Below are 72,089 nucleotides of genomic sequence, written 5' to 3'. Positions count from 1 at the left end.
CCCCCTTATCCCAACTCTCTGTCTCCTATTAGTTAGCCAATCCTCTATCTATGCTAATATATTACTCCCAACACCATGTGCTCTTATCTTATTAAGTAGACTTACCTGCGGTATCTTATCAAATGCCTTTTGGAAATCCAAATATATTACATCTACTGGTTTCCCCTTTATCTATCCTGCTAATTACCTCCTCAAAGTATCCTAATAAATTTGTCAAGCATGATTTCCCCTTCATGAAGCCATGCCAACTCTGCTTGATTAGATTATGTAATTCTCAATGGTCTGCTATTACATCCTTTATAATAGACTCTAACATTTTCCCAATGACATATGTTAAGCTAACTAGCCTATAGTTTTCTGTTTTTTTTTGTCTCCGTCTCTTTTTGAATAAGGGTGTTACATTGGCAGTTTTCCAATGCTCTGGGACCTCTCCAGAATCTAAGAAATCTTGGAAGATTACTACCAGTGCATCTACTATCTCTGTAGCTATTTCCTTTACTATCCCCAAATGCAACCCATCAGGTATAGGGGATTTAGATCTCAAAAAATCCATGACAAAAGGCATTGTTTGAGTGAATAGTATTATCATCGTAATACTTTGCGGCTTTGTAATGCAGCAACAGGGTTGCAGAATGCTGCTGAAGATAATGTTATTTGGACATTCTGTGCTGTCAGGTGCTATGAAGTAATAATCACTGGAAATGTAACAATGAAAAGTACTATAGCAGCCTCAGTGAGGTCAACACTTTGTACAGGATGTCAATCCTCAATAACGATCAGCTCCTAAGTAAGATTTTGTGCCCAATTTAAATTTTTCACACTGTCCAATATATTGGTGAAATATGAATAGTATTTCAGTTAGATTTACCGAAAATGAGAACTTTCTTGGAAAGATATAGACAATCCATTTTACTACATTATCATTTTTAACATTTCTAAATCAGAAAAATGGTGAAAACTGCATCATGATGATATATTGACTCTCTGGACAGTAATATTTCCAAATCAGCCCACCAGTGAGAACTGTGATACCAACTGGGGGATAGGGGTGTATATTTACTAATGAAGTACACAATTGTTCCTAATAATGTGGAGCCTATCATAAGGTATACATTGAAGGGCCATATTCACTGTTTAAAAAAAACTATCTTTGCCACATACTGAAAAGGCATTCACTTTATTATACACCACATCAAACCACCTGCAAGATAAAAATGCATTCACTTTGACCTTGATTGCAATGCACAGTGTGATAAGCTCCATTCGTACAGAAAGGGAGTTGACCAATAATAATATGGCAATAAATATATCTGTGAGAGGAGGTCTTGCGGTGTGGTGGGTAGAGTTAGTCATAGAACCATAAAGGTCTACAGCACAGAAAAAGGCCCTTCAGCCCATCGAGTCTGCACTGGTCAAACAAATATCTAACTATTCTAATCCCATTTTCCAGCACTAGGCCCATAGCCTTGTATGCCATGGCATCGCAAGTGCACATCCAAGTGCTTCTTAAATGTTAAGAGGGACAAGTTCCTGTCTCCTAGTCAGAAGCTCTGGGTTTAAGTCCCATCCCGGCACTCATTGGCTAAGGAAGGTATGTTCATAATGCGGCCAAACAGGTTGAGTGTCAACAGAAAATGCTGGAAAAACTCAGCAGGTCTAACAGCATCTGTGTAGAGAGAAACTGAGTTTTTCCAGCATTTTCTGTTTTTATTTCAGATTTCCAGAATCTGCAGTATTTTGCATTTACCTTAGGTTGAGTATCAACTTGTGAATCCTTCTAAAGTATGCAAATGACAGACAGTAAGAGTTGGAGAGATTCTTGTTAGGCATGTGATGGAGGATTAATAAAGGCATTGAGTACAAGAGCAGGGAAGTTATGCTGAAACTTTGTAAAACCCTGCTACAGCCACAGCTGGAGTATTGCATCCAGTTCTGGTCAACACACTTTAGGAAGGATCTCAAGGGTCCTTGAGAGAGTGCAGAGAATATTTAACAGAATGGTTCCAGGAATCGGGGCTTTAGCTGCATGGTTAGGGTGGAGAAGCTGGGGTTTTTCAGCCTGGAGTGAAGGAGATTGAGGGGAGACTTGATAGAGATGTATAAGATATGACAGATTTGGATAAGGTAGACAATGAAACACTGTTCCCATTAGCTAATGGTAGAAGGACTAAGAGACAGAGAGTTAAGATTTGGGGGAAAAAGATGCAAGGGAAGGTGAGGAAGAATCTTTTTATACAAAGAGTGGTAATGAGCTGGAACTCATTGCATATGAAGGTGGGGGCTGAATGATTTCAAAAGGAATATGTACAAGCTTTGCACATGTTTTGAATTACCTATGTGCTTGGGGAGCCTATAGTTCACCGTTACTTTCTCTATAGCAATGCCTCAGCCAATCAGAGCCGACTTGTCAACCAATCAACACCCTTTTCTCTGTTAGTATAAATTGTTGTGATTGCTTGAAATTTGGCATTCTTGAATTTGCCCTGATGAGTGCAAGAAAAGCTTCAGCAATATTCAAGTTCTCTTTTTTCAGCAATATCCAAGTTCTCTCTTTTCAGCAATATTCAAGTTCTGTTCTACCAAGTGACACATTGGAATATTGGAGGAAGTCCTTCTGCTATCTCCACCTGCACTTCCTTTAGCAAACTGCGATGCAAGCCATCTGGACCAGGTGACATCTATTCGAAGCATAGCCAGCCTTTCCAGTACCTTCTGCCTCTCAATTTTCACCCTTTCATTACCTCTAATATCTCTGCTTTGACCAATATTTTGTCGGCTTCTTCTTCCTCAGTAAATATCAATACTGAGTACTCATTAAGTATTCTAGCCTTGCCTTGTGCCCCTAAGTAGCTATCAGCCTGTTTCTCCCTAATAGGACCCCCCGCTTCTCCCCCCCCCCCCCCAGTCTCTTACTATTTCTTTGCTATTTTACATGCTGGTAGAAGATTTTTGGGTTCCCTTTTATGTTGACTGCAATTCCATTCTCATATTCTCTCTTTGCCGTCTTATTTCCCTCTTCACTTCCTTTATCAATCTATTGTCTTTGGTCTGGTTCACACTTGAGGAATTTACCTGTCATGCATTATACACTTTTTTTTTGTTTCATCATATTCTCTGTCTCCCTCGATTTCCAGCTCTGGCTTTGTTTCCCGTGCCTTTTGTCCTTGTTGGAATGTACCCAGCTTGTACCTGAAGCATTCCTCTACCTTAAAGATCACCCTTTGTTTCATTTTGTTTTTCCTGTCAGTTTTTAATTCCATTTTTTACCCTGGTTAGATTGCTTCTTCACATGAGCCGAGTCAAAAATCATAGAATCGTACAGCACAGCAGGATACCATTTGGTCCCCCATTTTCCATTAGTGTTAGAAGCTTATGTGAGAATTATCTGTCCTCAGTCCTGTACTTAACCGATGTCCATAGGCTCTTTCCATCCAGGGTCACTGGATAGTGATCTGGAGGAGGTGCTCCTGAAATTTTAATTATCCCTTCACTAATTAAAGTAGTGCCACTGTTACTGTCTCTATTGAAATCAGCTAATGTCATAAACTGAGCATCCAGGCCTTATGACCTATACTACTGCTGCGATGACATATCAAACTGTTTCCTTAATTTTGAGGGAAAATAAATGCAAGAAATGCCAAATAATAAGTGCCACAATGGCAATACATGAGGGTAATCCAAATGAATACGAAGGCCTTGACATTCCTGTTGAGCCACTCTGCTGGAGGAAGAGCGACAAGACTTGATCCATGAGTTCTCCTCTTCTTGTGAAGGAAGACCCGGACACTGTCACAAATGCTAGAGGAAGAGTCATTGCTACTGATATGGCAGGCTACAGAGGCACATAAGAAGCATCTGTACTGACATTGCCCGAGAAAATCGGAACAATCTTGTACCACTTGGTGGATGAGACAGTGGGCCTGTGTAGTCCTCAAGAACTAACTCTGTTCTTGCTGTCTTTGACTTCCAGTGGAAGATTTGGAACATGGTTTAAACATAATTGTATCCCTCCAGAAATTGATTTAACTTTCCTTGATAAAGGTTAAGGATAAAAGGCTGGATATTCTTACAGTGAGTGGCTCACCTCCTGACTCCATAAATCCTCTCCAGTCTACAGGACAGGATGTTCAAGAGGCCAGAATTAGAGACTAAGCATCTCTGAGGGTTGTAGGACTAGAGAAGATTAGGAGCAAGGCCCTGGAAGGATTTCAAAACAAGGATGAGCATTTTAAAATTAAACTATTGCTTATCTGGGAGCCAGTGTAGGTCAGCCTGCATAAAAATGATGGCTGAATGGGAGACTTGGTGCAAGTTAGGACATAGACAGGAGAGCTTTGGATGGTCTCAAATTTATGGAGGGTAGATCGTGAGACCCCATCCAGCAGTGAGTTAGAATATTCAAGTTTATGGATGAAGGTTTCAACTGGGGATGGGCTGAGGCAGAAAGGAAGTCAGACAATGTTTTAGAGGTGAACATAAGTGTTTTTGGTGATAGGATGGATATGTGTTTGAAACTCATTTCATACCTTGGTGATATAGCACAATAGGAGGCCATTTGGCCCATTGTACTGATTACAGGTTTTTAATAGCGTACAATTAATCCCACACCCCTGTTCTTTACCTATTGTCCTGTAAATTATTTCCTTTCAGATATTTATCCAATTTTCTTTTAAATGTTGCTACTGAATCTTCCACCACTGCCGTTTTAGGCAGCACATTCTGGATAACAACAATTTACTGTTTCTAAAAAATTCCTTATGTCAGCTTGGGTTCTTCTGGCGATCACCTTAATTTCTGTCCTCATTACAGTTCTGAAAATTATTGCCTCATTATTTATTGTATAATTATTGCGTTGATATGAGTTTTTGTTTTTCATTGATACAAGCTGTAAGGTATGACAGCACCCATTTGAAACATAGGCCAATGCGGACAATCACCTTGACGTAGTTTCACACTGCTTCAGCTGTGCATCACTAGCATATTGCAATCAAGCAAAACAACTAAGATCACCATGAAACATTTTAGAGTTCACTTTTCAGTCTGGTTAAAGTGAATGCCTTACCTTATATGGTACAATTTCAATGCTTCATATTCAGAGAGCTGCTGCTTGCTTGGCCAGGGAGAAGCATACAACTGACTGTATATCTTGGATCCCTTCTCCATAGAGGGCTTAATCAGGTACTTGTACCCATAGGGCAGAATTTTCTGGGTGACGTGCGAGTGGTGGGCCACGCACATCAGGACTTAAAGTGGCGCGCGCTGACGTCGATGTCACCATGTGCCATCGCGATATTTAGCTGTGCGGGCGCATGATGAAGGGGGCACGTATGCCCGCCATTATTTAAAGGGCTTGTTAAGCCCCTTAACTCGGCAATCGACGCCGATTTTGAGGCGCTCGTGCGATCTTCGGCTCGGCGCACGGGCGCAACAGGCAAGCAGGTAAGTGACTTTTTGACAAAACTCATCCATGGGTGGGATATGTGGGCTCAGTGGGGTTGTCAATGTTTTATGTGAAGTATTTATTGCAGCAAGTGTTTTAAACTTGCCAGTGTGATCTGAGCAGTTCAGATCGATTTCCAACAGCTTTCTCTGTACTTTGATAGCTTCAGCTCAGCACTCTGCAGTCAGTAATCTTTATCAGGCCTGCAGCTTTCCGGAGGCCTCCATTTAGCCTGGCTATGGGTTCTGATATCTTTGCTGGAGGCAGCTCCTCTGAGGAGGAAAGGTGGGCTAGAATAAGGAGGAGGCCAGGAGTGGACACTCAGCCTACAGTGGAGCTGCCTTTGGGATGCCAAGCGCAGGCACAAGGGGCACAGGGCCAAGAGGTAGTCCAAGGTGGAAAGGGCCATAGGAGATGCCACTACCCTGCTGCCAGGGTATATTGGCAGCGAAGTAGCTACCTCAGTATGTCTGAGGTGCGGTGCCGAAGGAGGCTCCGTCTGTCAAGGGAAACAGTCAACTATATCTGTCAGATGATTGGCCCTGAGATCTCTCCTAACTGTGTGGGCAGGTACCCCATGCCAGCAGCTCTGAAAGTCACAGTGGCCCCCCCCCTTCTATGCATCTGGCTCCTTCCAGGGCTCAGTGGGTGATTTTTGCAGTGTTTCCCAATCAGCTGTCCACATTTGTGTCAAGCAGGTGACAGATGCTCTGTTCAGGCGTGCATTGACCTTCATCCACTTCCACCTAGACCAGGCAAGTCAGGCACAGCAAGCCAGAGGCTTTGCGGCCATTGCTGGCTTCCTCTGTGTCCATGTTTCTATGGACTGCACATATGCGGCCATCAAGATGCCAGTAGGTGAGCCTGGTGCCTTTGTCAACAGGAAGGGCTTCCACTCCATGAACATTCAGATAGTGTGTGATCACAGGATGCTGATTCTGCAGGTTTGTGCAAGGAACCCAGGCAGCTCCCACTATGCCTACACCTTCAGACACTCCCAGGTGACGGGGCTCTTCAGTGCTCCAGCCCGGCTGGATGGTTGGCTGGTGGGTGACAAGGGCTATCCCCTCAGAAGGTGGCTCATGACGCCTCTCTGCTATCCAAGAACAGAAGCTGAGCAATAGGAGCCAGGGCACCACAAGGGCTGTGGTGGAGAGAACCATCGGTCTTCTCAAGATGCGCTTCCGATGCCTGCACCACTCGGGGAGCACTCCAGTACTGGGGGGATTGCGTGTCGCCGATAGTGGTAGCATGCTGCGCTCTGCACAATGTTGCGCTGGAAAGGGAGGATGCAGTGGACAATGAAGATCTTGACGTAGTGGATGAGGCTGCACATGATGAATCCAGCAGTGATTCAGAGGATGAGGAAGCACAGGGCGCTGTTGAGGGGTAGCAAGCCGACCCGCAACTACACCAAGGAGGCAGGGACATCCGGGAGACTTTAATCCAACGAACCTTCAGTTAGCTCCACACAAATGGATCTGCAGGACCAGCATAGCCTGGTGCTTCCATACGCGGCACTTAGGTGCTACATCTTCCACTTCATCAGCTGCAGCTAAGGACTTAATACAGAAACATCAATGTCCACTCAAACACTCATATGAGATGTCTGTGAAACATACAAATGCAGCACAAAGGAGATAACCTCAGCCATGGTAACAAATATAGAATTTATTCCCATCCATCAGATGGTGCCACAAAAAACAAAACAAAACGTTGCTCCAACGTTGACAAACACAAAAGCACCAGTAAAAAACCCGCAGTTTGCCTAAGGTACCTTATGCTTACGTTTGCGGATGTTACGTCTAGGTGCCACCCCATCGCTCTAGTGGCTTGTGAGACAGCCTGCTGATTCTGCTGTCCTGTTGGCCTCGATGACTGTGGCAGTTGTCCTCTGGCCCGTGGAGCCTGTGCTGGTCCTGCCTGGGAGGAGTGGCCAGTTCCAGAACTGGCAACTCCCCAGTTGTCGCAGCCTCAATGGATGCAATGGCACTGGCAGAGGGGCAGAGGAACTGTTGCCCTCATCCGAAGCGCCCTGAGAGGAGCTCGCAGCGACGACAAGCAGCTGCTGCGCCGACGTGAGATCACTTTGGACCTCTCTGCTCACCGCAGATGGATGGGCACCAAGCTGGGACACTTGGTGCCCAGAATATCTCCCACATTGCGAATAACCACCTGTGGCCATTAGGGCTGTGAGGGCTTGCAGGCCCGAGCGTAACCCCATCAGATACTGATCAATATGTTGGAAGCCCCTCTCCACGACAGTCGCCAATCTCTCCATGGAGGAAGCCTGATGCTCTGACATGAGGTTCATGCCATCACTGACACTCTGCCTGGATTCCTCTACCATAGACACCAAGTGAAGCACACTCTCATGCAACACTGCCAAATGCTCCCGCGCACCAGGCCGCTTTTTGTGGAGCTGCTGCATGGCGGACATCTCCAGAGGCACATCACCATGGCCCGACACAGCATGTGCCTGGTCCCCTGCAGTCCTCTGGCTGCTGGCACCATCGGCACTCTCTGTCCATGCCATTTCCTCCAGCGATTGTGAAGTGCCCTCTCCACTGTGCCCCAGGACACTAGCCGACGTTATATTCCCCACCGGTGTGGTAGTCGCTGCGTTGATGCCTGGCTTGCTGAAATGATGTGCTGCTCGTGCCAATTGACACCCCTCAGGTGTGGAAGGGGGACTCAGGACGTCTTCCTGGCGGCCATGCGGTGGTGATGCTGAAATTAACAACAAGGGCAGTGGATCAGTTAGCGTTCAGTCAGTAACACAATTCATTCCTTTCCCCCCCAGGCTCATAATGTGCTCAACCTTCAAGAATCTAAGGAGACGAACATTGGTGGGGTGGTAAATAGTCAAGAGGAGGCCCAAACATTACACGTGCATACAGACAGGCTGGTCAGATGGCCTAAGGAATGCCACATGGAATGTTAAGTGTATAAGTGTGAGGTTATGCATTTGGGCAGGAGAAACAAGGTACAGGAATACAGGAGAAATGGTAGAACCGTGGAAAGTGATGATTACAGAGACCTTGCTGGGCAGACCCGTTAAGGTAGCAGAACAGGAACATAAGGCGTTTAACAAGGTAAAAGCCAGGCTTGCCTTTATTAGATGAGGAGTAGAATGTAGGAAAAGGGAGGTCATGTTGCAAGTGCAGAAAACACTGTCGAGGCCACATCCACACTTCTGCGTTCGGTTGTGACCTGTGCTTCATGGGAGGGATGGCATTGGAGTGGGGAGAGTGCAGACGTTCCTGACCTGGATGCATGCTGGCCTGGAGAGTTGGAGTTATGGGGAAACATTGCAGACACTTACAACATTTGCCGTGGAGCACAGGAGATTGACAGGTCACATTATTGACCTTCATACCGTTATGAGGAGCATAGACCAGTTGGACAGAAGGCAACATTTTTCCTTGGCGGAGGGATGACTAATATGGTAGCATTTATTTAAGCGGAGTGCCATGAGGTTGACAGGTGAGGTGCTGAGGACCTTTCGGATGGAGTAATGTGGGACACACTGGCTGAAAGGGTGGTGGAGGTACAAACCCTCCTAAGATGCAATAAGTATTTGTATGTGCAGCAGCGATGCCATGGCATGTTAGGCCAAGGGGATAGTGGTCAGAAATGGGATAAGGCGACTTTGGAAGGTGCTAGAGAGGCACGTCCTCAAGGGGTTGAGGGACCTTTGTGTATGACCCACATGTCTGAGTGTCTCAGTCTGTGAATAAGCAGTGTTGCTGCATTGATTGCAGCAATCACCAGTGCTTTGGATGGTGGGAAGACAGAGTGGATGGGACTGTGGGCCTCAAATACCTGGCCACTGCACCCCAGCCTCACTGACACTTGCCGACCTGGCCGCTTGGCTCCTTTCCAGCTCCACGGCCTGTTCTTCGAATTGGGTCAGTACGTGGAGCACGGCCTGGCCACCACCAGTGCATAAACGCTCATGGCTGTTGTGCGCAGTTTTCGCCTGTAGAACAGAGAACACCATTTATTGGGGCTGCTCGCTCATGTAGTCTGTATTACGCATGCCGCACCCCAACCACAGTGGCCAGTCTGAGGCCTCCAGCGGCTCCTGTCCACACTACTGGTGATGAGTCACCAAAAGATAGTACGGCTGCTCCCAACCCTCTCCCCCAGTGGCCACCTTGAACACATTCGGCATCCATCACTTTCAATAACACATGGGTCTTAGCACCCATGGCAAGGAGGCGGATCTAAGTGCGGTGCTGAGGCCAGCAGATGGCTCTTGGCCACGACACCTTGAGGCACCCCTTCCGCCATCCCATCACCGTCAATAAGGCATGTGTTGGAGTTCTGAGTATTTGCCTAGCTGCGTCTCCTGCAAGTTGCCCCCAGACTACTCAAATGCCACAAACACCAACAAATGCTGCGGGGAGAACCCTCCTTCTCATCAGCCATGAAGGCTGATGTAAGCATGATCACTATCTGTTTGCCCACCCAGTGTGCGCCAAATGCCCAATGCAGTAACGACACTAAGACGTTGGTGAGGGGCGGGGGGTGGGGGGGGGCCTTAAAGACTGAGGCTACTTGCTGGGTTGAATGGCCAAGGCTGACGTGATACTCACTCTTCCAGAGCGCAACAAATCATTGAAGCGCTTGCAGCACCGACTCCATGATCGACAGACAGCATCCATGGAGCTGACCACCTCCTGCCAGGCCCACTTTGTAACGTGGGGGGGCCCTCCTCCTCCCGTCCTGGGGAAACAGGACCTCTCGCCGTGCTGCCACCTCCTCAACAAGGGCAGCAAGACAGGCATCAGAGAAGAGAGGGGCACATTAGCCCCCCGCTGGCCTGCCCTGCAGCCTGCCTTCCTCCTCTTCCTCCTCTGGCCTGTCCTCCTCTCCCGGCCTTCCCTTCACCGGAGCTTGCTGTGCAGACCCCCTGCACTTGGAGCTGGCCATGGTGATCAGCCTAAAGGAGGCTGCCTGGCCTTTCTTTATACAGACTGCCAGTTCCTCATTGGAACCGGTGGTCTGTACACGCCTGCCGCAATTTTTAAAATCCCGCTCTCCACGGGAGTGTGAAATGCGCTGGACGAGCCTTAATTGGCCCGCCCGCGCAAAATGGAGGTGCGGCCTGGATTGCCGCCAGCGATCGGGTCCACGCCCACCCGTGAGTGGGTCAGCTCTGCCCGCCCGATGAACAGAAAATTCAGCCCATAGTGTAAATGTACTCTTAATATGGGTCCTGACATGATACCAAAAAATGTGATAACAGGATAACCATTTAAATTAATTTACCTCATTTAAGTATTACAAATGCTGCACTGGAACATCATCTAAAAGGTAACAGTATTGACAAACAGAGTATATTTAATATAGATAACCTGTGAAGAATGACCATGTAATTGTTTGTTCATCGATTTTAGCTGGGATTTTTCACAGAGACAGAAGTATCTATTTATGATCAGTGAAACCCAAAATATTACAGCACTAATAAACAACGACGCCCACATCATCACTCTCAAGTTGTCTTTAAGATGAACAAACGTGGAAACTTTCATCTTAAGTAGAAACATATTTGACTAGTAAATTGAGGTAGATCACAAGATTGATTTTAAGGACCTATGGTAACTCTGGAAGTAATTACATGTCACAGGATGAAAGAATGTTTTGAAGGAAATAAAATTTATTTTTTTCCAAAGTGCAATAATGTACTTTGCAAAAGGGCTACCAGGCTCCATTCTGTGTAAAACTCTACATTGTAATTATTACAGTAGACACATCATCATCGTTGGTTATTCACCTCCATATAGTCTTAACAATATGCTGAAACATTTGAAGCTGATTAAGATGCGCAAGTTTTAAAGTTCATGATGGAAATAATCTGTGCAATGGCCTTCTATTTGCTGAACATTTGGTTAATTTTAGCTCTGCTGAGGAAAGATAATGATTCTGTTGTTTTTGTAGTGTTCTGATTTTGGTGGAGACCAGTGACTTTTTAAAGAAACTCAAACTCCCAGTTAATAACTGAAAGAAATGTGCCACCAGATTTCAATTTTCAAACAAAAATCTTAACTTCACAAGAGTTAAACAAAGCAAGTACAACTAACAACATTATATTTTGTACACACACTCTTTAAACTTGAAAACCTCAATAGAACACTTGTTATTCTACTTTTATTTCCACCCACGTTTTCCCCTTTAATTTACAGGACTTTGAGGGTTTCTTCACACCTTCTGGGACCAAATCAAGGTGTGCCACAGATTTCAAAATTCACTTTGAGTCTCTTCAGTTTTCCTACTTTTCACTGAGGTTTGACATTTCCTGGGACCTTCCACCAGCATCCAGCTAGGCAACCCTTCAACTCCCCTGAAGTACCTCATAATTGTGATCTCTGCAATTCGAGCATGGGCATGGCTGCGCTCTTGCTTAGTGAATCCACATCAGAAACCACCCCCCACCCCGCCGTGGTTCCTTATAGCCCTCTGCTACTGGATCCAGCTGCTTCAGATCCACCACTCCTGCCAGTCTTCTATCTTCAAACCCCAGTGGCTTCCAGGCACCAACTAACCCTTCCTGTGATATCACAGAGATAAACCCAAAACAAAAGGGTACCTCCCTACATAACCTATTTCCATAGCAACGTGGCGCACTAAGGATGTTCCAGATAAAGATTGAAACGAATTATTTCCAACTTTAAATTTGTCCTTTGATCTGGAAATTACATCGATAATTAAGACCACTTGTTTATCAGTTGCTTTCAAATGCTTCTTTAACCTGGAGAAATTGCATGCATAATATAAACATTTTATTGAAATATCTGTGGAGTGGGGGAAATGGTGGTTTAGTGGCAACATCACTGAACTATTAAGCCAGAGGCCCAGGCTAATGCTCTGGACGCATAGGTTCAAATCTCACCGTGGCAGCTAGTGGAATTTAAATTCAATTAATGGATTTCAAAAATCTAGAACTAAAAGTGAGTCTTGGTGATGGTGGCCATGAAACTATCATTGATTGTTGGAAAAACCCATCTGGTTCACCTTCCAAAACTACAACTGCTACCATCTGGGAGACAAGGGCAGCAGACACATGGGAACACCACCACCTGGAAGTTTCTCTTCAAGCCACTCACCATCATGACTTGGAACGATATCGCCGTTCCTTCACTGTTGCTGGGTCAAATCCTGGAACTCCTAACAGCACTGTGCATGTACCGACAGCAATGGTTCAAGAAGGCGGCTCACCACCACCTTCTCAAGGGCAATTAGGGATGGACAATGAAATGCTGGCCTAGCCAGTGATGCCCACATCCCGTGAATGAATAAAAAAAATTGTCATTGGTCCCTGCCAAAAACTCCATTCCCATGAGTCCCAGCAGCCCCACAAGAGGAGATGAGTGCAGCTGGGGCAACATGGAGGTGCTCCTGGAGCTGAAAAGATAAGTGATTATTTCAGAGGGGTCAAGCAGGCAGGCTTTTCAGTGGAGGGGAAACCTCTTTGGCAGCAGCATTTGGACCACAACTGTAGCCTTTGATGCCAGCGGCCCCCTCTTCGGGGGATGGAGCCTGTGGCTCCAATGGCCCCCGGCCTACTGCTTCTATTGAGATGGCTGTCTCACCACTCGGCCAGCAAAATACCTTCAAAATCACCCTAATTGGGGCCTTAATTAATTAAATTGGCTGCCTGCCTATGTTCAGCAGCCAGTCAATCTGCATCACAGCCCGCCTCTGGGAAACTTCCCTGGGGTCATGAATGCTTCCCCACCGAGTGGGGGCAGCTCTGTCACTAGCATAATGCTATGCAAATCAACATTCCGATGTGGTTCCCCACTATTTTCCAGAGATCCTGCCTCCAAGCTTGCCACCCTGGGGCTGAGGAAATTCTATCCTACATGTCAATGAAACTCTTAGTAGTTCTAATTTGTACAAAGCAGTTTTATAACACCAAGGCCTGAATATTTAGGATCCCTGCCATCCGAAGAGTCGGCGGAGAACACGTGCCCACTGACTCCGACAATCCTGCTGCCATTTTATGCTCTAACGAGCATTGACTGGCATAAGGTGGGAGGAAGTCCCGTCTTGGAGAGCTGCCGGCCAATCTGATTGGCCGGCAGCTCTCCAGGCCCTCCAGCAACAGCGCTACAGTGGCTGGAAGAGGCACTGCATGGAGCTGCCTGAGACCTAAGTCCCAGGAACCAGAGCAAAAAGCAAATGTCAGGAGTCCCAGGGTGGGGAGGGTAGGAAAGGCCTGGGGTGTTGCCAAGGTAGTGATCGGGGTCTTGGGTGTTAGGTTGGCAGGGTGGGGGGAGAGGGTCCAGAGGTTACTGGGCCTCTGCTGGAGGCACCTGCCCCTGCACACTCCCCTCCCCTCAGCCCAAGATTGAACCTTCTTTATTTCCCGGTGCCCCCCCCCTCCAACCTACCAGCCTAAAAGTTGAGAGCTGGGCAGGAAAGGGTCCTTAAGTGGCCCGTCCAAGGCCCTGCACCCCCCCCCCCCTCCCCAACCCAGCGCGAAATCACTGAGGTCGTGCCCAGCCGGGGACCTGGAGGGAATCCCATCTGTGCAATTCCAAGCTCCCCACCACCACAGGACCTGCCGGGGTGGGGAGGGCATAAAATTCTGGCTCAGCCTTGACTCCTTATTAGAGCTAAAAATGTTAAAGTAAATAGGAATTCTGCATACAGCCTGCTCTGTCCAACTTGGCATTGTTGTCATGTCCTTTACGAGCTTGCTGGGTCTAAAGCAACAAGCATCTTTTTTTATTGCAGCCAATTTTCTTCAGAAGAAATGAAACTTAAGTGTCTGTAGTGGCTCAATGATAGCACTCTTCTGGGTCACAGATCATGGGTTCAAGCTTCACTCCTGAAACCTGGGCCCAAATTCTAAACTGACCCTCCAGTGCAATACTTACGGAGTGCCGGACTGCCAAAGATGATATCATTCAGGTAAGTCATTAAACCGATGCCCTCTCAGGCGGACTTAAAACAAAAAGCCGTCAACACAATTCCAAGAAGAGCAGGGGAGTTTGCCCAGTATCCAGGCCAACATTTATACAACACTTTCAAATAGTTAACCTGCTCATTTATCTCATTGCTTTATGTGAGATCTTGCTTTGCATAAGTTTGCTTTTGCACTTCAGAAGTACTTTATTTGGCTTAAGGAGCTCTGTGACATCTCCTAAGCTCATGAAAGACACTATATAAATATACTTAAATGCAAATTATTTTTTAACTTTTCAGAATACAGTTACATTTTTTCCCAGTTTGTTGTTGTTGTTGACTGACCTAGTCCTGACGTTAGCTTTATAGTTTCACTTGAGTAGGAATCAAATAAGGCAGAAATTTACCTTGTTCTTATAACATTCAATAAACCTGCAAAACAATTGAGCTTGACCCCTTTTAATGCATGAGTTTTTGGTATCATTCTTTTTATAAGTTATCTGAAGGCCCAGAATCATATAAGATAAAGCTACACTGATCACTTCTGAAAGTTCTGTCGAAGAGTCATGAGGACTCGAAACATCAACTCTTTTCTTCTCCGCCGATGCTGCCAGACCTGCTGAGTTTTTCCAGGTAATTCTGTTTTTGTTTTGGATTTCCAGCATCCGCAGTTTTTTTGTTTTTTTTTTACTTCTGAAAATCTGTTGGGAAAACACACTTGCAATGACAAAAATACATTAAAAAGCAGTTTCTTTAAAACAGGATTGTATTGAGTGCCTTAAATTGAAGGTTTTGTGTAGAATTATATTGGAATGTTCAAATTTGAACTGTAGAAATTATATCTTGCAGTATTAAATTGGAAGTAATTTTGTTTCCCAGCTTGCTGCGGGTTTAAAATGTTTTACAGTATGCTAAATGATGCAACAAGTTTCCATTTATGACCAACACTTTAGTGGTTTAAAAATTACCTGGTAGAACGGCAGCATTTTCTTATCAGCCAGTGATTATATGTTTCTAAGGTTGATTAGTTTCCTAATTAAATAGTATGTTGTTGTTTAACATGCAAACCCATATTTCATGTTTCAATTATATATAGTTATGATCATATAGTTTTATCCAGCATTGCAGCAGAGTTGCCACAGTAACAATAACCCATGTGCCAGTAAATATCAGGAGTATCTTAAATGTTACATAAACCGTATTTAAGCATCTTCCATTTCTAGTGTCACATCTTACATCTGATTTACTAATATATCTATGTTGTAACATTCTTTGTATATTTACAGCAGAACTGCAAGAAATAATTCTGTCTTACTGCGATTTGGAATTAGTAATATCATTAATTAGATAACGTTAGGGTCATGTATGTTGGGAGTGTGTTGGCTACAGAACATTGTGTCTTATAGAAATCTCTTTATTGTCTTCAGAAGATTAACTGTAACTCTTTATTAACTACAAGAACTGCTTGCACATGTATAGTAAGGGGTACAGGCTAGGAGCTATTTCCTTGCTTAGGCCTTTACATGTCTCTGCTCAACACCACACAGACCCCTGGATCTGGGTCATGTGCCTTTTGCATTACTGCGTGTGTGATACTATACTCAGTCCCACATTAGCCCTGTATGTTCCAGACCCTTACACTACACTCCCCCCTATGGATATGGAGTTATATTAGTTTATTTCATGTCTTACATTATCAGTCTCATACATTGACATTGTTGTTATTACTACATTAGCACTATTACTACATTTTCACTTCCCCAATTCCCCTTTCAAGTCCTTAAATTCAAAGGTTCAGGTAGCCTGGAGGCCTTATAACCCTTCTATACCTTGTTCACCATTCTGTTGGAAGAGTGGTAGGCTCTGTTGTTATTGGTTCTTCCTGTTGGCTTGGAGGTTGGGCTGGCATCTGGGTATGCTTTCATTCTTCCATTCCTTCGTGTTGAATCGCAGTTGGTCAGTTCTGCTGTTGCATTCATCAGTGTTGCTGCGACTCAACCTCATTTCTTGTGGCGTGGACGCAGATTGTGCTTGTCTTCTTGTTGCTTCTTTCTCTTCTTCCTTCGCTGTGTGGGATGTCTCAATGCCTTCTGTGCTGAGTAAGAATGTTCCTGTGGTGGGAAGAAGGTTTAATGGAACGCTCACCACTGCTTTCTCTTGTTGGCCATGGGTAACTGCAACCGGGTTCCAGCATCTCTTGCAAGTGTGGCATGCTGGCTGGAATTTCCAGGGTGTGCACAGTGGTTGCAGTGTTGACCAGCTGTGCTGTTGTCAAGGCTGGAGGTAGAGGGTTCTTGGACTTCTGATCACTCTCTTGCACCACATTCACTGTCAACGTCATGGTTATCTTGTGGATGGTTGGCTGGCCAGACCATTGATGGTTTTCTGGGATCTGCAATGAGAATGGTCATACCTGTTGCACAAAGAGAGAAGAGAGTTCAGAGCTGAAGCCTCAGTCTGAATACTCTTTAGTGTGTGAATACTTGGCAATGTGCAATTTTGTTTGGTTAACAACAGTGGTTGTCTTGACATCCAAGGCTATGCAGGCATCCCAGCTCAGGAGAGAGAGGGTGGTTACAGATGATGCACGTCAGCTTGAAGATCTGTTTTCCGCCATACGTCAGTAGTTTCATGATCACTGTTGGAATCCCCTTGACCCGTAAAGCAGAGTGTCCGTTGTTTGAAGCCAGAGGTCTTTCAGCCATGGTTCCTTATCCGACAGAACTGTCACACTGGCACCTGAATGTAATTTGCAATTTGTTAAAAGGCCCTTTAAAAAAAAGATGTCTGCATTCCAGAATGAGAAACCACAATCTTTGACCCCACCCTGTGTGTCTTCTAAGTTTGCAGTCTTGCCCTTGTGGGTCATTTTTGAGCCTTCTGTGCATCTCAGGGGTTTTGACTTGCACAGTTTGCCATAGTGTTCAATCTTGTTACAGTGGAAGCATTGGGCTGTACTCGCAGGACACTGTGAGGGCATTTCATACGACAGTGCTGTCAAGGTTGCTCTGCTGGGCAGTTTGGGAATTGCTTTTCCTGACTTAGATTGTCCCTGTCTCTTTATGGCCTGACAAGCTGGGCAGAGAGTTGACTTTTGCTCCATGTTTTATTTTCTCCCCTTAAGATTGTCCAGTGCTGGTCACAGAGTTCTGACATTCTAACTATCTGGCTTCCCTTGTCCAGGTTTAGATCTTCCTTAGCTTGTAGGAGATCAGAGGGTGTATTGTTTCTCACTCTGACTACTATTCTGTCTAATGAGTTCTCAGACTTTAAATCTCCATATTCACAACCTTCTGCCATCCTGTAGAGATCAGTTATGAAGGAATTGATGGGATTCCCTGGCAGTTGTAGTCTCTCATTGAATTTAGCTCTTTCTAGTATTTTATTACATCTTAAGTTAAAATAAATGTCAAAAGATGTTAGCATCTCCTTGAACTTGGTTGATGATTCATTAATTCCCTGTCTTACAATGATATCATCGGCAATTGGGCCTATTGAGTAAAGTAGCATGTTCACCTGCTCTTCTTCTGACTTTTTATTTGAACTTGAAGCAATGCTGTATCTTAAGAAACCTTTCCACCAAAGACCCGAATTTGGTGATTGGTCTGGGTCTTAGATTAGTCCAAATTGAGCTCGGAGTGTGGAATTTTGACCCATGTTAAAATTTTTCAAAGTGTATGTGCAGCTTTAAGACCATATGCACTTTCAAGATGGTATCAGCGTTGACTCCGAGACAAAGGGGTTCCCTGCACATGTCGGTTTTGGCAAGCTCTGAAAAATGGCGACGGCATTTTAACAACGGCTGCTCGGGTTGACTGTCCGCCAACTCCTTTAGTTCAGCGGTTTGTTTTGCCAAGTAATGGGGCGTTGGAATTCAAACTTAAGCTTGCTGTTTCCCCCAGCTGGACAGTCACGATGTTCCCAAGAGATTTAATTTTTTTTTCTTACGAACTCAGAGACCACTGCCAGGATTTTCCGTGCTTGCTGGCATCAGGCGTGTTTAGTGGTATGAGTGGACAATATGGCGAGAAGGCCAAAACTCAATTTCACGATGTCATGAAACCAGTTTGCAATCGTCCACTCTACCCGCCGATGGCAGGCTGCGTTTCCCACCATTGGACATGGGGAACCTCATTGTAGTACATCAGCACGTCATTATAAGGCCAGCGTGCTGGATTGTCCGTGCACCCTAATCATGTCGACGTGTTTTGCAATAGCATATGAAAGGCATGCACTTGGAGGGCTACACTTTGAGGGGAGCTGGGAGGTGCTTACACAGTAACATTGCGGAGTGCTCGCCCAAGTCACCTGTTGGACTTCAACATTGAGGTGCATTTGGGGGTGCAGGGGCTGGTTGGAAACAGCTGCTCTGCGGTTGAGGCAACTTGGGGGGATGGCAAGGGCTGCCCTGCGGTTGAAAGTAGTGCACAAGCACATGCAGGGTTCTGCTGGGTGGGGAGCGGGTTAGTGGTGGTGGGCAAAGGAAGTGACCACGCATTAGGGACACCTTGTATAAAATGGCCATTCCTCTGCAGCTGAGACAGTTCAGGTGCAGCCACATTGATTTAATTGGAGTTGGGCCTCTAGCTTCCCTGCTCACTCAAGCAACACCGAGGCATGAAAATGCCACCAAGTGCTCCAGAGCTTTTCACCTGTTGGGCACAGACTGCACACTAATGAGCATTTTAATGGATTGCAGAACAGTTGGATGACTGGGCACATTGTACATTCTCCTTGCTATAGCTGTCCATGGAGCAGTCACTGGTGGAGGCACTCACAGCCTCTTGCAAAATCATCATCCCAGTTTAGACCAGTCTTCCCTATAGTTCAAGCTAACAGTGCAGCCTTGCAGTGTGGGTTAGGAGAATGCCTGCACCTGAGCTGAGAGCATAGCATGCAGTCCAATGGGCAAAGCTGCCACCAATTAGTTGGGTGGAGTGGGGCAGAGGTGGATGGGGTTTCAGGCAGCCATGCAGCTCACTAAACTCTGGCCATCCATGTGGTAGCCAGCACTCTCCCGGATGCATTAAGGGGCCTTCAGACTTAATCATGCTAATCCACACATCTCACTCTTTCATCCTGCAGGAGGAGTACATCAAGATCATGGGGCCTGGTGAACTAGCTGTATGCCTTGTGGCTTACAGAAGGCGAAAACGATAGACAAGAGAGCGACTGGCTGTGCAGAGGGAGGAGCAGCAACCTCAGGAAGAAAGGGCAGCTGGGGCTCCCACACATGCCATTGAAGAGCCAGAGTGAGCCGTGGCTGGTCAGTGCCTAGCTAGGACCAGGGTCTATAGACGCCACCTTTCATTTCTGCAAATGACCGAAAACCAGTGTCGTCAAAGACTGTGCATGTCTAGGGAACCGGTCAGTCACATCTGCTAGCTGCTGCAGGATTAGGTGCCACTGGGACGTGGAGGGCATCCACTGCCAGTGGCCATGAAAGTGGCTGCGGAGATCAGTTTCTATGTCTGTGGCTCCTTTCAGGGCACTACAGGTGACCTCTGTGGGATATCACAAGCCTCCACCCACAAATGCATGACCATGATGTTTCTGTAGATATAGCTCTTGGGGCAAAAGGGCTCAAAGGGTATGGGAGAAAGTGGGAGCAGGCTGTTGAGTTGGATGATCAGCTATCATGATAATGAATCGTGGAGCAGGCTCGAAGGGCCGAATGGCCTACTCCTGCTCCTAGTTTCTATGTTTCTATGAGGTCACGAATGCCATCTTTGCAAAAGCACACAACTTTATGCATTTCGCCTGGGACCAGGACAGCCAGGATGCAACAGCAATGGGATTTGCCCAGATCTCAGGTTTCCCACAGATGCAGGGGGCCATCGACTGCACTCAGCTGGCATTCAGTTCTCCGTTGCAACATGCAGTCAAATATGTCAAACGGAAGGGATTCCATTCGCTGAATGTGCAGCTGGTGTGCGACCACCACAAATGCATCCTGCAGGTCTATGCACGGTTTCCGGGGAGTGTCTGTGACTCCTACATTCTCAGTCAGTCACAGATCCCTGATATCTTCTAGGGCAAGGATGGCTCCTCTGGGACAAGGGCTACCCTCAGAGGACATGGCTGATAACACCCGTGCGGTGGCCTCAGACTGCAGCAGAGTGACACTATAATGAGGCTCATGCTGCAACTCGCAGCTTGCTGGAACAAACCATCAGGGTGCTGAAAATGGGGTTCTGGTGCATGGACCAGTCTGGTGGAGACCTGCAGTATAGTCCACAGAGGGGGTCATGCATCGTCATCACCTGCTGCGCCCTTTACAACCTGGCACTACTACGGGGAGAGGACCTGGCTGAGGAGGAGATGGAGGAGCTGGAAGTCTCCTCCGATGAGGAGGACAACAATGGAGATGAGGGTCCTTGAAGGCAACAATGATGGGGATGAAGCCCTCGCACTGGGCAGACAAAGCAGGCGTGCTCAGGAGACTCTCATTGATGCTAGATTGTGGAGGATGATGGCAACATGTAGTCAGGAGACACCATTGATCCTCACATTGCATCTATGAGCATTTGACTCCAGTCTGGATTATGGCAACACACATACCCTCTCAGATAATGCTCCTGCCATGGAGATGCAGTGGAGGCTCTAATAGTTGCTTGATTGCAGGGGAATGATGATGACATGCAATGAGGACACTCCATAGATCTTCACATAGCCGTTGAGAAGTCAGACTCCTGTCTGGCCCAGGGCAGCTCGCTTGCACTCTGTGATCAGGGTCATATCATACAGCCACAGCTGTGAAACTTGAGAAACATCTTTGTACGCCTTCAGCACCTGAGCTCTTCAAGAGCACAGATGTACCTGTGAAAGCAACAGGAGGCAATTAGTGCATGGCAGTGGCCTGTGAAACAGGACACATCACTCACAGCATGGTTGTCTAATGGGTGTTACACTACTGGATCCTCACTTGGTAGAGCAGCACCGACCTTACCGTCAGCACAGTGTGGACCTTGATTTCAGGCATTCCTCCACTTAAAGCCTTTGTAGTCTTCAGTAGGTTAACTGAAAGTCATTATTAACTATTAGAACTATTTACACATACAGTAAAGGGTACAAGCTGGGAACTATCTCCTTGCTTAGGTCTTTGCACATCTCTGCTCAACACCACACTGACCCCTGGGTCTGGGTCATGTGCCTTCTTACATCACTGTGTGGGTGGTACTGTACTCAGTCCCACATTAACCCTGTATGTGCCTGACCTTTATACTACAATATATATAATGTGGCCTGTAGCTATTTTTGGTTAGATTTCGGGGTATTTTAATTATTACTTTAGCTTTTGTTCATTGATGGCAGTATGACTGCTAAGGATATATTTGTGTGTTAATATAGAATTTTCCTTGGATTATTGGGAGGTTGACAGTAAATATTTTGCACGTTCTGTTGGCTTACTATAGTTGATACCACATGGAGTGAACAAAGCAGCATTTGGTGCAAAAGTCACCATCTGTTATTGAATGCTGTTATTTGAAGCTGTTGTGTCTATGGGTAAGGAAGTAGATGAGAGGAAACTCTTTTGCATGGATATGTCATGTCTGTATGTTGGAATCATCGCTAAGTTCCAGATGTGCACCATGGTGTGCTCTGGATGGATGTGATATGTTTTGGAGGCAGTTGTTTTTGGAAACAGCCTGGGTGGGATGTTCCAGACATTGTGTACCCAATCATAGATCCAACAGGCAACACTGAACTTTGAAGTCTCTGGGTGGTGCAGTGGGTGAAAGCATTGTTCATCATCCCTGGATCTTGGGTTCAAATGCATTCCAGATTACACCCCTCATGTGATGTGGGCAAGTTGTATAATGAAGGTACAATCGTTTGCTACTGGTACAGCAGTTTTGCTGCTGCTGAAAAATTCCAACAGGAAATTCTAACTGGTTGAAACTATTAAATGTCCTCAGTGTTTAGACTTCTGAACCTCTGTTAGTTGTAATCTAATTCTTCAGTTCCTCTGCTTCTAACCACTTGTGCAACCTCCATTCCTTCACCTCACTATGCCTAGCTGTCACACTCTGGAATTCTCCTGTTAAGTCTCTTTGCCTCTCCACCGCCTGATTTTTCTTAAAACCCGCTCCTTTAACCAAGCTTCTGGTCACCCTGTCCCATCTGGCTCAACTTTTGCTCTTTGTAGCACATGGAACATTTTTATATGTTGAAGGTGCTTTCGAAATATAAGATATTGCTGTTATTTGAAAAAGTATTCTGGATGTTCCTATCACTTGACAGTTGGGCAACGGGTGCAGGGAAACAAAAACAAATTAAAAGGGTGATGATCAAAAGCCTATAATGCAGAGCTGCTCAGAATTTAGTTCACATAATTGACAATCTCAGGTAGGGAGCACGTAAAGTTGATTGACCTGTGAACTGGAAACCTCGTACTGATGTACTGAAGTTGGGTTAAACAACATTACTGAACTGGTGCAGAAAGAAATCCAGATTAGAATGAGCCTGTGAGTGCTTGGCCTGAAATTAAGTGCAAAATACAGAAAACTGCTCAAACATACTGAATAAAACAATTGCACCCTGAAAAGGAAGAAAATATGCATTTTGTTCAGTGAAGCCCCACTCTTCAGACAGCTATTATTCTTCATCACAATTATGGGTGGAATCGTCCCAGGTTTTCACTAAGTGCAGTAGCGGGCAGGAAAAAAAAACATTTTTCCCGCCAGTTGAAATGGCAGGTTTTTGCGCCATATTGTCCTAGTCCTGCCTCATTAATCATGCATTCCCGGGAAACACACCATTTCGATGGCGGGAACATGCTAGCACCTCCTTGCTTCATCACGCCGCGTGCCATATTTAAAGTGCAGCCATGTGCACACCTCTCAGTGCTTCAAGCCAAGGAGGGCACTGGTGAAGACATGGCCCCAAAAGGCAAGAAGACTGCAGCCCCCCGATTCAGTGACACATCCCTGGGATGCTTTCTAGACACCTGTGGAGTTTGCCGCGATGTCCTCTACTCCCCGCTCTGGCTGCAGGAGGCCCATCAGTGTCACCACTCTGGCTTGGGAGGCGGTGGTAGTCAGTGCCATTGTGCTGCACAGAAGAGGTTCGCCATCCAGTGCAGAAAGAGGGTGAGTAATCTCATCTGCATTGCTAGGGTAAGGTAACATCTCATCACTCTAAACTCACACATTCACAAGGCCAGCACACTGGCATCTCACTCACTGCCAGCTCAAGGGACATTGCCACTCACTCTCTCACATATACCCTCACATCTCCATTTGGCCTCATCTCTTCTGGAGACTGCCTCCTCAGCCCTCACCCTCTTGAGGCCACTTGTACAGATCAACATGTGGCCCCACACACCCTGAGATGTCCCCCTTTCCTAGTAATGTCATAGCCCTGCAGCCTCTTCCCTTTCTTGAGGCCACTTCTTGCCCTTCCCTAAGCAAGCCATAGCCTTGCAGCCGTTGAAAAGCCACCCCCATTTTAAAGCTGGTCTCATAAGTAGAGACCTGCTCATGATCCCTCCCAAAAAACTGATGTAGTGCTGCCTGCGACGTCTGGCACTGATCACCGTGAGTGCTGCCCGAACCAAGGTAGGCAAACAAACCTTAAAGTCCCGAGTGAAGTGCAGCTTGCCAGGTGCACATTACTTATGTTCAGTTGTGAAGCACCTCGGCTGCAATCACACCAGTGTGCTCGGCTGATCCAGCGTGGGAGAATGATTCCGGTAAGCGGGACTTATGATGATATGCAGATGCATTACAATGAGGTTACCGCTGTCCAACAGCAGGAAATGCGGCCCGCCATCGAATGGCAGAACAGATGATTGCAAACTTCATTTTTGGCCTTCTCATCCTATTGTCCGCTCACGACGCCAAGCACGCCTGGCGCCAGCAGGAACAGAAAATTCCACCCTATCAATAAGTTTAATCATTGAATTATAGAATCATAAAATGATTACAGCACAGAGGAGGCCATTTGGCCCACCATGTCCATGCCGATTTCTGCGAGAGTACTCAGCTAGTCCCACTCTCCCGCTTTTTCCCTGTACTCCCTCAGAAAATTATCCAATTCTCTTTTGAAAGGCACAATTGAATCTTCTTCCACCACACTCTCAGGCAGTGCATTCCTGATCCTAACCATTTGTGTAAAGAAAGGTTTTTCCTCATGTCATCTCTGGTCTTTTGCCAATTACATTAAATAGATGTCCTCTGGTTTTCTACAGTTCCGCCCTACCTACTCTGTCCAGACCCCTTAAATTTTTGAACACCTCTATCAAATCCCCTGTCAACCTTTTTTTCTAGATGAACTGCCCCCAGCTTCTCCAATCTCTGCAGGTAGCTGAAGTCTCTCATCCCTGGAACTGTTCTCGTGAATCTTGCCGCACCCTCTCTAATGCCTTCATAGTCATCCTAAAGTGTGGTGCCCAGAATTGTACACAAAACTCCAGTTGAGATGGAACTTATGTTTTACAAAAGTTCATCACAATTTCCTTGCTTTTGTACTCTGTCTCCAATTATATAACCCAGGGTCCCTTGTAAGCCACGTTCTCAACCTGCCCTTCCACCTTCAATGATTTGAGTAAGTGTACCCCAAGGTCCCTCTTGCTACGGAATTCCCTTTAGAATTTTATCCTTTATTTTATATTGTCTCTCCTCGCTCTTTCTACCAAAATGTATCACTTCACACTTTTTGCATTAAACATCATCTGACACATGTCTGCCCATTTCATCAGCCTATGTCCTCTTGAAGTCTATCACTACTCTTCTCAAATTCCCAATACTTCCAAGTTTTCTGTCATCAACAAATTTTGAAATTGTCTCCTGCAAGCTCAAGTCTAGGCCATTGAAAAGCAAGGGCCCTAATACTGAACCCCAGAGATCCCACTTTCGAAAAACAATCATAAACAGTACCCTGTTTCCTGTCATTCAATCAGTTTTGTGTCCATGCTACCGCACTCCCTTTTATTGCTAGGGCTTCAACTCTGTTGACAAGTCTGCTCTGTGGCACTTCAGCAGATCCCTTTTGGAAGTCCATGTGCACCACGTCAAACGCATGACCTTCACCAACCCTCTGTGTTACTCTATCATATTATTGAACACAGATTGCCTGAACAATCTATGCTAGCTTTCCTTAGTTAATCCACATTTACCCAAGCCACTGTTAATTTTGTCCCAAATTATTGTTTCTAAAGCTGATTGGCCTGTCGTTGCTGGGTTTATCCTTACTACCTTTTTTGAACAAGGGTATAACATTTGCAATTCTCCAGTTCTCTGCCACCATCCCAGCTTCCAAGGAGGATTGGAAGATCATGGTCAATACCTTCCCAATTTCCACCTTTACTCCTCTCGATATCCTTGAATAATTGGGAGAAGTCTGGCATGAAACATTGCTTCATTGCATAGTTTGTTCTGGCTGTTTAATCTTAAACATTCACTCTCTTCACCACCGACACACAGTTGCAGCAGTGTGTACCATCCACAAGATGCACTGCAGCACTCAACTTCAACACCACCTTGCAAATCCGCAACCTCTACCACCTCGAAGGACAAGGGCAACAGATACATGGGAGCACCACTACCTGCAAGTTCCCTTTCAAGGCACACGCTATCTTGACTTGGAATTATATTGTCATTCCATCATTGTTGCTGGGTTAAAATCCTAGAACTCCCTTCCTAACAACACTGTGGATGTACCTACACCACATGGACTGCAGTGGTTCAAAAAGGCAGCTCACCACCACCTTCACAAGGGCAATTAGGGATGAGCAACAAATGCTGGCCCAGCCAACGATGTCCATACCCCATGAAAAAATATTTAAAACATTTTTAAAAGCAAGACATCTTTACTCCTATACTTAAATCCCTTTGCGACGAAGGCCAATTACCATTCGCCTTCCTAATTGCTTGCTACACCTGCATGCTAGCTTTTAGTGACTCATGAACAAGGACACCCAGGTCCCTTTGGACATCAACACTCCGAAACCTCGCACCATTTAAGAAATACTCTGCCTTTCTATTTTTTCTATCAAAGTGGAATACTTCACGCTTATTCACATTATATTCCATCTGCCACATTCTTGCCCATTCATTTAGCCTGTCCCAGTTCTCTTGAAGTCTCAAGCCTCACATTCTAGGTTTAAGAGAAAAATCCATGTTATTCATCAATTTCTAATATTCACTAGATGGAAGTCCTCCTTTATAGCAAACAACTAAGCTTGCACTGTACCAGCAACATCTTTGCAAAGAATATTGTCTAAAGGAACATTGAAATTGCCACTATTGTCCACACAGCTTTAGCCTACCCCAGATGATTACCAATGGAGAACCCAACCCTGGTATTCATGCAACTTTAGGATGGAAAGTACAAGGCAAAAAGGGGGCATCGAATTGGAAAACTTCAGCTATTTTTGCCACTTAGTTTTCCACATTGCTAGTTATTTGTGGTGATAAATGATTTCACAAGTCTGGTTTTAACCTGAAGAGTCATTTGGACTCGAAACGTTAACTAAATTCCTTTCCGCAGATGCTGTCAGACCTGCTGAGTTTTTCCAGGAATTTTTGTTTTTGTTTTGGTTTTAACCTGTGCTTGACATGTATAATTTTCACTTGATTTGGATCATACATAGGTGCTTCAAAGAAAAAAGAACTTGTATTTATGCAGTGACCTTCATGACCCCAGGATATTCTAAAGCGTTTTTCAAAAAGTGAAATACTTGAAAAAAGATCAGTTTACTGTTGTGTTGTGAATAGCACAGCAGCCAATATTACTGTTTGCACACAAGGTCCAACAAACAGTAATAAAATAAAGCACCAGTATACGTGTTTTAAGGTGTTGATTGAGATTAATGCTGCTCAGGAGAAACTCCCCTGTTCTTCTTTGAAGAGTGCAGTGGGATCTTGTACGCCACCTGAAAGTGGATTGTATCTCATCCAAAGGACAGCATCTCTGACAGTGCAGCACTCTCGCAGTACTAAAGTGGACTATGTGCTCAATTGTTTGCATTTATATTCTTGCACCACAACATTCTTTTGACATTGTACAGCGAAGTGACTCATTGTGATCGTGATGGAAACTAGTTGGAATAGTGTGTGGTATATATTTGGTAAATGGAGTCATTTTTCTATTTTTGTTTGTAAATATTTGGAAAAACAGTTTTCTTATGATCATGGGACTGGCACATTTGATTTCTTTTTCTGCAAATGAAAAAGTTTGATTGCTCAACAGAAGAAAAATGGACAACCAATGGAAACTAAACCAAAGGTTTGAATTGAATGAAGCTGAAATATGGCACAGGAGTTTCCCCCTGGGTTTCAGGACCACTTATCTGTGATTTTCCCCGAATCAGCCAATTAGCAGCCAGCTCTCAAAGCTGGAGGGCCAATAGGAGGTCCTCCAGCACTGAGGAAGCAGAAGGATGCCATTTCAGATAAGTCAAAGAGAGGGTGCCCCAAGATGGAGTTGCCTTCTTTCCAGTTTTTTTAAATTTAAAGTAAAGAATACCCATAGCAGCCAGGCCATCATTATGGAGGGGGAGCCCTTCTACAGGGCACCCTGAGGCTGAAGCTGGCACAAGGCAGACGGGGAATGCCTATCAGCCTGCTTTGGGGGCTGGTCCCCTTGTTTGCTTCCAGGAAGCCGACTCCAGGCAGCTGCCCCGTTTCCCAATGCCTCCGAGGACCTGGAGGAAACTTCTAGTCAGCCTTTGAAAATTGGCCTTATGTTGCCTTTGAAGAGTGTAGCGCTGCCACCCCCACCACCATGAAACGTATTATTTGTAGTGAAGGTAACAATGTATTCAATATTTTGCTATTTTAACGCATTTGTTATCCCAATTTTAGATAGGTCAGAAAATGAACAGGTTTAAATAGCACATAGAATTGCATATTAATGTGTTCACCTCAGCTACACCTTTGCACTGTACAGATTAGAATTCCCTTTGTATAAAACAATCAAGAAAAACGGTTGAGAAATATTCCTTTACTATGACTTTAAAACTTGGCTTTTCCCATGTCTGCTTTTATCAGCCAGTAGCATCAGCACATTATTCTATGGGCAGGATTTTGCACTTGGCAGGGGTGCTCGGCGGGGGAGAGCAGGTAGCTGACTGCTGCCCGCGATCGGCTCCACTCCGCGATTTCACACGGGAGGGCCAAATAAGGCCCGTCCTGCATGGATTGTGAGCGGCAGCACTGCCTGTGCGGGCAGGGGGAGGAGGGAGAGTCGGACCTAGAGTGCAGTTTGCTCTTGCACGAGAAAGAGCGCTTCGGTCTCCCTGAGGCATGGAGCTGCCTCAGGGAGATTGAAGTGCTATTTTAAAAAAATTAATAAAGGCAGTAAAAATTTAATAAAACATGTCCCCTCATGTGACTCTGCCACATGAGATGGGACATGTTTTTCATTCCAAAATAAAATTTTTATTTAATGTTCATTTGCTGTAGGAAAGGTTGGATGGGCAGCATAAATTTGAATTCAGTTAGCTCGTTAATGGCCTTAATAGGGCTTTTAATTATCGGCGGGCACACAGCCGACTCCGGTGCGTGCCCGCCGAATGAAATATCGCGCCTCATTTTACGCTCGGGAGTGTCAGGTGCATGTCCACACACTAAGCGTAAAATTCTGTCCTATCGTCTGTCTCACTGTGTTAAAAGGTTGAGCTACAACAGATAGTTAGGATTTTTACTGTTATGAATACATTTGTGTCTGACTACTACTAGTATCTTGTTAAAGCCAGGCTTACTGTTGATTGCTAAGTCTCTATCGAATCCCCAGACTTGCATGTATGAAGATCTCCAGAGTTTTAGCCAAGTGCTGGCACTTGCAAACCTGATCAGAAGACTCACTTCCACTGTTTACAGCATGTTAACCTTGGAGATGGCAGAGTGAGTACAATCCCAGTTAATCTCTGTGATACAGGAGAAGAAAATGCCGTAAATCCAAACTTCCCTTGCATTGATCGGTCGTTTAGAAGCTATTTTTCACAGGGACAAAAATAAGGTTTTTTTTTACTTTCCAGATTGTTACTAACCTCTGCTGGTGAAATTTCATCAAGAAATTTCAGTTGTTGAAGCATTTCCTTAGCAGCATTCGAAAGGGCAGGGCTTGAATGTGGTCTTCACTTAAAATGTCACTTAGCTATTTAGTTCCATATGTTTGGAACCACTTCCAGCAGTTGATCCAGCCTTTCGGCTCCATGGCGAAGATATTTTTAGTGATCTGTTTATTTGTAACTTTGGCACAGAAGACTGCCATTGTTAATGGTGACAACAATAAGGTAGGAAAATCTGAAGCTAGTGTTTTAATATTTATATTGGGAATATAAAAATTAATCTGCAAGTAAAATGAGTTCTGTCTTGAAAAATGGCACAGCTTTGCATATTTTCCTGTAGTTTTGAACAAAGATTTAATTCCTGCATATGTTTAAGTACCCATGTTAAAGCATATTTTCTGAAGTGTTTTAAATCCCTGCATTAATATCTAATAGCAACATTTGAAATGTGAATAACCACAGCTTTTTTTAATGGACATTTCTAACTAAATAATAGCTTAACCTCAGTGTTAGGTTGCTTTATATGGGTTTTCATTAGCATTAGTCCATTAGCAACTCTGCAATTATATAACTTTGAAAATCTCTAGTCATTCAGTTCAGTTATTTATTCCATTCAATTGTCAACAGTCCATTTGTACTGCATTAGATTTTCAAATAAGTGAGTTGGTCTAATTATGTTGTACATTCTTCAGAGCAATGTGCAAAAGAAGGGAACCATTTTCCTTTTTGTTTGATTGTATTAGTTTGAATCATGGCTTTGTTGGCAGTATCTTAGCATTCACTGCTGGGCTCCACGCATTGTTACCTCTTACCGCAGATCAAGGTTAAGTCATGGGCAGCTGTGTGCTTTGTAGAATTCATCATCTAACATTTGAAGACAGCTGTAATGGACGCCTGTCAGAAGAGTGGTGTTGATTCAAAGCAGGGCAGTTTCCTGAGTTGATGCATAGCCTGATTGCCTAGTTGATAGTAGTTACAGGTAAGTTCTTGCCTTAACTCGAGTCATGTGCACGTTCACTCCTACAGGACTGTGTACTGGTTGTGCAGCTTAAAAAGCAGTTTGCAAACTTGACTCACTGAAAATATCAGCGCGTTGAAACTTAAATTTGAACATGACTTTTGTGAAATGCAATCCTCAAAGGTTTGAAATGAATAAATAATATATTTCTGTACCTGTTATTACATTTTTCTGAGTACATTAAACGTGTTATCATCATACCCTGGAAGATTAAGCAGACTATTCAGAGATAAGGGGCTGCATTTTGTGGGAAGTGGCAAAGCAACAGTGCTAGCTGCTGGCCTTGAAGAAAGCTGTGAACAAAGATCTGTTGACCCCTGGGGATACGGACTTCCCCGTTTCCCAACATCAGTTTGACTCTGGCACCAAGTTAAAGGGACCTCCTGGTGTCCTGCCAGAGGGTAACCAACCAATCACAATGCAAACCAAAATGTAAAGTCCTTCACTTTCAATTTTACAGAGAGCTAAATAACTGAGTGATGTATACACATGGGAATAAGGTGGAAGATAAAATATCATATCTTTAAATTTTATTTTTAAATGATGTGGATATTCTCATCAGAAATCTGACATTCAATAAACATGAAATTATTCTTTCAGGTCTAGTGGGACTATTTAGTAATACACCATTAAAATCCCTGGTACACTTTATTCAGCAAGATATCATTTTTCCGAAGGTATTTACTGTGAGGTGATGGGCTTGATTTTCAGTATGTGGTCCGGAACCAGACGCCCATTTTCAGGTTTCAGCCCCACGCTATATCTGTCTACAAATGCAGATCCCCTAATTGGGCTGGAGGTGAGCTTGTCATCCAATTAGTGCCGCTAAGCACTGCCAAGAGGCAGGAACTAATCCTGGAGTGCAATGCCGAAAAGCAAACGCAGCCATGACTGGGTTTGCCACTGCCTTGTAAAGTTAGGGAGGCAGGAAATCAGAGGGCCAGCACCCTCTAAGCACAGACAATTGGCCAAACAGCCAGCAAAAAGATAGTAGATCCCACTTTGATAGGACAATCCTTTTCACCAAAACGTTTCCTTCAGCGTAAACATTAAGTCAGACTGACTTAATGGCTCCCTGCATTGCACCTGACAGCTGTGTACATATGTGCATGAGACTGTTTGTTTTTGCTGATCTATGATTTCAAAATCTTGTTCTGGCCTTCTGCAGTTCATGAATGGACAGCTAATTGGAAGCGAGTGGGTTCCCAGCTTCGTGTCTTTGTGTTGAAAATAGCAGCATGTCCCAGAGGCATCAGAAAAATGACACGCCATCTGGGAGCGCTATTTTCAAAATATGTCTGTATCAATCTTGACCTCACGGATGATTGGAAAATCTTGGCCTAAGAGTCTCTTGTCAGATCAATGATTTCTAACTGATTGCAGTCTAGAGAGACCTCAAAACCACACCCTCTGGAGAAGCGTGGAATCACTGACAGCAATGTTTGAATTTCTGCATTTAATTGCTCACATGCGAACTCCAGAAGTTGCCATCAGTTTCAGAGGAGTAATGATGGCAAACATTGACAGTTTCTCCATCACTACTGCCACAATATCTGTGCCAATGTGTAACTGGTAGATGCCATATTGTGCAAAATTTGCATTCGGCAAAAGTTTGACAGTGCAAAGCGATGGCAGAAACGTACTCAAGAAAGATGCTTCATCTCAAAAGGTTGAGTCAAAAATTCACTCAGATCTTTTAAAAGCAGTAAATGCTTAACAGATAGCAGGGCTGACATGACCTTATGTTTGGAGAACTATATTTGGGCTATAATTTAACATTTCCAGAAACAAAACCCCCCAGCATAACTTCACTCAGTTTAATGTGTTCCACATGCACCAGTTTTCAGTCTAAGTGAATATATGTTTGCTATTTGTGTTTCTAGATTTAGATAGTAGTTAGTTGTTTCTAATTCAAAAAATGTACTTTCTAGAATGATAATTTATAGAAATGTTCCCTTTGCTGACTGTTTTTGTTTCTCCTCAGAGTTCTGCGTATACAACCCCTAGGATGCATACAAGATCTACCTTGTCTGGGACTCTTACTAAAGGAGCTGTAATGGGGATTCCTACTGTGAACATTTCTGTTACAGACTCTGTACCAGGAAGGCAACTTGAAGATGATCAACAATGGAGCACAGAACTGCTAAACCTTACTTACAATGAAATAAATTCAAGACTAGGCAGACCTGGTACAAACATTAGCAATCCAACATTCATGTTCAATGCTACAGGTATTTCAAATGCCATTCTCCAAGTTCCTGATTTCAAACTCAATAAAATACAGGAAAAAAATGATGAATGGACCAATTTAAGGACTTCGAATAAACTTGATGAACTTATTGGTGAAGAGTTCTACTTATCAACAATTGAAAATCAGGAAGATATCACAGTCCATGAACAAAACAAGGATAGAGAGTTAGTGGTTTCCGATAAACCCACTGCAATGACCTACACAGATCTGCCGACAATTTCATCAAGTATTCCTGCACCTGGAGACAAGATGTTGTCTTACAAGGAAACAGGTCCACAACAGGAAGAAAACATGTTGGCAGAATATGATAATCTTGCAAATGAGGAAACTGCAGACTCTAAGAAGATGAGGTGGTATGAGGTAGATATTGATTTAGACAGTGAACATATTCCAGGTGAGAATACCAAAGGAGAAATTACTTCCACTGAAGAGATCAAGGAGATGGATCATATAGAAATGACCACCCACTGGGAAGGTGACAAACATCATGAGACTTCAGAGAGCACTGAAAACCAAACAGTGATCCATCCAAATTACAAAGGAGAAGTAATGAAAAGGGCAGGACGTCCTGGGCCACCAGGGCCACCTGGCCCATTTGTAAGTAAACAACAAAACCATGGAAAGAGGAACTACAATGTCCTTAAGAAAATGTAGAATTTGCAAAAAATAATGGATTGTTTGGTATGGGGATGCATTGCATATAATTCAATGGTCATGGGCGATCTGCAAACATTAGTTTTGCAAGATCCATGACTTAATGAATTAGAGAAAAAGAATCTATAGCCTACCAGTGTAATACAATGAACACTTATTTCATTGTGCAATAGTATTTTGCCATATTTAATATAGATTTTAGAATTCATTTTGGTCCATATATTAGTGCTTAAATCTCATCACATTGAGCAAATAAATGAGCCACAAGGTTTCCCTGATGGTTAAAGCAGTGATTCCAGCAGACTAGAAAGGCCATGGGTTCAATCACCAGTTGACAAAAAAAGTCAAGTAATAATAACAGAAATACAAGAAGCAAAATGATTTACACTATATGCGTAAAATGTTCAGTCCTTACTCATAAGGGTTTTGGTAGCCAGAAGATTATCTCAGTGCAATGTTATTGAAGCACAATTGTGACTGTAAATCTCCCTTGTTTGCAACATTTCTCTTTCAAACAGTATTTTTCAGTTCAGTATCAAACGTTGGATTAGAAATAAATTAATCAGAAAATAATGTATTCCAATGGATTTAAATAGTAAGAAGGAAAACTATATTGTATAAAGTGCTTGGAATAATTACTACACACAATGCAAGAAATGGAATAAATTATTTTATGTACTGCCTGCAACATGTGAGAAGTCCTAGATGCTCCTTGTGTTCTGACCGACCACATGTGCAGGAAGTGCCACCAGCTGCAGCTACTTGAGCTCTGGGTTTCGGAGCTTGAGTGGCTGCTGGAGGCACTGAGGTGCACCCGTGAGGCTGAAAGATTCGTGGATAGCACGTTTTTAGATGTGGTCACCCCACAGCTTATGGAAGTGCAGACAGAGAGGGAATGGATGACCAGTCAGAGGAAAGGTGTCAGGCAGGTAGTCAGAAAATCCCCAGGGTGCAACTCGCTCAGGAACCATTTTTCTTTGTTGGAAAACAGTGAGAGTGACGGTTCCTCTGGGGAGTGCAGCCACGCTCAATGCACTGTGAATGGCTCAGCTGCACAGGGATTGGGGGGGGGGCGTTGGGGGGGGCGGAGGGGCTGGCGGAGGCGGAGGAAAAAGAGGGGACGAGCAACAGTGGTGGGAGACTTGATAGTAAGGGGAACAGACAGGCGTTTCTGCGGCCGTAGATGTGACTTCAGGATGGTATGTTGCCTCCCTGGTGCCAGGGTCAAGGATGTCACTGAACAGCTGCAGGGCATTCTAAAGCAGGAGGGCAAACAGACAGAGATCGTGGTACATACTGGTACCAATGACATAGGTAGAAAGAGGGATGAGGTCTTGCAAGCAGAATTTAGGGAGCTGGGAAGCAGATTAAAAAACAGGACCTCAAAAGGTCATAATCTCTGGATTACTTCCGGTGCCACATGCTAGTGAGTATAGAATAGGAGGTTAGTCCAGATGAATGCATGGCTGAAGAGATGGTGCAGGAGGGAGAGCTTTAGATTTCTGGGACATTGGGACCATTTGTGGGGGCAGTAGGACCTGTACAAGGCTTGCACCTGGACCAGAATGGGACCAACATCCTTACGGGGAGGCTTGCTGGTGCTATTGGGGAGGGTTTAAACTAATTTAGCAGGGGGATGGGATCCTGAGAGGAGGTTCAGCAGAGGGAGATGCACAGCCAAAATTAGAAGAGAGACCAAGTGAGTTTAGAAGGCATAGAAAGTTTAGGCCAGTTAAGGCACATGGGAAGTTGGAAAGGTTGGATGTTATTTATTTTAATGCAAGGAGCCTGATGAATAAGGCAGATGAGTTGAGGGCACAAATTAACACATGGAAGTATGATATCATTGCTGTCACAGAGACATGGTTGAGAGAGGGGCAGGAATGGCAGTTCAATATTCCAGGATATAGGGTCTTCAGGTGAGAGAGGGAAAGAGGTAAAAGAAGAGGGGATATTGAAATATTGACCAATGAATCAATTACAGCAGTAAGGAGGGATCAGATCTTAGAAGGCTGCTCAAATGAAGCCATATGGGTAGAACTGAAAAACAAAAAAGGAGCAATCACATTGCTGGGAGTGTACTATAGGCTCCCAAACAGTCAGAGAAATAGGAGAGCAGATATGTAGGCAAATTTCAGAGGAGTGTAAAAATAATAAGGTAGTAATAGTGGGGGATTTCAACTTCCCCAACATTAACTGGGTTAGTCATAGTGTGATAGGTTTAGAGGGAGTGGAATTGTTAAAATGCATCCAGGAGAGCTTTTTAAACCAGTATGTAGAAGGTTCTACAAGAGAGGGGGCGGTCCTGGACTTAATTATAGGAAATGAAGCCAGGCAAGTGGTAGAGGTATCAGTGCGGAAACATTTTGCAGATAGTGATCATGATGCCATTAGATTCAAGGTTGTTATGGAAAAGGACAAGGATGGGCCAGAAATCAGAGTTCTAAATTGAGGGAAGGCCGATTTCAGTAAGATCAGATATGATTTGGCCAGAGTGGACTGGGAGCAGCTACCTTTAGGTAAATCTGTGTCAGAGCAGTGGGACTCATTCAAGAAGGAAATAGGGAGAATACAGAGCCAACATATTCCAGTAAAGATAAAGGGTGGCACCAACAAATCCAGGGAACCCTGGATGTCGAGGGATATACAGGATTGGATAAAGAGAAAAAGGGAGGCTTATGGCAGATACCGAGAGCTCAAAACAGTGGAAGCCCTAGAGGAGTATAGAATGTGTAGGAGGGAACTTAAAAAGGAAATTAGGAGAGCAAAAAAGGGGCATGAAAAAACATTGGCTGGTAAAAGAAAGGAAAATCCAAAGTTATTTTACAAGTACATTAAGAATACGAGGAAAACTAGGGAAAGAGTAGGGCCCACTAAGGACCATAGTGGTAATATGTGTGTGGAGCCGGAAGAAGTAGGTAGGGTTCTAAATGAATAATTTGTGTCGTGTTCACAAGTGAGAGGGATGACGTGGGTATGGAAATCAGGCAGAAGGACTGTGATATAATTAAAGAAATTAGCATAGAAAGGGAGAAGGTTCTAAGTGGCCTGGCAGGCTTAAAAGTAGATAAATCTCCAGGTCCGGATGAAATGTATCCCAGGCTGTTAAGTGAGGTAAGGGAGGAGATAGCAGGGGCACTGGCAATAATTTTCAATACCTCTCTGGTCACAGGAGAAGTGCCAGGAGACTGCAAGACAGCCAATGTGGTACCGTTATTCAAGGAGGGATAAACTTGGGAACTACAAGCCAGTCAGTCTAACCTCACTGTTGGGGAAACTATTGGAAGCAATTCTGAGGGACAGAATTAATCTACATTTGGAGAGGCAGGGATTAATCAAGGACAGTCAGCATGGTTTTGTCAAGGGGAGGTCATGTCTGACCAATTTGATTGAATTTTTCGAAGAGGTGACCAGGTGTATAGATGAGGGCAATGCATTTGACGTAGTCTACTTGGGCTTCAGCAAGGCTTTTGATCAGGTCCCGTATGGAAGACTGATAACAGAGGTAAGAGCCCATGGGATCCAAGGCAATTTGGCAAATTGGATCTAGAATTGGCTGAGTGGCTGGAAGCAGAGGGTGATGGTCGAGATGTGTTTTTGTGACTGGATACCTGTGTCCAGTGGGGTTCCACAGGGATCGGTGTTGGGTCTCGTGCTGTTTGTGGTATATATAAACGATTTAGACTTGAATGTAGGAGGGTTGATCAGTAAGTTCGTGGATGACACGAAAACTGGTTGGGTGGTAAATAGTGAGGAGGATAGCCTTAGGTTACAGGAGGAAATAGCCGGGCTGGTCAGATGGGCTGATCAGTGGCAAATGGAATTTAATCCGGATAAGTGTGAGGTGATGCACTTGGGCAGGACAAACAAGGCAGGGGAATACATGATGAATGGTGGGACCCTGGGAAGTACCGAGGATCAGAGGGACCTTGGTGTGCATGTCCACCGGTCCCTTAAGGTAGCGGGACGGATAGATAAGTTTGTTAAGAAGGTATATGGGATACTTGCCTTTATTGGCCAAAGCATAGAATATAAGAGCAGGGAGGTTATGCTGGAACTGTATAAAATGCTGGTAAGGCCACAGCTAGAGTATTGCGTGCAGTTCTGGAATCCACATTATAGGAAGGATGTGATTGCACTAGAGAGAGTGCAGAGGAGATTTACCAGGATGTTGCCTGGGCTGGAGAGTTTTAGTTATGAGGACAGATTGCATAGACTGGGGTTATTTTCCCTAGAGCAGAGGAGGTTGAAGGGGGACATGATTGAGGTATATAAAATTATGAGGGGCATAGATAGGGTAGACAGGAAGGAACTTTTCCCCTTGGTGGAGGGATCAATAACCAAGGGGCATAGATTTAAGGTAAGGGACAGGAGGTTTAGAGGGGATGTGAGGAAGAATTTTTTCACCCAGAGGGCGGTGGGAATCTGGAACTCATTACCTGAAAGGGTGATAGAGGCAGAAACCCTCATAACATTTAAGTAGTATTTGGATGTGCACTTGCGATGCCGTGGCATACAAGGCTATGGGCCTAGAGCTGGAAAGTGGGATTAGAATAGTGAGGTACTTGTTTGATCGGCGCAGACTCGATGGGCCTAAGGGCCTTTTTCTGTGCTGTAGACCTCTCTGACTCTATTTGCAGTCACAATTGTGCTTCAATAACATTGTACTGAGATAATGTTATGGCTACCAAAATGTAAACGGTCAAGCTCAGATATAACTGTACCTTGAATTAACCCTTTGACTCATATCAGTTGCTTCTGCCCATGATTTATAATGTCTAATATAATTACAAGCATTACAAGCATTTCCAGATTATGATTTCTCTCAAATCAAAAAGTCATTTTTTCAAATAACCTCATTGAAAAGTCATAAACTAAGATTGTTTCTGTCCCTGGTTTATGTCTTTGATGCATTGTGGCAGTTCTCGGGTCAAGGTCAGTGCAAAGGGCATATGCTCCAGTGCTTAGTATTCACTCATAAAGAGGGAAAATAATTCACCATGACAACTTCTGCGCACTACTCAAGATCACATGAACAGAGTGAGTCATTCCACAATATTGTACAAAGTTGGGGAGCATGCCTTTCACATCCCCTTACCTTAATGGCAAGCAGATCAACATACATGTTATTAAAAATGCAATAAATAAAGCAAACCATTTCACATAACTCCCTTGTGACAATACAAGGACGTTTCTCTGTTTATGTTTGCAATTGAAATCTGACGTTGTTGCTACACCTAAGTAATTAGAAGATAGATGGTTTGGATCACTTTCATTTGAAGATTGGCTAAAGTAATACCACTTTTTATTAGACAGTCAGTGCGCTATCCCTAGGTCCCCCACATACCTTGGATTAAATGTTTTCTTCGATTCTGCTGCATCCTTGCTATATTTTTTTCCAAAACTTATGAGCAATTCCATGAGCAACACTAATGCCAAATAAATACATTCAGTCATACTTTCCTGTAAAATGACACCAATTAAGTAGAAATAAACATTGCCTTTAACAGTGATGAGATAGTTGCTATGATCAAAATTTATTTAAAAATTGCTCTTTACCTAATTTTACATGCTAATTTCCTTTCGGAAAGTAACAAATTAGTTTTTTTTCTAGCTAGATTAGGAAATCTAAGGCAGAGTTTGCATTTATAAAGCATTCTTTTTGTTCACCTGAGGGTGCAGTCAAAGATGGCACCTTAAACAGTTGATCATTCCCTCAATACTGTTTTGAGGGTGCCCGCTTAGTTAATGTGCTGAAGCCTCTGGAGTGGAGCTTGAATTTACAACCCAGGCGAGAGTGCAGTTATTAAGCCAAGTGTTACGATGCTGTTAGAAACTGATAACTTTTCAAAAGAGATTTGAATTCCCAGTGACTGACTCAAAGGATCACACAATATTTCAAGTTTTAAGAATTATACTGTAGCAAACAAACTAAAATCAACATCAGCTAAACATTACTTAGTAGACAACACATACACTAAATACAAAAAAGGCATCCCTTGTTATTATTGTTACTTGAAAATTATAATCCGTATCTACGCATTACAGCAAGCTCTCCACTGAATGACAGTCTTTACAGGAAACAGCCGAAAGTTACTCCCAGCTTGCACTCGGCTCACTTCTCCCCATTTTGCTGAGTCATAGCGTCTAGTGGCCATTGTAGGTCCTTTCCCTCAGTCTTCTGTAAATTCCCACACTGACTTCCAGCAGCAAGGCTCAGTCCAGTGAATCCTGGCCATGCTAGGATGAATCTTCTGGAGTCTTTAAATTTTGATGAGTTCCGTCTCTTTTACCACAGAATGTCTTCCCATCTGTATTCTGTCAGGTAGCTAACAGAGAAACATCCTTTCTCCCTCTGCTGACTGCAGTAGCTACTGTCCATGTCTCTCTCTTCAGGACTTTCTCTCTCTATCAAAAGTCTCTGAGACAGTACATCTGCCCAAAGCCAGGCCATTACCAAAGAAATTAAGAGAATATTTAGATGCATATAACTGTTAGGATGTGGAATACCCTCCCAGAAACAGCACTGGAAATAGAAACCATATCAGTTTTTGAAAGGAAAGCAGATAAATTTTCGAAAAGATAAAATATTGGAAGGCTATCGTGATAGACCCTGATCCAAATATGTTGTTAGCAGTGTGTGACTAACATTACTTCTTAATCACTGCTTCCAACTAAAGTCAAGATGCATATTTTTACTTAATATTTACTTAATAAGAATAGCTGAATGAAGAGGATATTATGCTCTTAACATGGGAATCTTAATTAAAAGGTTTATACTGTACTCAGTTGAAATTGTTCTTTTTTAATTTAAACTGTTCCAGATTGTGATTGAATTCCAGCATGCACAGCACTAGCTATTTGATTTGGGTTTAACAAACTCAAAGAATTTTTTGAAGCTGAAATCAAGATGTGTGACCTAATTAGTGAATCCGTTAGCATTTTCATATGAAACTCTTTAGCCGCATTTTAACTAAAGCAGCACCTTATCTAAACATGTTAGCATCTTCATTAAAGTTGTATGAATAGGTATCTCACATGGACTAAGCTAATGGATTTGCAATTAATATTAGACAACATAATTTCAACTGAATTGCATTATTTTTCTTTTAATAAATACACGTTCATGGTAAACATTCAACCACATTATTTGATGACATATTACAAAATAATTTCAACATTGTGTAATTATGAAAATCTTACTTAGTAATTGCTAAGAAAAATTCTCATCTTCTCTGGTATGTGGAAGTGATGAGAAAACCCTTTGAATTTTACAACACAGAGGAGAGCATTCATCCTCTCACACCTCCGCCAGCTCTCAGAAAGAGCTAACATCCTATTTCTCTGACCTTTCACGAAAGTCCTTCAATATGTTACCTTTTCAAAAATGTATCTGCTTTCCTTTTAAAAGCTGATATGGATTCTACTCCCAGTGTTGTTTCTGGGAGGATATTCCACATCCTAACAGTTCTATGCATCTAAGTACTCTCTTAATTTATTTGGTAATTAACTCAAGTTGCTAACTCGCGAGCCTAAATTTATCTGAGTGGAAATCATTTTTCTCTATTTGCCTTATCAAAGTATCTCATACCTTTGAATGCCTCTTAGACTTTCTCTGAATCTTCTCAAGAAAGGATCCCAGTTTCCTCATACTTTCCTAATAACTAAATCTTCTCATCCTTGTCATAGTGATTCACTTCTGCGTTCTCAAGATCCTTCCACATGCACACACACTCCTAAAACCTGACACTATATCCTAAGTGCAGCTTAACTAATTGTTTGTATAGATTCAGCAATGCCTATTTCTTTTTCTTTTGCACTTTATACACCTATTTTTAATGAACCCATGATTCTAAATGCTTGTTTTAGTTTTTTCAACCAATTCTCCCATGTTAAAAGATTTGTGTATTTGAACTCCTAATGGCTTTCTGCTCATTTACTCTTTTTGAACTTTTACTATTTAGGGCATATGTCCTCTCCTTATTTCTTCCCAAAATATGTCCTCACATTTTTCTGCATTTATCTACCCTATCTAGTAGCTTGTCCATATCTTCTTGGTATCACTTAGAATCCTCTTCACAATTAACCATGCTCCATATTTTTATTATTGATACATTTTGATATTGTGCACCTGTACATATTTGATAATTATAGGTATGGATTGCAATATCAAAATTTGCAGGTGACTCAAATATATATAGGGTGGAATTTTCTGTGCCCGCTGGCATCGGGCGTGTTTGGGGGCATGAGCGGACAATATGGCGAGAAGGCCAAAAATCAGTTTCACGACATCTGAAACCAGCTTGCAATTGCCCGCTCTGCCCATTAACGGCGGGTCACGTTTCCTCTCATCGGATGTCGGGAACCTCATGGTAATACATCAGCATATCATTGTAAGACCAGCCCACCAGAATCATCCTCCCACACTGGATTGTCTGTCCATGTCAGCGGGAAAATGCACTCGTGCAGAACACATCTTGAAAAGTGTGGTGCGGAGAATATGGGATTTACTCAGGACCTTGCTCCCATCACGGATGTCCAAGGCGCAGAAAATGCTGGAGCCCGGCAGCAATGGGACCGTGAAGGAGCGTCCATGGCATGCTGGGTGGATTCTCATGGACATGGCCCTACTGCAAAGCAGCTCACGGAAGGTGGAAAGTCACTGTTGCGGGTCTGCTCACAGTGGGTGATAGTTGAGGGGGTGGGAGAGGAAGGTCCAGCAGCGTCTGGGAGAGGAAGATGTACCGGGGGTGAGAGAGGAAGATCTAGGATCGACTGGGAGAGGAAGAGGTGTCGGGCGTGGGTGGTGTTGGTTGGGGGGTGGGTGGGTGTTGGTGGTGAGGAGGAAGGAAATCAAAGGTATTGGGGGGGGTTAGTGACTATAGGGGAAGGAGGGGCTAATGGGACAGATGAGGCAACTGGGAGGTAGATGTAAGGGGGTAGAAGGTGTAAAGGAAGGAGTTCGGAGGAGGGAAGAATTGCAGAGAGGGGAAGGAGCCTTGGGGAGAAAGGAATGTGGAATGGGGCGGCAGTAAGGCTGGAGGAAGAAGTAAGGGTGTTTGAAGGAGTCCGGAGAGGGGAAGGACTAATGGGGGCGGTGGGGCAGTTGGGGGCGAAGGGGATGAATACTAATGGGGAGGGAGTCCAGGGGTGCGGGGGTAGAATAGTGGGGAAGGAAGGACTAAGGGGTTGGGGGGAGAGTCCAGGGAGTTGGGGGTTGGAATAAAACAGGGGGGAAGGAGTAAAGTTGGGAGGAGGAGTCCAGGTTGGGAAAGGAAAGGAGTTCCAAATGGGGAAAAAGTCCAAAGTGGGGAAAGAGTTCCAAGGAGGGAAGGAGTCTGGAGGGGGAGGATGTCCAGGTGAACTTGCAAGGAAGGGCTCCAATGAGTCCATGACTACCACCTGGGGAACAAACTAACAGTGGGCGTGGTAGGAAGGAATGGTGAGAATGACAGAGGGCAGAGTGAGGCAGTAGGATGGGAGGGTGTGGGGTTGACAGTATCAGGGAGGGTGGTTGGTGGGGAGTCAAAAGCAGACATGAACCCTGGGGGTAGGAAGGAAGAGGTTGGAGAGTTTAAGGGTGGGATTTTCGGGAAGGAAGGGAACGTGCAGTTCACCCGGACATCCCCGAAAGAAAAGGGTTGTGGCTGGCAGGTTACGGAGGGGAGGTGGATGGTGATGCCAGGGAAATGGACAGTGATGGGGGAAAGGAAATGGGTGACTGGGGGAGGGGAAAGGAGAGAAGAAAAACCGTAACATTACCATTCTGTCTAAATCAAAAGTGAAACAAGAGCTGTGGTGGGTGAGATCAGGTGCTACATGGGAGTGTGATCAGTGGGTGGACGGAGAGGCAGGTCAGCTCAGATGGACAACTGAAAGCAAACCCCAGTAGGCAGCATTGAAACTGCTCAGGGCATTGAGATGGGTGTGACACAGGAAGGATCTGCATGCGTGGGAGTGTGTTTGCACAAGGCACTGATAAGCCCTGCCACACACACACACTTCAGAATCACTTGTGGGCTGGCTGTGTGCAGCTGAACTGCAAGCGTGGGGGAATGTAGTGGGAGGACTTGCGAAGCCTGTCAATGAAGCTGAAAGACAACATTACACATTATTCAGTGAAAGTGAATATCTTTTCAGATTGTAAAGTGACAAAATGTGTTCACCCATACAACTGTGATCAGAATTTCTTAGCTTTTGAACGCCTTTGACTTCTAGTTGCTGCCCTGACATCTGTAGCAGGGGTGGAGCAGGGCTGCAATGGTTGCCTCTGATGCCTTCAGCATGGGTCCTCTGGAGAGCCAAGGCCTTGGGGCCCCCGGCTTGCTTTGGCTGTCCTCCTGTGGGCCTGCTGCTCCCTCTGCGGTGACAAAGAATGAGGTTGAGGGGGTCACAGGCAAAGGGGACTCAAGAAGCAGATAGCCTCTGAGATTTCTGAGTGGATGATCCAGGGGTGTTCAGCTGCTGCTCCTCCTCCCTTCGGGTGCCCAAGGGCCCCGGCCTGACTCCTTGAGAGGAAAGAGCAGGTTATCACATTTTGCTTTCTTACCTTAATGCCACTATAAGCACCTGCTTTAGCCCTTAACACTACCATTAACACCCTTTTGTCCTAGAGATAATTAGTGCATGGCAGCAAAGTCAAAAGCAGGAGAGAGAGAGGGCACTCACATTTGCGTTGAGAGAGGGACGATATAGTGCAGGATCCTCACGAGGGTGTTTCCGACCGACCTCATATTCACCGCAGGCACAGTCCACATCCTCACCAGTCAGTGCGATGGCCTGCTCCTCAAAGTGAGTGAGGGGCCTAATGTGGACCATTCCACCCCGGGTCTCGGACCTCTTCCTGCTGATGTGAGCAGGCTTTTCCTGCATGGAAACAGATGGACAGAGCGTGAGCAGGACACATGGCACTGCGTGGATGATTCTATGGTGAGCGGAAGCGTGGATGGGATGAGGACGTGAGCTCCAGAGGATATGAGCCTAATGGAGATGTGAGGGTGTGTGAGTGTGTTACTGGTGTTGTCCCTTGAGATGTGAGATCCCTGTGGATGTGTGATAGGTTTGTGAGTTGAGAGTGGTGAGAAGAGTGACTTACCCTGTCAGAACGGATGAAACCATTCATCCTTTTGAGGCACTTGGTGATTGTCCTTTTTTGCAGGGCATTGGCGCTGACCACCGCTGCCACTGCCTCCTATGCTGGATTAGTAACACTGCTGCGCATCCTGTGGCCAGAGCGGGGGTAGAAGGCATCATGGTGGGGCCTCCAGTGCATCCGAAAGGCTCTCGAGGGACATCATTAAACCAGGGGGCTGCAGTCTTTGTGCCTTTCGGGGCCATGTCTTCTTTGCAGCAGTCATAAGCCGGAAGCACTGAGAGGTGTGTGCGCGGCTGCACTTTAATTATGGCGCCCGGTGTGATGAAGCAGCGAGGTGACAGCGTGGCAGGCAAATGAGAGCCTGCCCGCCATCGAAACACCGTGTTTCCTGGGAATGCATTATTAATGCGGCAGGATTGGGATGATACAGCGTGAGAGGTGGTTCAAAGGAGGTTTACTAGGTTGATACCTGGAATGAGTGGGTTGTCTTATGAGGAGAGGTTGGACAGACTGGGCTTGTTTCCACTGGGGTTTAGAAGAGTGAGGGGTGATTTGATTGAAGTATACAAGATCCTGAACGGCCTTGACAAGGTGGATGTCGAAAGGATGTTTTTTCTTGTGGGTGAGTCCAGAACTAGGGGGCACTGTTTTAAAATTAGGTGTCGCCCTTTTAGGAAAGAGATGAGGAGAATTTTTTTCCCTCAGAGGGTTGTGCGACTTTGGAACTCTGGCCAGGATTTTCTGGCCCTGTCATGGGTGGGACCCGCCGTGGGCGAGGCGACGCCCCAGCCAGAAGCCCATTGACTTGCGGCGGGACCGGAAGATCCTGGCGGTGGGTGCTCCATATCCTGCCGTCTGCCTCAGAAGGTGGTGGAGGTGGGGTCATTGAATATTTTTAAGGCAGATAGATTCTCATTAGGCAAGGGAGTCAAAGGTTATTGGGGTTAGATGGGAATGTGGAAATCGAAACACAAGATCAGCCATGATCTTATTGAATGGTGGAGCAGGCTCGACGGGCTGAATGGTCAACTCCTGTTCCTATTTCTTATGTTCTTATGAGAAGCCGCCATTTCTCCTGCCTGTCACTGCACTTAGTGCAAATCTGGGGCGATACCCCCCATAGAGTGAGAAAGAGGAAGAGCAATTACATTGACACTGACCACTGGAGGATACCACTGTTTAAATCCTTGTCCAAAACTACATCCATCAACCCCTAACTTCTGTTTCTATCTTTTACTCACTTTCCTACCCATGCCAGTACATTCCCTTTACTACCATTCTCATTCATTTTAACCAGCCTCTTATCAAAAAGCTTGTTAAAATCCATAAACATATCCATTGTAGTTCCATCATCAATGCAAGTTGTTACTACTTCAGAAAATGAAACACGAAAATATGTTTAGTAACTTGTCTTCAGCCTGCTACCTTTAATTAGCCCAAGTCTTTTTAAGTGGACATTAAAATTACATCATAGTATGGCCTCAAAATCGTTCCCTATTATTGATATTGAACTGTTACTATCAGAGAAAAGACACTTAGTGTGCCTCATTATAATATAATAGTTATGAGTGATAATTAGTTCATCACCCAAACTGCCTCACATCAAGCTGAAGGAGACAACATAACAGTCAGCGGTTTCTTTCTGAAGGATAAGGAGAGGGACAATGGGATGAAAACCACAAGAAAATAGCTCAATCAGCCCTGGTATTCTTTGTTTTTTGCTCATCGTGAATCTGGAAGATGTTTTCCTTTTCCTATTGCTTCTACAGGTTAACACTTGATATTGTATTATTGGTTCTGGATTTTAATTGTAGAGAAAACACAACAGTAACACGTGCCTTACAACATATGTAGAACTCTTGCTATGCATAATGCTAAACATTATTTTGCAAAATTGGGAGAGTTGTCTCACAGACAAGTCAAGTAATAACCTGGCAGAATCACACCCACAAGATCATACCTTTCATGTTCCAGACTTCTCCATTGCCAAATCCAGAACCTCTACCTCCTAGAAGAACAAGGGTGGCTGGCACTTGGGAACACCACTGCAGCTTCCCCTCCAAGTTGCACATCATCCTGACCTGCGTACATATGGCCATTCCCTCACTGTCACTGGGTCAAAACTCTGGAAGTCCCTCCAGAACAACACTATGGGAGTATCTGCATCGCAAGGACTGCAGAGATTCAAAATGGTGGCTCACTACCACCCTTCTCAAGGGCAAGTGAGGATGGGCAAGGAATCATGGCCTTGCTAGCGATGTCCACCTCTTGTGAACAAAAAAAATAATAAAATGCATGGGAAAATAAACCCGTTGGATTTTTTTTCTTTATCTGAATTTTTTGTGGCTGCATTTTCAGAAATGTATCAATAAATCAACTTAAACAGATCAAGAGAAACTCCAAACCCAAAGTGATACAAATTGTGAGAACTGTTAAAATATTAAGATCCAGAATTGCCCAATTTTTTTTTAGGAAAATTTGAAGTAACAACGTTAGAATCATTAATCACCAAGAATGTCATCAAATACCAACAAAGTGGTGTGTTCACACAATTGGAATCCATACTACTGGCTGCTGTTTGCAGAAGTGTAACCTGAAATGAGAACCTTTATATAAGGCACACAATACATTATGACAAATAACAAACACCTTAATTGTGACTTCAAGGTGATAATGTAATCTTTTTGACAAATACAAACCACTTAATCTTCCATCTTATGTTTTGGTATAATCTGAAGACTTTGGTTAATTAGGAGTTGAGTTAAGGAGATGCTTTTATTGGGTTTTAAATCCATTTTTCTTTTCTCTTTCAACATCAGGGTGACCGTGGACCACCAGGACCTAAAGGAGAAAAAGTGAGTTGCAACCCGAAAAAAAAATCAATCTAAAGAAGTTCCTAATGTTGGTTATGTTCAGAGAAAATAGTTTGGGTGTCTATTTGGACACCCAAATAATAGATGCTGTTTGTGCTCAATCTAAAATAGGCAATTTAAATGTTTACAATGGGATATATAGTTTTTGTTTTGTAAGTGGACCTTGCCCATTTCACATTATTTCTCTTCCCCATGTTATAAAGCAAAAATGAAGTTTCCTTTAGATCATGTGTTGCATTTAGCTAGAATTAAAATTCCCAGACACTTGTGAGTGGGATCTAAAGTTAAAAAGGATACATATTTGCCAATGGAGCTTCCCACTTCTGCAGTTGTCGCCAAGCACCTGATCTTGACATCATGGGTATTCAGAAGGGATATTAAAATAATACTGAAGCCTGTGATCTTCATAGGTGAAATTTAATTTTCTTTGACCCACATACCACCCCACATTGAGACAGAAAATCTTGATACTGGAAACTCATCACCAACACCAAATGGAGAAAGTTGCCATCAACTGCTTCCACACCATCGTTCGTGTCCCATTTAAAAATATCCTCACAATTTTAAAAGGAAGAGGTTGTCTCACTCATAATCTGTTTGTCACAAGCTGTTTTGAATTGAGTTTTGAAAAATACTCAAATGTTGATGTACCAGAGAAGAAAGGAGGTGGTCAGGAAAGGCAGACAGGTGATGGTGGCAGTCAAGGCCATGCTTCAGACAGGGGTCATCTAAGACGATGCGTACTGGATCCTGGTATTTATAATAGAGGCATACCATACAAAAACAGTGAAGTTATAGCAAACCTTTATAAAACACTGGTTCAGCACCAAATGGTGTATTGTGTCCAATTCTGGGTACTGCATTTTAGAAGGAATGTGAAAGTTTTTGAGGGGGTACAGGAAAAATCATGAGAGTGGTTCCACGGATAAGGGACTTTTTTTACGTGGACAGATCGGAGAAGTTGGCACTGTTCTTAGAGAAGAGAAGAGCAGGGAGCAAGGGAAGATGAGGGAGGAGGGGGGAAGGTGAGGGAGAGGAGGGGGAAGGTGAAGGAGGGGAGGGGGAAGGTGAGGGAGGGGAGGGGGAAGGTGAGGGTGGGAAAGGGGGCAAGGTGAGCGGGAAGGTGAGAGGAGATTTGATCGAGGTGTCCGTAATCATGACGAGTCTAAACAGAGTAGATAGACTGTTTCCTTTGGCAGAGAACACCCATTTTAGGGTGAGTGGCAAAAGAGCCAATGATGATGAGAGGAAAAACCTTCTTACGCAGCCTTTGGTTAGGATCTGGAACACACTGCCAACGAGAGTGTTGGAGGCGATTCACAACATAATTGGATAAGCACCTGGAATGGTCCTGCTGCACTAAATGGCCTGTTTCTTTGCTGCATATACTTTGTACCTTTGTAATGTATCCCTTATCCTCAAATATATTGGCCCCTATTTGAAAACACCCTGCTACTCATTCCTTACAGGAATTCTCCTGCCTTGCTGACCCATCCCCCATTAGTGCTTAACATATTTAAATTCAATCTTTTATGTCTTCCAATTATTTTTTCTGATCACTTAACTTTATCTACCGCTATGCACCTTTTAAATTCTACTTTTCTGTACTTCTCCTTGAAGGCAGCAAGTTCTGAAAGGGCTGGTTGATGCTTTCCAGCATCAGCCTTGAGGCACTGAGTTGGGTATTTTGTTCTTTTTGACTGCAGGCTGTTTGCTCCTTCAGGAAGAATGTGGGCTGTGTGAAAGCACTCTGCTTACTACCATACAGAATACAACCCAGATGTGCAAATATGCTCTTTAAGCTGGGGTGAGACCAAGTGCAGGAAAATAGCATGGATCTTTCATTAGAGATAAAAACAAAAAAACTGCGGATGCTGGAAATCCAAAACAAAAACAGAATTACCTGGAAAAACTCAGCAGGTCTGGCAGCATCGGCGGAGAAGAAAAGAGTTCTGTCGAAGGGTCATGAGGACTCGAAACGTCAACTCTTTTCTTCTCCGCCGATGCTGCCAGACCTGCTGAGTTTTTCCAGGTAATTCTGTTTTTGTTTTGGATCTTTCATTGCCTTCTCACACTCTAGGCCTTGTGTAAAGAACTGTTTAAAGATGAAATAAAGTGGAGTGAAAGCTCTCATCATCCCTTGTTATTCTAGGGAAATAGTACATGGTGTTCAAGACAGGGAGGACGAGATTTATGAAGATGTGAAACAGGTTTCTAATATTGCGTTGGTTTAAGTTGTGACTGTTTTCTGTGACTCGATTAACCTGGAGATATCATTGAACTTCTTCTAGAATTTAGCAGCTTTGCAGGTATTGCCACCCCTTCCACATGACCTTTGTGCACCTCCTTCCCACCTTCTCTTGGTATAGATTCCAATCCTTAAAACCTCAACTGAAAGGTCATCAAAATTAGGGAACTGGTGCCCTGAGGAACTAATTTTCTTAATTGGAGATTATTTGTTTATCCTTCCATAAGAAGGAGTTGAAAATAAAACAAGTGATACTTTTTTCAGAAAAAAATTTTTGCTAGAAACAAACCAGCTTCTCAAGGCAGCTCCCTGCTAAATTGCAAATGATAGGCAGATGAATAATAATTGTAATGCAAATGAAAAGTTCTGAGAATCAAACAATATAAAACCTGTTAATTATGTCATCTTATTCAAAAGAGAACTCCCTCCTACCTTAGTGTTGAAAATCTTTGTTTTGATTTTTATGGGGGCTACAAAGAGGCTTTTAAAAATCAGAGTGCTGACACAAGAGTCAGCTTAGTCAGTCATCATAACCATTAATGCCACAGACTTTTTCCACGGCATTCTCCTCCCTGCCAGCTTCTGCTCTCATTATGTCACTCTTCCTTTCAGATCTTTCCATACACAAACCACCATCTCAGCTTTGACACTCAGTGTGGTCTTTACTCAGCTAGAACCCCTCCCATTATTGATCACTGGTGTTACTCACAATAAGAGATTGTGGTGAAAGAATTAATCCAGGCTGGTCTTTTGATTCAAGCTAGTTTATTTTCACAGCAACTCCTCAATATCTCTAACTTCCCCACAAAGTATTCAAGCTGTATTTTTTTTAATTCTCTTTAGATGGGGTAATCAGTGCCCATTACCTGTTTAACTAACAATTGGTTTTAACAAGGTAATTGCTATATTAACAACTGGGACCATTGAAAACATTGACAGGTCTAAGGACCACACAATATAATTGGCTCTGAATGGTTTTGTGGTCATCATTAGACTTTAATTCCAGGTTTTCATTGAATTCAAATTCCACCATTTGCTGTGGCTGGTTTCAAACCTGGGTCCCTGGATTACTAGTCCAGTGACAACACCACTCTGCAGCTCCTCCTCCGGCTCTGAATGTGTGAAATAGCAAGGAGAAGTGTTGAGTTAACTTAAAATGTTTATTAAATAATTTACATCACAAACTTTCATTTAAAGTTCAATACTCTTCCTTTACAGTGTGCATTTTGCTTCACTATGAAAGGATTAAACTGTACAAGAACATGCTTTCACTAATCTAAAGTGAGCACTAGAGAATAGTGTAGGACATGTGAAATCTATACTGGGGTTTCCATTTAGAATAATAACATTGAATTGAATTAAGGACCCGATTCATCGGTAAGGAGAGATAGAATTGTGTGCAATCTGATAATCAAACTTTAAAGTGACTCGGACTTTGGTCATCTCAGCACATCTAGTGTTGCCTTACATCAGTGCTGTTATAATAATTTCATAGCCTCTATACCATTATCATATGTGTTCTTACTCACCTGATACGCCGTTAATGAAGAACATCACTTCCTTGATCTGAGATTTGTCATATAAATATTAATATAAAAGTACCTGTTTAGTCTAAATCGTTTTATAGCAGTAAACTGTGATTGCCTTCCAGAATGAGATGTCAAATCACAAAGATCTGCCTATAAACGACATTGCACACTGAAAGCAAAGTGTAACCTGAATATTATTAGAAACGGTTTCAGAACTATATTGTTTGTTGAAGTTCTTCAAAAATTAAAACATTTAAAAATTTGGGTTCCAAAGAAGAGTCATGTTGGGCTCGAAAGAACTGTTTCTCTCTGCACAGATACTGCCAGACAGGCTGAGTTTTTCCAGCATTTTCTGTATTTATTTCAAATCTCTGGCATCTGCAGCATTTTGCTTTCATTCCCGATCTTAGAGTCTAGACAGCTGAAGACACGGACACTAATGGTAGAGCGATCAAAATTAAGGATGCTCAGGAGACCAGAATTAGATGAGTGCAGATATCTTAGAATCATAGAGTGTTACAGCACAGAAGAATGCAAAGAAAACAAGAATTCCCTTTTGAGCTTTTTCTGGGTGTTGGGTGAAGGGATTGTTGAGTGGGGAATGTACTTTGAATCAAATGTACTGCTTCCACTCCCACTGCTTTTCCCACAAATAGCTAAGAGAAGAGGAAGCCACAGAGTATGTGTCCTCCAGTAGTGGAGAATTCCTTCATCTTGTCCTTTTGGAGTCCTGACCAGACGGCCTTCCAGTTGGAGATGTTACGCTTATGCCTCAGCCAACTAACAACAACAAAAACTTAGGCCCGGATTTTTGCCATGACGGAGAGCCTCTGCATCATTGTGGGAGTCTTGGAAATGGCCGAAAATCTAAGTCCCACCTCTGAATGCGGCATTTCTCATCCTCGCCGGGGCGGGACTAGAGTTGGGCTGGTGTTTGCGCATCCATAACTCAAGGAGGCAGCTGGTGATTAAAAATATCCTGTTGAACATTTATAACTATTTATCAAAACATAGTTTTCATATGAAGCGCAACGGTTTTAAAATATTTAATAGCTACTCTTCTGAAAAGTCAGACCCCTCTTTGGTAGATGTTGTTAACTGTGTTGCTGTCATCGTGACGCTACAGCTTATGGATGCTGCTATTGATTTCAGGGTTATCCAGGTGTCATGGGACGGACTGGTCAAACGGGTGTACCTGGTCTTCCTGGCCCTCCTGGCCTGCCAACAATTTATCTGTGGCGAAATTCAAATGAAGACTGGTTGGCCTTCTCTGTAAGTCATTTCTATAATACTTCCCAATGCTTCATTATAAGTCTATCAAAATAAGGGTGGGAATAATTCAATAATCCTATTCCATCCAGACATGGCTCAGCCATGCACATATTCGGCTCACTGTCTAGCCGTGCAATCTCCAGGGGCAGGCAAAAGTCAAACTGGTGGGTTGTTCAGAAAAATGTTGGGAAATTCCTCTCTGATTCCCTAAGGCAATTAAGCTCCGGAAGACTGCAATACCTCATAACTATCACAGTACAATTGTATTGTCCTATTTGGAGAATTTGTGCTAATTGCAGGGTTCCTTTTCTCTTTTCTCTCCCTCCTCAAACTCTGCATTTAGCCATACAATTCTAAATATTAGACGAATATTGTTTTATTCATTTAACATCCTCCGATGAATTTAAAATGAAAAAGTATTTTCCATTCTGCCTTTAACTTGATTCATTTTAATGAATGACGTGAAAATGGCCTCAAATGCCACATTCTTATTTCAAGCATTTATCCAATTACATTTGTTAGTAATAAATAGGTAACACTATATTTGCACAAGGCATTGCTAGATATTTATGGAAAGCATTGAAATATTCATTACAGTGACCCAGAAGAAAATTATTGGTCCTAAATTAAGTAACAACTAATTTCATTTTTATAAACGATTGGGGTTTTCTGCCACAGTAACCATAACATGTTCATGAGAGACTCTCTTTTGATATTATTTATACCTCTCCCTTTTCCTTTACCACATCCATTTATGTGAAAAATATAACCTAGGTAAAGCAACATCTCTCTCACAACTTGTGACTTATTGGTCACAAAAAGCTCAGCGCTGCCAGGGTGGGGGCAGGAAGAGGGCGGGCGACGACATCACCCCCGGCACGGGTCAGCGATGCGAGAGGGGTCACAGCTGCCTCAGCGAGCTGCAGACCTGCGAATAATGAAAAAATGTTCTAAAAAAGCTGCAAAAAAAAAATGTCCCCGCATCACAATCAAGCACCTGAATGCATACCTCATCAAAATGCTGTCCCCAGATGTTTCTTTTTATTTTATTTCCTAACAGAGATTTCATCCCGCACTTGGATGAGGTTTCATGAAAAATGTAAAGGCCGCCTGGCCGGTTTGCCCGTCTGCCAGCCGTAAGGTTGGACAGGCCATGAAAAATCGCGGACAGTTGTGCTGCTAACGGGCTTAATTGTCGGCAGGCGCGCTTCCAACTTTTGCCCCCGCCCGCCAAGTGAAATTGTGCACCGTGACGTTGGGACACTCGCCTGACGTCACCTCTCACGATCTTATGCCCAATCGGCTCGGGCGCCCGCCCACCTATGGGACTTAAAATTTCTGCCGCTAATTTGTTCCTCTGTTCCAGGTTTCAGCCAGGTAGATGTTTGAGAAACAGAAGTGGGGAGCAGAATTGTTATAGTTCTGCCTTCTGGTACCTTCTATTTTCTGCTTATGGTCGGAATTATTTATGACTTTCTTGACTTTCGCACTTCTAAAGCTGGGTGCGAGTGTTAGTCGACCTGAGTCTGCCTTAAAAAAATGCACAAATACACTAGTTCTCACAGAGCTCTTTTATTTAACTGCTAACACATGGATTAATTTTTTTTAAAAAAGTAACTAGACCTGTCTTGGAATTTTCAAGTGCCCAGTGGCCCAACCAATGATCACTTAGGCCAGGATATTTAGGTCGGCAAGCAGGGAGCGGGGCCCGCTTCCCGACGCATAAAATGACACGGGATGATGTCAGGCGGAACTCCCGACGTCACCCCACATCATTTCAATTTTCAGGTGGGCAGGGGCTCAGCTGAATCAGCTGTACACCCGCCGACCTGTCAACGGCCTATTGAGGCCATTTAAACACTAATTCAAGTAATTACTGGACCTGCCCGTCCAACCTTAAGGTTGGTGGGCAGGCCAGGAGCCTCATCTATGGGCGGGATGAAGTTTCATGAGGGATTTAAAAAATATAATAAAGGCTTGATTAAAAGTGATGGACATGTCCCACTCATGTGACAGTGTCGCATGAGGGAATATGTCAGGGAAATTTTATTTTTGTACATTTACCATTTTTAAATTTAGCGCCGATCTCCCTGAGGCAGCGCTTAGCCTCAGGGAGATGAGTGACCTCTTTCACGAGCATGCGCAAAAAAACGCGTTCTCAGCTGAGGGAATCCCCCCACCCGCACAGGGAGCGCATAGCGCTTCCTGGAAGATGTCACGCTGGGCGGGTCTTAATTGGCCCACCCACGTAAAATGGTGGCCCGATCGGAGGTGCGCCCGCTCCTGCACTCCCCACCCACCCACCACCACCACCACATCCCTCCCCTTCTCCCCCCCCCACCCCGATGGGGGGGAAAATTCTTCCCTTAATGTCTGTTGAATATTTAAATGTCGTCTTTCTATTAGACTGGGACGTGTCTGTCCTAGCTAACTGCAGTGAAAAAAAGATATTGTATTAACACTTATATCCTTGGTGTCCGCACTTCTATCATGATTCTCACATGCATATCTTAATGATTAATTCTTTAAGGTTTGCCTGTACCCTTGTTGTTCATGGCTGGTTCAAAGCTTAGTAGTATTATTTAATTAGTGTATGTTGCTTGCTGCTCTTTAAGGTATCTTACCTCAAGACTGCACCTGTAACAGTTCATTCTGCTTGTCCCATAGCAACCATAGCTTTGTCTTTGGTTACCAGCTGCCTTTGTCTGACAGATAAATGTTCCTCTATATTGCTGTTTCTCAGCTTGAAGTTTAATATGGGTTAGCCATCATTAGAGTTCTCTTTTTGTATTAAAATCCTTCTTGATACTAGGGGCTGTGTAAATAGATTTCTCCTTCATTTCCAGTTGAAACTTCATTAATTTGAGAATAAATCAGGATGAACTATTTGTACTGGTTGGTGAATTGGTAACTAAGGGGAATACACCTTAGCCCACACCAAAAGAACCAGGTGGGAAATTTGGAAATGCCAGCCGACATAAATTGTTTACTTTACAATTTCCTTGTTCGAGTTTCCAAGTATTTTGACATTTGCAATCAACATGCACACTACTTTTAAAAACTAAACGGGAAAGAATGTGCTCAATTTTATTGAAAATGATTCCCTCGTTGCCAATGTTCCTTTTATACTTTAAAATATATTTCTTCCAGTTGCAGCAGGTGATTTTTACTGGAATTTTCTTTCTTCCTTTAAAAACTTGGAAATAGTTTTAAACTTAAAACTTTGAGCATATCACCCTTGAATTCACAGTGCAAGTGAAGTACGGAAAAAGCAAGCAAACAGGAATATGAAGCAATTGTGGACAAATTATGGTTTTGTTTGTTGTCACCAGATGTCTGATATTATCCAGGATTTGGGTGGGGGTCAGAAATAACATATTCTTGATTTTTATGAGCGGTTTAATCCCTGTCTTTCTCATGTGGAAGATTTGCTCTGTAATCATTATCTTACAGGAGACTTATAATGAGGAGCATCTTAAGTTGCCTTAATATCTCAGTTGTTTTAAGATAAGTTGCACTATATGTCCTGATTTTGAAAAAATGAACACAATCTTCCACATTTATTTCTTTAAAATACAGAAAATCCAAAAAGATTTAAAATGTAATAACTTTCTTCTATAATTTAACAGCAAACGCCATTCCATCAAATATTGCGAGCAGGCTGGCCTGTAAGTATAAAATCTCATTCATACTATATAAGTGCGCTACTGCCTTATTATATCTGTTACAAGTTAATATGTTTCTTATAAACAACAGATGTTACCATGTCTGTACCCAAAGGCAGCCATGTCGGTAGCTAAACTGTGTTTTTAATTGATGTTGCAGTTTTTTGTAAAATTTATATTCTTTTCCCTGCTTTAGGCCATTTCAAACCATGCATCATTCCATGACCTTTGGGAGGACGGTCAGTTTGTTCTCTGGCCTTTTGAGTCAATGAGTAGCTCTCAGCAAGTTTGGCCTGAGAGAACTTGCCCTCCCAATTTTTCTGTCATTGCCTGAGGGGAAACATCTGGCTTTACATGGTGATGCTCCCTTCACCCCTGAGAACACTGTCAAGTTCAGGGAATTAGCACCACAGACTGATGTCTGTCTATACTGGGACAGCATATTGGAACATTATCATATTCAGCCAGTTCACAACCCAGAGGTTACTAAAAGGTGCAGGACGCCCTACTGAATTCACTAAGGACTAAAACCGAATCAATATAACCTGGAACTTCTTTTGCAAAGAGTTTTATACAAAAATGTTGATTTATAAGGGGAGCAACCACTGTTTTCACAGAATAATTCAGAGCACAGAACCTGTATTTATTCCACCCACATAGTGACATTTCCCTATTCAGTGGGCAGAATTTTACATTCGGCGGCAGGCCTGACACCCCAGAATGTGATATGACACGTGATGACATTGAGTGTGCGTCCCAACGTCTTCGTGCTGTCTGATGATATTTTGCGCAACGGAGTTGGCTGCGTGCCCACCGATAATTGAAAGGCCTATTAAGGCCATTAACGAACTAATTAACTTCAAATTTACGATGCCCATCCAACCTAATGATTGGCAGGCAGGTGAAAAGGCCAAGCTGCCTTTACATTTTTTAGGGAACCTCATCCACGAGCGGAATGAGGTTTCCTAAAGCTATTACAAATTAAATGAAAACTTTCCTTTGACAGTAAAAACATGTCCCATCTCATGTGACACAGTCAGATGAGGGGACATGTTTCATTAAATTTTTAATGTCTTTAATAATTTTTTTAAAAAGCGGCTCTGTGCCTCAGGGAGAATGAAGCGCTCTTTTGCGCATGTGTGCAAAAGAGCACTGGACCCGACTCTCCCTCCTTCCCTCGCCCGCACAGGTAGTGCTCAGTGCTACCACTCGCGATCCACACTGGGGAGGCCTTAATTGGCCCGCCTGCGTGAAATCGCAGTGTGGAGCCAATTGCAGGCGGTCGACTCAGCGACCACCCAACCAATGTAAAATCTTGGCTAATGTTAATGTTTAAGAAACAGATGATGATATAATAATTATTGGCAAAATACTTTTTTACACTTGGTATAATTTGTGGTATTTTAGCTTTCAATTTGTCATTGCTTTGTTTTGTGCCATTTTAGACACAGCGTGGAATTCCTGGGCCTGTTGGACTATCAGGAAAGCCAGGTCTTCCTGTAAGTAGAAACCAAAATGGAAGCAACAGAAAAAGAAATCTCTCAAAGAAAAAATATTGCATGAAACCCACTGGGATAACGGCCTGGACTTAACCTGGAGGATAGATCTTTGACGGGGAAGGGGCAGCAGTTGTGGCATCAGGAAACTTGTAAATCTTTTGCTGCTGGGTTCCTACCCACAGGCAGCCTGACTAGCAGGGAGTGGGGGCTGTCCTGTGGGAAACCTGCTTCACAAGGTCAAAGGCCATGAGAGTGGGTAGGTGGTTTGGGGGAGTGAGAAAAATCACTGGGGGAGAGGGGCAGTTGGGTGGTGTCCCAGTCACTGAGGGGCTGGTGAAGTCCAATGTTGGTTGCAGAGCACGGGGGAGCAGCAGATTGTGGGGTGGGGAGTGTGATTTACTGAGTAGCTTTTTTGCCCTGGAGTAAATACCCCTGGCCCACAAGCAGTACTGTAAAGACACTTAACCTTATATGTTCAGCCGTCCTCACCTTCTTTCAGCTGTTTGGTCTTCCGAGGCTAGGAAAGCCTAGCTGACATGAATTAAAAATACGATGGGCTGTTAAAGTGAAGGCAGGTGGCCTCACTATTTAAACAACCCTCTTCCTGCAAGAAGATTGGTCAGCTACCCCTCATCCTGCCACCATTAAAAGTAGAAGTGGGAGTGTTCAAGCCACATTGGGTTCCTGTTTTTTTACCTCTGACATAACCCCAACCCATTAATTCTTGAGAGTTAAGATTCAGTGAATAATGCAGCTGCCAGATCAAAATAGGAGCAATCCAATCTGTTATAATCTGTACAAGTCGTGACATTTACAGCAAATGAGAAAGGAAAAAAGTTGAACCAGAGTTTAAAGTTCAGGGTAGGTTTTTTACTTCAGTTGTAGCGCCAGTGTAAAGTGGATTCGTTCTTACCCCGGAACCACTCAATACTCATGCTGGCTGGTTGAAAATGGAAAGTACTCAATTCCCTCATTTGAATGACCACAAAATTCACCCAGAAATAATTGGGTGAGGAAAGATTTCTAATCTCATCAGATCTGTTGAAAACAAATATGCCACACCAGTGTGAACTTCAATAGAACATGTATCAATTATATATGTTAACTAGGAAGTGAAGTTGTCAGTTGGTTCACATGTGCAGACCACTTTGATGGTCTTTCAACACGTCAACTTTGTGCTGCATGTGTTAACTAGCTCTTTGGTAACATTGAAAAGAAAATTAACCCGCATTTGAACACCAGGGACTTTGCTCAATGTCATTCTGTGAGAACATACAGACTAAACAGCAACACCAAGTAGGCAACATAACTTTGTACTGCCAGCTCAAACCATAATAAAGGAGGTAGTGGTGTCGAAAGTAGAAGAAACCTTCAATATTCCCTATAGATCAATATTTTATTTATGGATAATATTTACATGATTGGCTGCAGTTACCTTTGTTTCCTATAAGCTAATATGTTCTAAATCCATTGTATACCTCGTGTTGCTATTTCTGTTTTTGGAAAATCTTTTTTACCCTGTGAAGAAGTTGGCAATGAAGGAGACAATTTACAGCACACCATGATCAGGGCTGTTTCAAGATATGAAGGTGTGATAGGCTGTGGAAGGGGATAGAAAAATTTTACCATTTCAACCACATCAACGATAAACAGATCTTTAATCTACACTAAGCTTTAGAGCACGGATTCCAACATTCCACATTATGGCTTCTTATAACAACAATGCCAATCACCAACAAATCATGGCTATAGCCTTGACTTGTACTGTTTTCATCTTCCATGTTAAACTATCTGTCTCGAGGGAAACTACCTATTTCCTCAGTTGATGGTACTCTTTAATCAGTCACTAGGAATGAAATTGGAAGGGTTGGATTGCATCTGATTTTAATTCTTCAAATGGCTTTCTTCCATTATTTCTGCTTGTCTCCAGGGGGAGCAACTTTTCTAACCTCTGTGTATTTCCCCTGGAAGGTCTGGTTGCGACTGAGAGCTCAGCCTTTCTGGATTCTAGGGGGTAGCCCAATTGGCACCATTTGGTACCAATTGCAGTTTGACCCAGATGAGAGATGGTACAAACAGCTAAGATGGGAATCAAGGGTGCAATAGGAAGTGAAAGGCAAATAGCCAATTTAAATTTTTGGAGGAAAGCTGATGCACATTTGCTGACTGCTGTGAATGCCGGAATAAACTTATTCCAGTGACCTATCTGATGAAATTTATCACCTGCTCCAGAAGGGGTGGAATCAGGAACAGCAGCAGAAGTAGCAGCAGAACCTGAAGCTGGAGAGCTGGCCAGAGTGGAAGAAAAATTAATATCGGGAGTGGGGAGAGTGCAAGATGCAACCTGCTTTGACTGCAAAGTTCTCAGTTAAAGTCTCAAACTCCAATTTCCTCTAGACTTCAGTAACAGTAAAAGTTAACTGTATCTTACACACCCCTCCCACTCTTGATTTTCTCATCCATTGCTCTCTGAATGGCTCACAAATTGAAGATTTGGCTGGTGTGTCACTTGGCTTCATTAGCTCTTTTGTCTCTGATTCTGTTACTACCTGTTCTGATGCTGCCTCAGCTTCTACACCTGACTCCCCATCTCCTGCTTCTGCCACTAATTATTCTGCTGACTCTGCTGCTTGCCTATCCTGTTTCTGCTTCCTCTATAGCTGTTGAATCCTCCCATGTTGGTGTTCCAGTTCTAATTCTGCCATGTTATCAATTCCTCTCTTCGTCATACTAGCCCTACTGCTCCTACTGAAGTTCCTGATGATCCCACTGCTCTTACAGTTCTTGAGGTGCTGGCTGGTCCGGTGCTTGACTGGCTTTAGGCAGGGCTGTTGATGGAAGCTTGTGTGGTTCTGGTTTGGACGGATTCTGGTAACTGAATGCTGGGGGGTTTGGAGTGGGTGGGTGGGGGGGCGGTGGTTTGTTGGCTGCTAGTTGTAGATGGATGGCTTCCAGTTGTTAGCTGCTGGTGGTCAACCTCAAGATAGAGGTGATTGGCTGTAAATTTGAGGTCTCACTGTGGGCTGCTAGCTGGCTGGCTGACTCTATATATATATATATATATATATATATTTCTACTCTATATAAGTCTGTATTGGGGAAGTGGGGGGGAGACATTGGCATAATGGTAATGTCACTGGGCTACTAACCCAGAGGCCCAGGTTAATAGGTTAATGTTCTGAGAACATAGGTTCAAAACCCATTATGGCAGCTGGTGCAATTTAAATTAAATTAATAAAATCTGGAATTGAAAGCTAGTCTAAGTAATATCAACAGTTGTGGTAAAAATCCACCTGGTTTACATTGGGGAAGGAAATCTGCCATCCTTTCCTGATCTGTCATACATATGCTTCAGATCCACACCAATGTTGATTGACTCTTAACTGACCCTCTGAAATGGCTTCAGTTCAAGGGCAATAAGGGATGGACAACAAACACTCCCCTTGCCAGTGACACCCACACTCAACAAAAGAATAAAGGGAACAAAGGTTCAGCTACTCCCTGGAAAAAGTCTGAGCCATCAGGTGTTCTTGGTTCTTGTATTTGAATGGTATACTTTTCAATATCTTAGAGAAACAGAAGTATATCATAAAATATTTCTGCCTATATTCAAAGTCTTTGACGTGCAGGAAATAAAGTATCAAAAATCACAATTTTCTGGGCAACGTGTCTTCAGACACCCTCAGAAAATAAACCTTGTTCTTAATTTAGCCACTTTTAAAATTGCCAGTGCGTCAGTGGATATGACCCAAATGTAAACATTGCTGTCCTACCCAGATTTAGCAAGGATGACGCCAGCACAAAGCATGCAAATCTACCCTGTTGGGGATCAGTGTAAACCCGGCACGAATATTGAGCTCCTTCTCCAGTTGGAATTGGATCCTGGTGTGACGAACACAAATCCACCCTAATAACTTCCAGCAGTGCTTCCCTGACTCTGTGTATAATTGCCCTCTGTATTACCCAATATTTAACACTCTCACCCTTTGTTCCTTGTTCCTTAGATGCAGGAGTGCTACGTGAATGTACAAAGCTAATTACATACAGTGACAATACTGTGCACAAAGTAAAACGTGGCTGTGGGTGTTAGATTCAAAATTTAAATCTAAGCATGTTGCAGTATTTCAACCATAAAGCGGGCATCGATGAATAATATTTCCTTGCCAACAGCAAGCAAAGCAACATTTGAAAGCGTAGCAATTACAGATGGCATCCTGAATGTAGCTGTATTTGGAAACTACATCTTGGTTCTATTGATAATTGCAGGCAAACGTTGATTGAATTATTCACCTTTTTACCTTTTAGCATTTTGAAGTTGGTTTTCTGCATTATATGCGGAAAGGTGTAATGACAACCCACAATGTGCTTATCGGATTGAGAGGTGAACTTTCCATTTTCCAGCCGTTAGCTATTTAAAAATAGACTAGACAATCTTAAGTGATATTTTGGTTTGGCTAATAAAGTAATAAGCCAGTAAGCAGTAATGTAAAACCCTATATTAGAAGTTAGTAGTGGAGCTTGAATTTAACTTCTACTTTCTATACTTCATCTTGGATTATATACACACTGACCATTTTATTTCCTGATGATCGACTGGAAATTATGGCTGGCTAAAATTACAGTGGTTATGATTATTCATCTTTCAAAATAGATGTCATTGAAACATCAACTTACAAACAACAAAATGAAAGAATAGCATTGCTCCCAGCAGTGAGTGTACACATGTGTGTGCAGTCACATAAGCATATTTACATGTGTGTGCAGTCACATAAGCATATTTACATGTGTGTGCAGTCACATAAGCATATTTACATGTGTGTGTGTATTCATGTGTGTGTGTATTCATGGGAGTAACTCAAGAATGGTAGGATCAACAGGTTCATATGGCTTATGAGTTCCAGTTTTAACTCTGTCTGATGAGCATCCATGGAGCGGTGGTTGATGTGTTCTCACCTCACTTTATTTTAAGTGCTGCATGAAGGCTGCCCACTCAGGAAGTGGGGACCTCATTAAATGGGCAAGTTGCAGCCCCATAAGCCATTGGTGCCTCACTGCAAATTTAACTGCTAGGATTGGGATTCTCACTCAGTGTGGTACATGTTAGCATTGGTTATTAGTGACACAGATAAGTTTTTAAAAAAACATTTTCCTGAGTTTCCTTGTAGCTGAGTCCCCCTCCTGACCCACTTGGACCTCCCTCACCTTGGCCCTCCCCTTCTTCCTTTGGTCACAATAGGCTCTGACCCGTTGTCCCTTTCCTTCACTACCCAACCCTACAACTTTCTGAGGACTGTTTCCTTAGGGCCCCAGCAGCATGGTCTCCCACCTAATTTAGCACTCCCACTCACTAGCCCTGACATCATTCCCCATCGGCTTCAGGTGGGATACAGTGCAGGAAAATTTAAATAGGGTCCAGAAGTTAAAATGGACCATATTTTGCCCTCAACCCTGCATGAAATAAAATCGTGGCTGTGATATCTGCTTAGTCTCTTTGGTCAGATTACTCCCAGTCATCTGTTATGTTCTCTTGTACCTTGCCAGTGAAAAGAAAATTTAAATCATCTTTGAAATAAATTGCTGCTATGCTTCATTAAATAATTCAAACTGTGCTATATATCTTTAATGACTTATGGTGATTAATTTTTTCAGGGTCTTCCTGGAGTTTCAGGATTACCGGGCAGATCAGGCTTACCAGGGGACATGGTAAGTGTAACCATATCAACTCCGTGCCTATTCAGTTGGTCAAGTTTTCAATGTATTCTCTTCTATTCTCATTTTGAATACAGAATTCTAAGTGATAGCCATTCAGTAATTGTTTTTGAGAAATTGTATTTAAAACTGATTTAAGGGCTTTACTGTTGGATCAGTGAATGGCTGGGACACACAGAACAAGAAGGTCCTTGAGTTTGTGCTGTCAGCTGATCCCAGCCTAGCTAGTGATAAAATTGAACAATTGGCTTCTTTTCTTTGGATTAGAGAAGGAGAAATTGACCAAGAATCCCACTCCTGGCCAATAACCAGCCACCCCTGCTACAAGTTTGTAGCAGTTGGACAAGGACAGAATTGGGCTCATTTGTAATGCCTCTTGCAGTTAAATAAGTTGTTGACACTCCCTGTCCTTGCTCACATATGGATATAGCCTCTTGCCTAAAGCACCAAAGAAAAGATTGTGCTTCATGAAATCTCTCCTTTACTTACCACTTTAGTCAAAAGAGTGTGAGTTCCAACTAACATTGCAGCGCAGGACTGAACAAATCACATGAATAATTTTGAATACAGAATTCTAAATGATATCCTTTCAGTAATTGTTTTTGAGAAATTGTATTTAAAACTGATTTAAGGGCTTTACTGTTAGATCAGTGAATGACTGGGACACACAGAACAAGAAAGTCCTTGAGTTTGTGCTGTTTGTGCTACCAAGGCTGGTAGCAACGTTTTTCCATGTACACCGCTACTACCACAGCTTCAAGTGTGTGTCAAACCTGGCAGTATAACTCAGAACACGTTGGCTGCATGGAAAACTCTGTCTCCCTACCCTCTGCACCTTGAAAGACATCGCACCAAGAACTCTGTCACTCTGCTGGGACAGACAAAAATAAAAGCCTGAGCATACAGGCAGCAAACAAATGTTATTGGATGATGGATGGACATACTGAAAGGAGTTCCGTTGTCATTAGTGTCCAAGGGAAGATTTGTAAATACAATCAGGAGTTGGACTGATCTTTGAGGATAAACACATATTATTCACTTTACTTGCACTGGCATCAGTCATCATGTTAAATGTCCACCTTTCATTGGTCCCAGCCCACCATTTAAAGAGTTGAAGTCAGGATTAGTACATGTAAAGCTGTGGCCCTACCACAAGTGCAAAATGACTTGTTTCTGACATTTTAGAAACTAGCCTGTTAACAGTTTCTTCCCCATGCAATCTACCTTAAAGCTGAGTTTACATCTGTGGGGGCTCTTTTGTAGGAATGCATGCTATACGCAGGCGTAGTGTTCATTCTTCGCCACTGAGATGTGCTTTGTGCAGCAGGAAGCTGAAACAAAGCAGGAGGACACACATTCCTTCACTCTTCAAGCTGAAATCTGCTAAAACCTCAGTATCTCATAGTCAATATTGATAAGGGAAAAACATGAGCGCTGTATTTCATTTTATAGCAAAATGAGGTGCAATGTCACGTTCCAAGTGTAACGGGAGTCTAAAGCACAGCGAGCATTCCGCAGTTTGAGAAAACAAGGTTCTGACTGGTTACAATTGCTGCTTATCAGGTTGTACTCACATCAATCTTTTAGAGCAAACTCCTTTCAGAAGCTTCTCTCATCCTGATTTCATGCAATAACTACTTCCAGCATAAAATAAACTTCACAAAAAAACTATCAAGAAAATACAGTAAAATAGAAATGAGCTCTATGTAAAATCTTGTTTGAGGTAAATGTGTGCACATCTTTTTACCAGTTCCATTCTTACCTCAGTGCCCTATTTTAAAGCAATTGGTAATCCATTTATTTTAACTTGGCTAAAAATAAATGATTTTTAAGAGCCAAGATTCTGGCTGTGTTGTGGAGTGAGCAATGTGTGCTCTGTATAAAGGCAGGCCCATGGCTTATTACCTGCTGATGCTTCATCCTGAGCTGTTTTTATCAGTGGTGATTTGCCATTGCCTTTCACTTATTATGGGGCAGACTGCAAGTCTGCCTCAGCAGGAACAGGGATCTAACCCACACTTTTGGCATTATTCTGAACCACACGCTAGCCACTTAACTAACCGAGTTAACAGCCTCCCTGTATTGTGGAAAAATAATGTAATTAAAAGCCTTAAGGATTTACTTGAAAAAGAAACAAGATTCTCATTCTGTTTCTTTGCCTGAAGTCTCTGAATTGCATTGGGTTGCAGTGTCATAGTGACTGACACATGTCCAGTACTTCAGTCACTCTTTCTATGTCAGTTTGGATGGTAAGTGTCAGCAGACCATTCCATGAGGAAACTTATCCTATCCTCACTCCATGGCTACTTATGTGCATCCAACAGGAATCCCTGCATAGCAATTGATACCAAGGTTTATTGGCGGCTGTGCTTTAAAAAAACAATGGTGGAAAGGAGGCGGTCGTGGTGGTTGTGGTGTGCTACAGTTCACTCAGGGAGTCCAAGGTGCTGTGGCAACATGCATTTAAAAGCATATTGCAGGCTGGAGCTATGGATAGTGATGGGAGAGGCTCCAATTTTCCATCCATCGCATGGCTGACCAGGAATCTCTCCCAGTCTTACTGCTTGCCATTGGCGCGTGTTAGATGGATTTGCAGGTTGACCCTCAACCTATTTGGCCACAGTATGAATTCACCTTCCTTGCCCATCAAGTTCTGGGTTAGGACTCGAACCTGGAGCTTCTGACTGACAGGCAGGGATGCTACCCGCTGCGCCACAAAACCTCAAAAGACAACATCTTTGACAGTGCAGCACTCCTTCAGTAACACACTGGAAGTGTCAACTTTGATTTTTATGCATAAGTCCCAGACTGGGAATGAACCCACAACCTTCCTGCTTCAGAGCAAAGAGTACTACAAGCTGAGCCATAATTCTGTTCCCCCTCTTTCAGTGTTGTTGAGACCAATTGTGTTCTTCCTACCATCACCCAGCTGAGATCAGATAACTGAGCAAGACTGGGAATCAATGCTGAGACATTCTACTTTGGATGCTACCAGGGTAGTAACTTGATGATAAAAGCAAAATACTGCGGATTCTGGAAATTTAGAACAAAAACAAAAATACCTGGAAAAACTCAGCAGGTCTGACAGCATCTGCGGAGAGGGATACAGTTGATGTTTCGAGTCCGTATGACCCTTCATCAGAACTAATAAGTATAGAAATGAGGTGAAATATAAACTGGTAGAGGGGGATGGAGCAGGTAGAACTCGATAGGGGGCCAGTGATAGGAGGAGACAAAGAAGAGACTAGAAAATTGATGATATACTTTTCAAGCCTTCAGCTTAACGGCAGAGGTTTTAAAGCATATTCTTGGACCTCACTCACAAAATACAATGTTTGTTAAACGATTGGCTGTACAAAATTTGTAAGAAGATTGACAAGACCTGTCTATAATTCAAAATAATGGACAGCACAGTCTTTCTGTTGAAGGGTCATGAGGACTCGAAACGTCAATTCTTTTCTTCTCCGCCGATGCTGCCAGACCTGCTGAGTTTTTCCAGGTAATTCTGTTTTTGTTTTGGATTTCCAGCATCCGCAGTTTTTTTGTTTTTATCTCAGTCTTTCTGTCAATTGGCTCCCTCACAAGGTATCCATTTTCTGGCATCACATTGCCACCAAATGGTAAATATGTGGAACTACTTAACATGCTGATAGATCTATCAGGCACTTAAATTGTTATCATTTTACTCGACTGGAATGAAGACCTTGGGAGCCAATTTTAAAGAGAGGGATACAGCACTAATGCTAATTGCAATTCTGTTGGCAGCCCAGCTCTCCCTGTCAATAACCTTTTCAGAATTTTAATAATATTTTCATCTCTTTTGATTGTGGAAACAAATTGTAGAAATGGCCCCTCCAACTTCTTGAAAGGCCATTTTCCTCAATTTTTAAAATAAATTTGCATGATGAAATGAAGTTAATTTGACAAAATTTTACTTCCACTGAGAAACTCAGTCCAGTGTTCTGAATTAACATTCATTTCACAACAAATTAGGGAAACAATCAGTTTTATAAAAGCTACCTGTAACTGGTACAAAATTGCTGTACAATATCATTTCTTGTTGAAGTGTCAAAACCTTTCCATCTTTGAGCTTTGCAACCAAAGCTTCAGATCAGCAGACCTCCCAATGAACGCATTGGCAAGTCCTGTGCAACTGAGAAAAAGCAGAGCAGTTTTAATAATTTCACACCAATGGTAGAGTGCCTGTTGAGGCATTTCTGGTCAAAATTCAGGAGCAAAGCTTTGTAGGTTACTCATAGAACCATAGAAATTTACGGTACTGATTGAAGTCATTTGGCCCATTGGGTCTGTGCTGGCCAAGAAAGAGAAATTCATCCGAATCCCTCTTTTCAACTCTTGGGGCAGAATCTTACGAGTCAGTGAGCGGGGGCAGGGCCCGCTTGCCAACACGTAAAATGACGCGCAATAACATCGGGGGGAACTCCCGACATCACCACGCCCGATTTAAATTTTCAGGAAGGCGGGAGCGCAGCAAAATCATCTATGCGCCCCGCCGACTTGTCAATGGCCAATTGAGGCCATTGACAGTGTCAATTAAGTAATTAAAGGAATTGCCCGTCCAACCTTAAGGTTGGCGGGCAGGCCAGGAGCCCCAGCGGGATGAGGTATCATGTCGGCTTTAAAAAATTTTAATAAAGATTTTGTAAAAATTATGGACATGTCCCAACTCATGTGACATTGTCACATGAGGAGACATGTAAGGGCAATTTTTTTTTTCTATTTTTAAGATTTTTGGAAGTAGAGGTGATCTCCCTGAGGCAGCACTTAGCCTCAGGGAGATGAGTACGCTCTTTCATGTGCATGCGCGAAAGAGCGCACTCTCGATTTTGGGAATCCCACCCCCCCCCACCCCCCCGGCACAGGGAGCGCACAGCGCTTCCCTGCGGATGTCACGCTGGGTGGGCCTTAATTGGCCCGCCCATGTAAAATTAACGCTGTGCCTCCGATTGGGGGCAGCGATTGGAAACGCACCCCTACTGTTCGCCTATCAACTTCCCCCCCAACAGGGGGAAAATTCAGCCCTTGGTCTGTAACCATCTGGGTTACACTATTTCAAATGCGTATCCAAGCATTTTTGAATGCGTTGAGGGCTTCTGCCTCTATCAGCCTTTCAGGCAGTGACCCTCTGGGTGAAAATGTTTCTCCACAACTGTCTCCTAATTCTTCCAGCAATTGTTTTAAATCTGTGGCCTGTGGTTATTGACTTCCCTGCTAACAGAAATAGGTCCTTCCTATCCGCACTTATAATTTTATGCACCTCAATTAAATCTCCCTCCATCTTCCTCTGTTCCAAAGAAAACAACCCCATCCTGTCCAATCTTTCCTCATAGCTAAAATCCTCCACGTCCAACCCTGGCAACATTTTCCTAAATCTCCTCTGCCCCCTCTTGAATGCAATCACACCCTTCCAGTAATGTGACCAGAACTTAATGCAGTACTCTATCTGTGAACTAATTAGTTTTTTATATAGCTCTGTAAGAATTACTCAAAGGCAAAATAATATTTATCAGGAATTGTAATGAGGGAACTTATTGTGCACTATTAACATAGAAAAGGACCTCATAAAAGGCAGTTAAGAGAGCTATTAATATCACTAAAGTATGGAGTAGCTTTGAGTGTAGAAGAATGAAGTGTTTCAGTGCTTGGGATAAAAGTATATTAATCAGGAAAAATGACACATCTTGCATTATAACCATTGAATACAACTGTCTGAAAATTCATCTGGGCCTAATCTGAGTAATGAGGAGTCAGTAATCACTTGTACTGGGTCTCAGCAGCTGAATTCATTCTGAAATGCACACCATTACAGTTGCCTGAATCCAATTCTTCAGCTTAATTGTTGAATCCCGCTGGTAGTCACTTTCATACGTTGGGATCAAAGGTCTCCAGAACCTAGGAGTAAAGGTATGTGTTGATTAGAAGCTCCATTGCAGACAACTGTTGAACAGGCACATTCCTTATGGTGCTCTACAATTTAATTAATTCAACCAAATCACACAAAGGCAATTTGGTGCAGGTGGGATTGAAAATCCCACTAAAGGGTGGCTTTTGGCTGCACAGGGGGGCTGGCACCTTGGCTTGCCACTGCATGCCTGCCTCTAGGCAGTTAATCTACCCCCTCACCCACCCCAATCATATTGGGAAACTGGAGGCTGACAGGAAAATTCCACTTGGCCTCTTAATGCCATTAACAAGGCTCTTAATAACCTTAATTGGCTGCCTACCTTTTGAGTAGCCCTGTCAGCTCTGAACCCGCCTCGACGAAAATGGCCACCACCCGGAACAGGGTCAGGTCACTAACTGGCACCAACCAGTATTTTTGGGTTCTGTCCACTTCTGTTTCTGATCTCGGTGGGGCCTGAATTTTTTTCCCATTGATTCATGCTGCTGTTGGTACAGTTTGTGTGGAGGTGAGAATAAGTGAATAGATTAAGAAAAAGTAAAGTGTACTAACAATTTGAAGCTGGGGCTAACCGCTGAACTCGCCCTCCTGCATGCTTTCAATGGTCTTTGGAATTTGGATGCCTGGCTCTTTATCCTGGGATAATGAGTGCAAGATTGAAGAACCTACACTAATCTCTCACTGTTCCTATCTGTAGTCACTGCATTTTCCTGCAAGCAAATACAAGATAACAAACAGAAAATAAATTGAAGGAACATAGATAAGTGTGGCTCACATGCCGCCTTGGTGTGAGTAAGTCAGCATGCAATTAGTTAATATTAGTCACTTTCTTGGTGCCCCTTAGTTGTCAGATTTAGCTGTGACATTGGAAACATTTTTGTTTTCCAGTAACAAGAGCTGCCCTGCAGCAATATGGACATGCACATGCATGCATCAAAGAGCTGAAAGCCTGGCTGACTATTTGCCTGTTGCACTAAAGCTGCACCAAGTTGATGATGAAAGACTTTCTGTCATGATTCCAGTGGTCATACCTCTAGAATAGGCAATCTTCATGAATCCTGAAAACTCTTTATTTTTTACTCCCACGACATTTTGGATATGCACAGTTCCATTTCTTTGCTTTGAACATTAGATTGTCATCAAATCTTGCGGTGCGGAAGGAGGCTATTTTTCTGCACTAAGGAGAGCAATCCCAGCCTCTCCAACCTCTCGAAATAACTGAAGCCTCTCTTCCTTGGGATTGCCCCAATAAACCTCCTATGTCTGCTCTCAAAGCCTTGACATTCTTCCTAAAGTGTGATGCCCAGAATTATTCACAATACTGCAGCTGAGGCTCAACCAACAATTCGCATGACTTTCTTGTTTTTGTGTTCGATGCCCCCATATGTCCACATGTATGCTTTATCAGCATGTCCTACCACCTTCAAAGATTCTAGGTTTGTGTCCTACTTCTCCAAAGAGGTTAACCATTGCTGCCCTCCTTGGAGCAGAAAGGTGACAACCTCTACTGAGCAGCATCAGTTCCTTGACTTCTGTTCCAATAATACACCAAATGACAAAAGACATTCAGTGTGGACCCCTTTAAATATCTGCAGCAACTCTTCAAGAGTTGCTCACCAGAAACCCCACCCTTGTTTACAATGCACAGCTTTGCCGGTCAATATGCCGAGGGAGTAGATTCATGTATTTTTGTGAGTTGACCTGAAAAAAATCACACTGTTCATAAAATGCAACGTGATGTAGTCCGACAGCACTACAATGGAAATGCAGATTTGGTCCATATGTTCTTTATCTTTACTTTCACTTTGGCCTGGATTTTCGCCATGATGGAGAACCTCTCCATCGTGGCAAAAATGGCATAAATCCCACCCCCAAACAAGGCACCTACCATTTACAAGCACCGCCAGCCTTGTGCGATTTTGGGCTGAGGGGTGTCTGAAACCTGATATGGGCAGGTTGGACCAGGTAGAAGCAGATCTGAATGTTGTGGATTCATTTGGCTAGCCATGGTATCCTTTTAGAGAGGTCAGGCACCACTTTGGATATGGTCCCGGGACACCTATGAGAGAGGTCAGGTGTCCTTTGGGAGAGGTAAAGTCCTGTTACGGAAGTAAAAGTGGACATGAATGTGCGTAAAAACTTATTGGAACTGTGAAGTCATTGGAACTGGCAAAAATAACTGACAAAAGTGTGAAGGTGAACTGTCAAGAGGATCCCTCAAAAACAATTGCCAACAATGTCAAGGTGAACTGCGAAAGGGATTGTCAAAAAAACTATGAGAAGTGTCAAGATGAATTGGCAAATGGAGCTGTCAGGACATTTATAACTCCTGCCCTTTAACTCTTTGAAAATTAGAAAACAAATGTTTGCCTGCTATTTCACTCTGTCTGTTGAGATAAGCCTGAAGTTTCCATTACTGGATTAGTGCTGCATGACTGATTTCACAACTGTCCATTGTCACAGTAGGGTGCCTGCCATTTCACAGTTTGATTGACAGTTGCAAGTAGTTATGGACTTCCTGAAATGGGACTATGAATTCCAGTGCTTGTTTTTATTAGTACTTATGCAATTGAATGAAATATTTGTTGTTATAAGGGATAATGTAGTTTAAAGAATGTAAAGGTAGTAAATGGGTTTATGAATGAGAGTTTTTCAAAAATTAAACTCTGCAGTAGTTACTTGGAACTTCACTTTATTTAACCTCAGCATGGGTCCTGAGGTCGCCCATGGTGAATACTGGGTGAGTTGGCATAGTAGGTGTAAGGGAAAAGGGTGGGGGGCATAGGTTGGCATGAGTTGGCACTAAGTTAGCATAGGGGCTAAAGGATCATGGCAGAGAGTGGGGACATAGGTTGCCATGGATGGGGCATGGAGAGTGCATGAAGTGGGTGCGGAGTAAGGGCTGGAGGGCTGTTTTATGTTTACCTGTTTTTTTTAAACTTCAATACAGTGCCGGTGCACAGAGGCAGGCCTTTTGC

Source organism: Carcharodon carcharias, chromosome 8 (assembly GCF_017639515.1).
Source record: "Carcharodon carcharias isolate sCarCar2 chromosome 8, sCarCar2.pri, whole genome shotgun sequence".
In the NCBI taxonomy this organism is placed as follows: Eukaryota; Metazoa; Chordata; class Chondrichthyes; order Lamniformes; family Lamnidae; genus Carcharodon; species Carcharodon carcharias.
This window is presented reverse-complemented; position numbering follows the sequence as displayed.